Source organism: Diuraphis noxia, unplaced genomic scaffold, assembly GCF_037042655.1.
Source record: "Diuraphis noxia isolate RWA-SAM2 unplaced genomic scaffold, SU_Dnox_SAM2 contig0005, whole genome shotgun sequence".
NCBI classification, from domain to species: Eukaryota; Metazoa; Arthropoda; class Insecta; order Hemiptera; family Aphididae; genus Diuraphis; species Diuraphis noxia.
In genome coordinates, this window is record NW_028301715.1 from 16,463,609 (window position 1) to 16,535,697 (window position 72,089).

Here is a 72,089-nt window from a genome sequence, read left to right on the forward strand (position 1 = left end):
TGAGCGAATAAGGTCGTGGTTCGACGTAGTACCTACTGAGGATTCAATATCATTAAACAAGTGATTGATGTGCAGTGCGGACGGTGCAGCGACACAATATTAAAGATAAAATTGTAATGATTATAAGATAAAACAAAAAACAAATATATTTTTTCAATTTTAATTATATTTTAACTGCATTTATAAAAAATCTAAATCATTTCAATTTTTAATTTCACGCGCACACACATAAAATATAAACAATCCATTTTTAATCATACCCGTGGAATTCATGGACAGTCCCAAGTCTGTAAAAATAAGAGGTAAAATGGATTGATAAAATACAGCGTCCCAGGGTATTCAAAATAATTAAAAAATGGTCGACCAAACGCATTACAATGTTTTAAAATCACTCGCCCAAACGCATTATGCTAAATTGCCCAAACACATTGCAATTTTTAAAAATTCGCCCAAACGCGTGACGCCCATTATTATATTGTGATCTACCGTCTCGATACATTTTTATAGAATAATTTACGATCTAAGACAGTATCAGTCAAATCGTGTGATATTATAATGATACACGCTGAGACAGATAAGAAAATTATTCTTCTACAATTTATTCCCATCGCATGTTCAAACATCATCAGCGACCATAGGCGCAAAACTAGAGGCCAAACACTGCATGGGGGTGCTAAAACTATGTATGCGAAACACACCCCTAAGTACCGTTCTTCAATTTCATATAATTACTATGACCAATCTTAAACGCAATGTAAATACATGAGCACACTAATATTAATTAAGTATCTAAACCAGTGGTTCTCAACGGGGTGATATCGCCCTCCACCCTCCAGTGGGCGGTGAAGTGTCACTGGGGGGCATTGAACTAGTTTTGGGTGATAGGGGGGGGGGGGCGGTGAACTAGTTTTGAGCGGTAGAGGGGCGGCAAGCATAATGTATTACCGTAAAAACGTTGTACATATGGTGCTACCTAAAAATAATTCATACTTGATAATCCACACAATAACTTACTATCAGTTACTAATAGGTACTATATATGTGTTGAGCAATGTACAATAACTCATCTTTCATTGTTGACAAATTTATTATCTCACGAATTACGACTTATGATGTTAACGAGTATCTAACCTCCTAATGTCGAAAATCTTGCAAAAAACCACCAAGTTCAATCATCATATCACTGAAATCGTGTCTACAAAAACAATAAAAGCAATATAAAATAAAATTGATAAATTATTGAGTTTTTTCGAATGTTTAAAATTTAATTAATTTACTAGTACTATAATTTAAAAAAATATGAAAAATAAAAGATTAATAATTAGATAATTATTCAAATTTTTTTCCAAATTTTCCAAATCATCAACTTCCTTCTTATTCCTCAGCCCACATACCATTAATTATAGAATTTTCATATAGGGGGGGGGGGCGTTAAAGAATTGATTCCTACTCAAGGGAGTGGTAACATAAAAAAAGGTCAAGAAACCCTGATCTAAACAGTAGTATACCTCATAAATACATTAGGTATATTACCTATATATTCATATAATAACTTAGTATATACAGATAAAAATGTCAATGTTACAATATAACTAATACTTGATACAACCATATTATATTATATAACTATAATCATCATAAATGATTTGTTTTTCCACCAAAAACGCCAAATAAAAAACAATCTTACGTATAACAAAGAAAACTTTTTTGTATGATTTTTCTATTTTTGTTATTATTGATCAGGGGGCGCTTAATTAACAGTTTGGGGAATTTTTTATTCGTCATAGAAATAAAATTGGCAAATTTTTTTTTTGAATAAAAAAAAAACCTAAAATTATTATTATTTCAGTTATTATCCAAGTTGCACATTCCATAAACTTTGGCGCAGCTAATAGAAAATTAGTATTTTATTGAATATTAACTTAATTAAAATATTTTAATATCATAATATCATATGCATTTATTTGTGTATTTAGGGTTAGTGTGACTTATAAGGACAACTCTAGCCCCCCCCTCAAAAAAAAAATTGATCCTATAGTTGCGCCTATGCGAACATTTGCTTATTTTCTGTAGATCGATTCGATGGACTCGACTTGACCCACACAATTCGATTTTTTCCCTAAAAATCTCAAATCAGTATGAAATCTTTATTATTATTATTATTTTTTTTTAAATACTATACAGGGTGATTCGTTTATCAAACAACACTCATTATTTATAAAAGGATTGAATTTTTTCAAAATATTGTTTTACATAGTTTCAAGTTGTTAAAAAACCAACGCTTTTATTAAAAAATTATATTTTTAAATATTTTTTATCCTTATCATTTTTTAAGTTTTTTACTTTTTTGAATGGCAACATAGTTTTTTAATTTCATATTCCAAAGCAGAATATTTTTCTAAAAATTTTGATACATAAAAATCGAATTTAGGACTAGTAGTTTATGAGTTATAAGTATTTAAAGTTTAGACAAGCGGAGTAGTGGACAAACATTTTGCGGGGTAACCCCGTACCACTCCACTCTGCCAATCTAAACTTTAAATACCTATAACTCATAAACTATTAGCGCTAAATTCAAAATTTTAACGTAATAATTAATTAAAAAAATAGCTTTATTAATTTATGAAATTTGAAGTACAGGTTACCATTTGAAAATCAAAAGTTGATGGTGGTGTATATAATAAATATAAGGGTGAAAAATATAAAAATAATAAACAATTCAAGAAGAGTGTAAATCTACAATTTTGAAAAAAAAAAAATTGAAAAAAGTCAATACTTTTTTAAATAATGAGTGTTGTTTGATAAAAGAATCACCCTGTATATAATTATTTCGAGTGACGTGCCTGTAGTAAGTATTATACATGCAGCACCGTATTATCTATATAAACGAGTGTTTAGGAAACTACATCACCAACATAATAATAGTAGTGTAGACGTGATTTTCGTGTTTAGGTCATTTATTTTATATTAATTTACTTTTGTTTTTTCTTTTCATTAGGTACATATCATTAAAAAAAAAGACAACAAAACAAACAAAAAAAGAGATAAACAAAACATATATATATATATGTATATATGAGGATTACGTGTACATCATCATTGACATATTACATAGTTATATATATAATGTTATATTTTAGAGTATATAATGCGATAATACATAATAACTATTATTTCATACATAAATGAGGAGTGTGACGTGTGTAACGCGAGCGTTTCCGGAACACATATACTGCACACATATACAATATATATAATATGTCATAATAATTACGGTTAGTTATAAATATTATTACGGTTTGACTGTTATTACAATTTATTGTATTAGGTGTGGGCACACCTATAAATATGTACTGTTGATCGTGATAGTATATATATATATATATAATATTATCGTATAAATAAATAATACAATACGAGAAAACAACTTGGACTATTTTAATAATAATAATAATAATGAAAATTGATAATAGTTAAATATAAAGAAACGCTAACGAAAGGGAAAATAAAAAAAAGGCATGTTAATATCGTACTATTATACATATATATAGATACCCCAGGCCACATTTTTTTCATCTTTACGTTGCTTTCTGTATAAATAATAATAATATAATAATAATAATAATAATAATAATAATAATATGTTACATCGAATAGGAGACGAAAAAAACTTGAACAAAAGTCACGCGACATTTTCAAGACGACCAACATCATCAGCTGCAACGTTGTGCGTCTTATAGGCGCACAAAATATATCGTAAAAATGTATTTAAACAGAAAACAGGAAAAAATCATTTTCAAAAGGTCTACGTCATTGCAAAAGGACAACAGAAATAAAATAACTTTATTACTCTAAGACGATTACAGTTAATGAACTCAAACTTATACCTATACCGTCGCATACATATATTTATAATAATATATATTTGTAGGCGCAAACCGCCTACAATCATTTCGAGAGGGCGAAGGAGGCAAAAAATGAATACTTCGAAAGTCGACAAATTTCAGAAATTGTACATTTTAGGTTCCTGAGTCCTCCGCCCCCTAATTACGACAACATATGTACCTGCAGTACATGTATGTCTATCTATATATATATATTATTATAAATTATCGTTGGACGACGGTGTGGATGGGTAAGTCATCAGTCTTGGGGAATAAATAAAATAATAATAATGATAAACGTAATATAATATGGCTGTCGCGCGTACCTATATATTATAAGATGACGAGAAGAAGAGTAAAAAAGAAAACAGCAACAACACGAATTGTTCGAGTAAAAACAATAATTATAATATCAATGAACGTAATAAAACTTATAATAATATTATATTATCATACCTATACAATAGCATATTTATATAGCCCGGGGCATAACTGCTTTTATTGAACTATTATTAAAAAAAAAATGTTACATTATATTATTATTATTGTTATGCGTATGACTATGAGTAAAATTTTTTTCATATATTATGTTAATTATTATTATTGTAAATATAATATTATCCTAGCACACTCGAAAAACTGTTCAACTATTTTAAAAATTAAGAAATAATAATAATTATTGTAAAACATAATAAATCATTATAAAACAAAAGACTAGTACATAGTTTACAGATTCTTTTCGTGCACATCCGAACGAAAAAAACCATCGAAACTTAAACATATAGTTAACTCGTGAAAAACCAAATAAAAACAAAAAACCGGCAAAAATCAAATTTAACACACTGTGTATATAATATTATTTTATATTTTATATGTAGTAAAAATGACTTTTTTCTCAACCTGAAACCTTATCCGTTCTATTTTATTATTATATTATTAATAATGTATTACGCGTAGTATTTATATTATTAGTAGTATATTTAGTAGTAGTAGTAGTAGTATTAGTAGTGAAAAAATCGAATAAAAAATAATATTAGAGTTATATCGTAATAATATAATAATAATAATAATATAATATATTATTGTTTAAATCTACAATGCCATTTTTCGAAAACGTGTGTATCGTACAATAGACGCGTTTTTTTGTTTCTGTATATTATTACTAGTAATAATATTGATTATTGTCGCACATATTTCCTATGTGCGTCCGAACCGGTTTAAATCTATAGAAAATATTATAATATAATATACAATATATCCCCTGCGCGAATGTGTGTCTGTGTGTGAGGGCGTGTGTGTGCCTGTGTGTGTATCTATAGTGCAGTCGACTTATTATAGTCGGTAACTGTTGAAACTCGAAAAATATTTAAACGGTTTTCCGCTGACGATGTGTATGCGTATCCCACACGTCTTTAAATTTGAATCGACGCGAATATTTTATTCCACCCCGACACGAAATTTGAGTTACCGAAAGTCGACCGTTTCATGATTTTGTCTGTAATAACTGCGTCTGTCTGCGTGTAGACACACACACACACATATATATTTAGGGGTCATTACGATCTGTCTGTATGTTTGTGTGTGTGTGTGTGTGTGTGTGCGTGGGTGGGTGAGTGAGAATGTGTGTGTGTGTGTCGTGTGTGCGCGAGTGATGGTAGTCCGTTTTGCGAGCGGACTTTTGCTATATACACTCGCGTACGCTTGTATATATATATGTATATGTAACTGAAACTGCATTTGAAACTTACGCGCAATCTCGGGGGGCAAGTGGAGGGGGGGGGGGGCGAAAAACGTTCCGAAATCCGATTTTTTGCAGACTATACCGGGCGAATCGTTGCGAGTCTTTGCTGGTTTTTTCGCCGCCCATCACCGGAGTTCGGCGCGCGCGTTTAACTATATATATATGTATAGTGTGTATTTTCTTTTCGTTGCTAATTATTGTAACGTATATGATATCAAATTATTAACTGTCTGTGTGTGTTTTAAATAACTCATGTCTGTCTGTTCTAAATATCCGTTTGCGTGTGTGTGGATATACCGATATAGGGTTGTTTGTATTATATAATATGTGTGTATGGATGATGATGAAGCGTGATTTGCGCGGAAAATAAATTAATATACACGAGCGTAAAATCATGTCGACGGAAGAAAAGTACAAAAAAAAAAAAAAACATTTCCTCCGAAACGTATGTATATAAATATATGCGGCGAACAAAAAAACGAAACAAATGTAACGAAAAAAAATTATTATATATGTATATACCTACAGGTCCGTGTGCACAGACCGTATATATATATATATATGATGTGTGCGATGTCCTTCGAGTGTATCGTATAAGATTTTTGCGCCTGCGTATGTCTATATGTGTATATATAATATAATTACGTAAGTACCTATATATATATACTCTATTTAATAATATTATAATAATATTATATGTGTGTGTGTGACGTATAATATACAGTAAGTATGTGTAGTATTCGATTTGTATATAATATAATAATATATTCGATGTATGTACCTACTTATATTATTTGAGTATGTGTAAGACTGCGTGAGTGTATGATGTGTGTGTTGTGTGTGTGTGATGGTGTGTACGTAATACGTACGTGTGTATATATACCATTGTGTATATAGTCTGTATATAGAAATATTATATAGATAATATGCTGAGAGTTGTAAACTGTCTGTAAACTGGTTGTGTTCTGAATATTATATATATTATGATATTATAATATGTATGTATGTTATTGGAAATATGGTCCGAGTGTGTCGGCGGAGGTACCGCTAGCGGATGGGGAAAACTAAACGGTGATAATAATATCATATGACGTATTAATGACAATAATGATAAAATAATAACGACGAAATTATAATATTATAAGAACTATTATTGATAATATATATATATGATCCTTTTATTTTTTAATTTATTTGACTAGGAGAAACTCACCACACCAAAAAAAAAAAAAATAATAATAATAAAATAAATAAAATAAAATAAAATAAACTAAAAATAAAAATTAAGCTATAGATAATTAATAATTGGAATAATGTGAGATCACGTGAGTGGGGGGAGGGGGGGAGTTTTTGAACGCCTTAGCAGGCAAGTTAATTTTGTTTAGAAATTGTTTTGTTTGTTATCAAGTGCTATAAAATTGTGAAATAACAATATAACCTAACCTATAAACATTGATGTAAAATTAAAAATAATAATAGGTACATAATAATCATAATGACAATAATGACAATAATGATAATAATAATAATAATAATAATGATAATAATAATAATAATAATAATAAAATGGGTACCCCGTGTGAATAAAATGTAGTTTTTAACAATCAATTAATATATATAAATAATATGTTGTGTACATTAACCGACCCATCGCTGGGGCAATAATATCTCTACTATACATCGTAAAATTGGTTTTTTTTTATAAATAAAAATTGGTGGGTCTCTTGTTCCCTATATACATTTAGACTATTCCATATATATACAATTTCAATATTTAAGCGATTATAATTTTGCTTTTTAAAAAATATATATATATATATAATTATATAAAAATAAAATAAGTAATGATAAATTCAAATTTTTTGTACAACATAATATTATTATTTTTTCTTTGTACAAAGAGACCGCCCTTAATGTTTTATAAAAATATTTGGAAACCCAAAAGTAAAACATAATGAATGTTATAAAATTTGTTTTCAAAATGACTGTACACAACAATGCATAATATAGAATATAATATAACCCATCACAAAAACTCAATGTTTTGAGCTTTCATTTTTCTCATTGAAAACGATAATATAATTATTAAATTTCTTAAAAAAAAAAGCACAGTTTACAGACGCGATGTCGAATGCGTGTATATAACGTAGTATTATATATACAAATATATATTATATATATTGTGCGTACACACACACACATATATACATATACATGATGTATACATATAATATTATATACCGTTTATTCGAGCTGTTCGAGGAAGTTCGGAGACCTGAAGTACTCCGGGACGGTGTCGTCCATGCGAGAGATGACCTTGTAAATGGATTTTTTCCACGACTGTTCCGTGTCCTTTCCGTTCTGGATGGCCACGAAAAATTCGCGCAACGTTTGCTGGACCACATACTCGAAATTGCTAGGTGCCTGAGACAAAAAAAAAAAAATAGGAAAAATAAAAAACCAGAACCACATCACACCGAACACGATAAATATATTGTATAATATAATGATTATAGTAAATCTACATATTATATAAACGATTAGGTTCGACCGGTCGAGCGATATGCCTGCAGTATAGTACACCTTTGAGGTTTAAATAAAATCATTTAAATTTTAAAACTATTGAACACCGCACGATTTTGATATATATTATACAATATATATGAAAATATTCGTATAACAACAGTACTGCGCGTGGTATTGCAATCGTTGTCAATCCGTTCGATTTTAATCAAACACAGTCATCAATACAGTCGAATACGACGATGAGTGTGGTGCATAATGTGTACACTATCATCGACCAATAATATTATGATATGTTCTAATAATATAATATGATGGCCAAAAAATGGTGTTGGGAATCTCGAAAGAAATAAAGAAAAAAAAAATGTCCGGTATAATTTACCGGTTCGGGTGTACCGCAATATATACACTCGTTTTTGTGATGGCGGCAGAGGCATACCTCAATGTGGTTGTTGCGGTTGTAGTGCAAGTTGAGCACCCTGTAGATCTCGCTGTCCTTGTTGACGTGTATGTCTTCGGATCTCTGCAAACCCTCGCTGACGGCTTGCCTCGCGTATTTCTCCATCTGAATGTAATAGAACTCTCTGTCGGTAGCAAAAAAACAGAAAAAAAAAAGGACACGATTAATAATGTATAATATCGCTATCGCGGTATGATAAAAATTTAAAATAATAATTAAAATCGGAGGATTGTGTATGCATTATACTACGCATATACATATAAATGGCACACTCGTCTCGAGCACGCATCGGAAACATCGCGGCGAAGTGCATTTTATAACGTATTATTGCTATAATATTGTCATCGTCGTCGTCGTCGTCGACGTCGACGTCGTTATTATTATTATTATTTCGAACGTTGTACGATGTGTTGCGGTGAAGAGACTAAGCGGGCGCTAGAGAGTTGTATACAATAAAATAATAATAATATTACGGTAGGTATGTTATATATTTTATGTTTTTCTATAATATTATTTATATTACAGCCGTCGTGTGCATCTCGATTACGATGATGCTAATAATAATAATAATAATAATATTGAAATCAGCGGATCGAGTCGATTCGAGTGCGGTGCACAATACGGCCGTACCTATATATTACAAGCATATTGCGCTTTTCCGAAACGCTCGCACTCGATAAAATTTAATATGATACCGTATTATATGGTGTTGTGAGTGTGTGCGAAATTATATAATAGACACGTGCGCGTAAAATAATATAACATGACGTGTATGATGGGCGGTAGATGTGTGTAGGCATAATGTATAGTGGCGAAGAACAGCCCCGCCGCGGTTAGAAGACGGATGGGGATGTTATGTTTATACGCCTTTCGTATTGCAGCAATAGTGTGCACGAATTACGAGTGTAATGATATTTTAACAATAATAAATACGATGATGGTAATAATTATTTAATATATAGTATATGATGTTGATATTGCGTACTGTATATATTATATATAGGTAAACGGACGGCAGCGGCGGCGGCGGCGGTGAGAAGCCAATCATTTCTATAAAATATATTATGGTGCAGGGGCGGGGTAGATGCTCGTGCGCGGTTAAAACAAAAATTTTCCGCCGCCGTTTTCACATCGTGCAAAGAGATTTATTATGAATTATTATCATGTGTGATATATATATATATATATATATTACTATTATGAGTGTGTATCCGCACCCACCCATCGCCCTTCGCACGGCGTACACATTGTACGTAACGAGGTTAGGTTAGGTTGGGTACCTACCAATGAATGCGGCGATGTGCGTACTCCCCCCTCCCCATTTTGACATGGCTGGTTAAGTCAAGTCGGTGGAATAGATTTGAAAAAGTTTTGATTTCTAATGGTTTGATAATTTTTTTTTAAATTTAATTCCACCGAGTTAAATGTCACAAACAACCTACAACAAACTTATACTGCAGCTCGAATTTGAGTTAGTTTCATTATAACATTTAAATTTAGTCAATGATGGACGGCTTAAAATTAAATAAGGTTGTACCGACATCAAAAATAAATAATTAAATTAGACAGTATTTTGGTTAGGTAGCGAGAAGTAAATTTAAGAATTAGATTTTTATTATTTCCCATCATCATTTATCTCATTGATAATTATTTATAAATAAACGTAACTATTGAACTTGCAGGTTGAAAGCGACTCGTTATTTATTAAAAGTAAACATCAATGTGGATAAGAATTTGAGCTGATAGAAATTTAATATAAAAAATGTATAAACATACATAGTTGACATTTTCTCAATTTGTCAACTAACATTTTTAACTCGTTTAAGCCCATCATCATTGCCTTATTTTAACCTCCGCAAACGACGTTAAAACTTATTATTGTTATTTATTTTTTGGTTTCCGTACCTAACGAAACGTTATATTTTGTTCCCCCGTCGAATTCGAAACGTCGCGCGCTTTATATTATAACGAATTTATTTTACATGATATTATTTTATATGCCGTTGTCGTAATAATAATCGCGTATGATTATAATGTTATACTCGTCTCGTTCGCGATGTCACCATATCTGCAGCGGCGTGTGTTTAATACGCTTATTAATACATTACATTGTAAACACGACCTGCACTTAATGGATGGCCTAACACGATTTACACACACGTGAATACGCGTTTAATATAAGAAATAGACAATAATAAGTGGAAAACGCCGTACGATCGTATTGTTAATATTTATATGCAACACTAGCATTGCGCGTTAATTAGGCGACCGATTCAAAAGAAATATATAAAAAAAAATATGTTAAATAAAGCGTTAAAATTCATCTCCTCGGCACCGACCCATTCCACGTCGCATAATAATAATGATAGTAATAATAATAATATGTATACGGCAAGGAAACGAGAAATAAACGAGATCATATAATATTATATTGTGATCATGCACATGTCGTATCGCGCGTTTCGCCATTTTTTTTTGCGCCGACGATATTCCCGCGACAGCTCATCCCGTCCTTCGAATAATCATAATAATACAGTAAAAGTAAATACCTACAATATTATTGCTGTGTGCAAGTAAGTGTGAGCACTGAGCAGCACACTCACATTCGCGCGCGTATTTTATGTATTATATTATAACATAGGTATACACGTGTATTGTACACACGGAATTAAAATAATATAATATATTATAATTATTTACGTATTATGTCAGGGGGGTGGATGGGAGGGCAAACACTTAAAGCAGGTGCTTTACAAAAAAAAAATATATATATATATATTAATTTAAAAAAAAATGGGACGTGGCCCGCATATACGTTGACGAAAAGAAAGCTGGAATTAATTTATCACCCACATGGTTCGGATGAATTACTTTTCTTCGTGTTTTATGAACCGTGAACGTATATTATATTTACGACACAGGTATATAAGGTTTAAAAAAAAAAAATTCGCGTTTCGATAAAAAAAAAAAAAAACGCCACGACGACCATCATCCTCTTCCGAACGATTACTACATTATCAACAATTATATAATAGCAATATTCACTACGCTTATAGGTACCAGATAGGTGTTGGACAAAAATTTGTGGTTGCTTACCTGAAGTTTGAGAACCACTTGACTAGTTGTGCGGTGTTGTTCTTGTTGAACTTGATGTCGGGGAAGTACATCTTCAGGATGGCCGAGCTCGGGTACCGGACCCAGAAGAACATCAGCTTGGCTTTTCGCAAGTGCATCGGTGTCAGGGTTGACGAGTAAACATAACAGTTAGGGAAAAATCGTATTCTAATTTTCTCAAATAATCATAAACATATAATATACATAATAATCGATACACAATAATATTATAATAATCTATTGCGTTTTAGTGCAGTTACGCTGCAGCAGACCGGTTAATCGTCGTCGTCATTATTATTATTATTATTATTATTATCTAATTATTATCGTCAACATCGTCGTCGTCGTACGATAGACTTACACGCACGTTCGAATTTAAAACGGTATCGTTTTCAAATCTTGGCGACGGTTAATTCGATTAATCGCGAAAGTTTCGTTTCTTTTGTAGGTCTTCCGAGCGTGTTTGTTTAATACATTTTCCTGGGGCTTCCCCGTGGCCGCCGCGTCCCGAAAACCTCCCCGTTGTACGTTGTAAGTGTCGGGTTCCCTGTAGTTTTTACCCGCCTTTTTTAGCTTTTTTTTTTTGAATGTTTGGAAAAAACGATCAACAAGAAAGAATGATGTACTATAATATACGATTTTATATTTATAATATAATATTATCAACAATTATTTTATATGTTGCTCACTCGTGGCGGCGATTTAAACGGGGAAGAAAACAACCCCCATATGTCGTCAAAGAACTTACGATCGGTTTTTTTTTTGTCTGACATGAAAGTATTTTATTTATTAGAAATCCCATCACGATAATTTGTCGGGAACACGCGAATCACGTCACGTCGTTCCCCGCAAACAACTTCTTACGGAATATATTATATCATATTTAATATTGCATTAACCACACGTTTATAGGTAAATAAAATATAAACGACGAACCACACGGTAAATACCTACCTAATAATAATAATATAGACTGTGAACGAAATAACCTATATAAATATAATATATAATAATATTATGTGCATCGTTACAAAAACATATTACCGTTAGAGTTTTTTTTTTTTTTTTGTTGTATAAAAAGGATATTATAGGCGACATGCCGTCGTACGGTCCGTCTCCGGAATTGCATTCGGAAATGCGGTCGACGCTGTCGTTGCCGCCGTTGCCCATGGACATGTCCATCCGGGCTTTCATGCTCATCAAGTCCGGCGACGAGTTGTGGTGCTGCGCTGCGGCCAATAAGGCGGGGTGGAGCAGCGACCCGTGGTGGTGCTGCGGCGGCGGCGGCGGCGGTGAGTCCGACATGCCTGGCGGGCTGGACGACGGGATGTGGTGCGGCACGCCCTGGTGCTGGCTGGTGTAGAACGGGCTGTAAGGGCTGAACACCTGTGACTCGTGCAGGCTGGGATTGGGTATGGCCACCGAGGTGGGCAGCGAAACCGGCAGCAAGGGCATCGAGGGCGGTGGCGGCGGCTGTGGTGCGGCCGGCGCAATCGACGGCGATTGCTGTGGCTGCTGCTGCTGGTGGAACGGCCGCTGTTGGGCCGACGACGACGACGGCGGCGGCGGCGGCGGGGGTGAGTCGCCGGCCGCGGGCTGCATGACTGCCGCCGACTGCTGCATGGCCTGCGCGCCGCCGACCGGTTGTTGCGCCCTGCCGTCCAACGATTGCACGGGGTTACCGCCACCGTTGTTGTTGTTGTTGTTGCTGCTGCTGCTGTTGTTATTCGCCGAGTCTTGAGTGAGTATGCGGTTGATGGCGCGCGGGGTGATCCGGGTGTCGGTCACCTTATGCCGTTTCTTTTTGGGTATCACCACCAAGCTGAGCGCCTCGTTCTGTTCGGGCGCCGGTTCGCGTTCCATGCAGAACGGGTTCAGGTGAGATGGCAGCCCGCTCATGGACGAGTATAGGGCGGCTGCTGCGGCGGCGTTGCTCAGGCCCGCCGATCCGTGCAGTTTTGGCGCGAACATCTGAGCGCCCCGGACGTGGCCGAGCGCTGCGGCGGCCGCGACCGCGTCCGCGCCGTTGTACAGGTTGGCAGCCGCCCCGCATGCCGTGTTGACCAGACCGTTTCTCATCTCGGTCGGTCCGTTGCTGGCCATCTGCAGTAGACCGTTACCGCCGCCGCCGTTACCGCCGGCCGTCACCGGCACCTGGTTGGCGGCGCCGTAGCCACCGCCGCCAACGCCGTTCATCATCTTCGACAGGCCGTTGACCAGACCGGAGTTGCGGTCGGCGCCGTGGCTACTGCCGCGGTCGATGACTTTGGTCCGGGGCGACTTGCGGTCGACGTCCTTGCACGCCGTCATCAGCTGCATGTCGGCCGCATCCGCAGCCGTCTTGCACGACGACTTGCGCTGCTGTTGCTGCTGCGTGAATTTGGCCATGATCGTGTCGATGAGTCCGGTCAGTGTGGTGGATATCTCGGACTTGAGCGCGTCCGCCAACAGGTCGAGGTCTGGGAACGGCGGCGTGGTCGTGGGTGGCTGACGGCCGGACCCGGGCACCGCGGCGATTTTCTCGGGCGTCTCGGCCGAGGCCGCCTTCTGCGGGTGCATGGGTGGTGGCACGTTCATTTGGTGGTGTTGGTGGTGGTGTTGCTGATGCTGCTGATGCTGCTGTTGCTGCTGCTGCTGTTGTTGCTGCTGCTGCTGTAGTTGCTGTTGTTGTTGTTGTTGTTGCTGTTGCTGTTGTTGTTGTTGCTGCTGTTGCAACTGTTGTTGTTGCTGCTGTTGTTGCTGGTGTAGTTGCTGTTCGGCTGCGATCGCGGCTTCTTTGGCCAGCCTGGCTTCCTGTTCCATGAACAGTTTGTGGCCGACGCCCTGAAGGTACATGGCCGCCGCGTTGTTGATTGCGTGGTGGTTGTGAGTGTTGTGCTGTTCCTGGAGCACTTGCTGCTGGAGCAGTGTCAGCGCCCCGTTGAACGACGGGTGTATGGGCATGTGCGTCTGAGGCAGGAATTTGACCATTTTCGAGAAGTTCGGATTGATCTGCTGAGCGGACGAGGGCATCATCGGCAGCGGCGTAGTGCATTTCGGGGCCATCGGCGGGCTGTGGCTCGCCGCCGAGATTTCCGCCTGTTCCTGTTCGGCGTCGCTGCCGTCCTCGGGCTCGTCGTCGTTGTCCATTCTGGTGCACAGTTGCACGTACTTGTGTTGCATTTCCGCCAACTGTTCCTGCATGGTGCGCAGTTGGTCTTTCAATACGTTTTTCTCGACCATTTTCTGTCTGAGCTCGTTGGGACTGAGTTCTTCGTCGTCGTCTTCGTTGTCGTCGTCGTCCACGTCCATCGCGTTGTACCGCTCGCTGTTGTCGTGCTGCTGCGGATGGTACAGTTTGCGTTTCTTGCAACCGTTGACCTGCACGGGCAACGAAGGACTGGACCTCATGGTGGACACGATATTTTCGACCCTAGCTTTTTTCAACTCGTTTTGTTCGACTTTCACCTCGAAGTCTTTGCTGTGCTCCTCAGCCGCGATCTCTTTGGTTTCGGACACGGGCGAGCCCAGTGACCTCTCGGAGTCGGTACAGTCGTTTATGTCGTCCGCGTCGTGATCATTGGTCACCGCGTTATTGTTGTTGTTGTTAATAAAATTGTTAACTGAGCTTACCTCGGCCGGGTCGACCGGCTTGCCGCCGCTGCAGTTGTCCACGATGTCCGCGGCGGCCTGCAAATTCTTGGCGGCTGTGGCAGCGGCGGAACAGTCGTCCGCGCCGCTGATGTCGTTTTTATTACTGTTGATGTTGTTGTTGTTGTTCATGATGCTGTTGTCCGGCGACGACGGGTCGTCGGAGTTGCGGAACTCCTGTTCGAGCGCGAGCAGCTCCTTTTTCCTGCCCTGCAGTATGTCGCGGAGCATGTGATGGGCCAACTCGCTGTTGGGACCGGTGGCCGGCGAACCGGGCAGACCGGGCAGTGGCTGTGTCAAGCAATCGGACGAGTCCATGGTCACCATTTCTTCTTTGACTTGACGGCCGATGAACTCGTTTAGCATTTTACCGGGCGCGAAGCCCTGGTTGAAGAAGTACTGCTGGTGGCCTTGGCCGAAAAACGCTCCGTAGAAGCTGGCGGCCTGGTTGAGCAGTGGTGCCGAGGACACGATCGGTCGCGAACTGAAATTCGGTATTGACGAGTAGCTGTTACGTGGCTCGCCGGCATCCACGCGCTGTCTGCTCCGCTTCGCCTTGTTCTTCAACAGTTTGTCGGTCGAACCGTCCAACGGATCACCCCCACCACCGATACCGCCGCCGCCGACACCGCCGACGAAACACTCCGCGCCCCCCGCCACCGCCGTCGTTCCGTGGTTGCCGCCGTCCTCCTCAGATGACATAGCCGGCTCCGATTGGCGGTCCCCTTCCTTCGCGCATCAACCGGATCACCTGCACACACACACGCACAACGTTAACGATTAATACACACACACACACATAATAATAATAATAATAATAATAATAATATACAACAACTGTTTTTTTCCCTTTCCCCCCACCCCGTTCGTTCGCCATCGACTACCCGCGACGACTAACCCGCCGTTATATTATTGCCGCCACCACTCGCCTATACCATACAATCGCTACTATATGTACACACACACACACACACGAACATTTACTTAACTTAAACTCGTAGTAGGTATAACATATTATGATGCATTTGCAGCAGTACAACACACACGCTACAGTAGTATACGTGTAGGTATATATGCGTTTACAATACCCTGCGGCTCGTGCCTTATGTCAAAAACCTAATGCATCTGCTCCTTCCGATCTTCGTGTACCTACATATATGGCTATTATGTGTATGTATATACGACTATTATATTAATGTGCCCACGACGACGACGTACTTAATCAAATCAAACGGCGGCGATAATAATATAATATCGAGCCACCCAATAATAATCAATATAATAATATAAGCCCCGCGACCGGAACTACATATTAGGTGTATATATACATTATACATATATAAGCATAGGCGCCGTGGTATCTCGACGAAACACTCGGAACTACGACGATGCTCAGATGCTGTTCTCGTACAATACGTTAAAACGTAAAATAATAACAATAATTGCAGGTACCTATATATATTATAATAGGTCATATACGCCTCCGTTGAATGAGTGAGTCTATATAATATGTCGACGCGTGCAGGACGAACAACAAACGATATAACGGCAACAAGTTTTTTTTTTTTCAATCGATCGATCGATATATTATATTATATGGCATCGGCACATGTGATGAACCCTATTCATATGATATAATAATAATTTCTAGAAAATCGCCGAAAATCATAATTATAGTCTTAAACGATATATTTTACCTCTTTCTTTTGAAAACCATCATCATCATCATCATCATCGATGCTTTCAACCGCGGAGTGCGCATATATATAGGCACGAAGAATCCCGAAAATAGCAAAAATTATTAATAAATCCCTTGTGCTCTAACAGGATAATACTACAGGAATAATAACGATCGCATCGTTTTACGACAGTGATTTTTATTTTTCCCCCAAACATTAAAAACAAATATAATATACTATTATAGTTGCGATAATATACCAATAATCAGTGCGTGTACAACCAAATCATATATATAGTGTGTGTTTTAATATTGTAATGTATATATTAGGTTAATATAATAATTGTTTACTATATATAACTAACCATTTACCTGACGCACGGTCGTGTGTCACACACACACACAAAAGGGCAATTTATTTGAAAAAATATTTCCTGATTAGTTCATAAATCAAGCCACTGCGTTTACACGGTGCACGCTTTTCTTGACGACTTCAATTTGTACAGTAACTTTGCGCCAGCTGCAGAGCTATTTAACTATATATATTTACTTATTTTACAAATATTTAATATTTTAATATTCAGTAATTGGGCTGTACGTGTAGGTATAATTATTATTGTCTCGTTGACATAAATTATTTCTCTATATACAATAATAATTCGTGTCGAATCTTTTTTAACGTTATAATTTAATGTTTTTACTAAAGCGGATTTGCGTGCGTTAATATAACTCGCGGGGTTTTAATACCAATAAAATACAATAATTAGCAATACACCACGTCGGTACGTTTTCTGCGCATAAATAGGTGATGATAAGACTTACTCAATAATGATACACATATATATATATATATATATGCCCATCAATATTTAAACGCTACACACTTTTATCAGTGGAGGATCTAAGGGTGGTCCGAGTGGCCTTACCCCCTCCCCATCGGCCTAAGTATAATAAATAAAGGAAAAATACATGTTTAAAAATTGTGTCTATTTGTATGATGTATATTTGTATTAATTTCTGAAAAAATTTAAGATTTGCGTTTTGGACTATGCCCCCCCCCCAAAAAAAAAAAAAATTAAATCCTGGATCGACCGCTGACGTTTATATATAACTGTATGTTTCTCCGTTCGATCATTCGCGAATATTTAAATCGATTGAAAAGATAATACGTATATATGTATCGCGAATAGGTATATGTGATTTGGCCGCTTAAGGAAGATATGTCGAAATCGGAATCAAAATAATGAATTGTCAATAACGGATTTTGATTAAACTGTCGCCTAAACTTGACGAGACACATCTGTTTATTGTCTCGCATCAAACCCGAAACGGTTAACTTTTTTTTTGTTATTGTCACACTAAGAGTATATGTATACTTAGCATACATGTTCGTAATATTATATATTATAATTGTACTAATCACAGCAGTGGCGGGTTTCGAGCGTTCGCTACTCCCCCCTGGGTCTTGGTTATATATAGCTATATTAATAATATATAAATGTTAAAAAATAATCATTTTTACAAACTATTATTAATAGTAAATATTAAAAAAGTTTTTAAAAATACCTAATGGAAGAATAAAACATGAATACAATAATAGAAGTATATATATAATTTGGTCATATTGGACAGTCGCTCCGGCAAAAGAATAAAAATCATTTTTCGTGCTACAGTGTTAAAATCGCTTCGCTTATTCCCTCTCATAAAATCGTGAAAAAAAACCATCACTGCAGCAGTGTAGTACCCCACAATATTCGACATCGATACTTAGATGAATGTATTCATCGTGTTTTAATGCACGCTGAACGACGATCGAATATTTCGTAGAAACACTATACAACCTTTGACTAATCTTTTATTTACTTGTATATTATTACGTCAACAATAACATGCCGTGTTGACGTCTGACTTGCACTCCTGACGATATATACGTACAACCACGCAGAATGTATTACGCTACTTAATTATTTGTGTATTCAATTTTTTTTTCTAAACAGCCAAACACCACAGTAGACGTGTTTTTTTTTGGTTTTTGATCGTTATCGTTATTTTCAGAAGGAATAAGTATAGGCAGTAGCAGACTGAACTTAAATTTTAAATGACGCAATTTACAATACCTATGAATTATACCGGTTACCGTCAATACTAAATTAGTAAAATACGCTGTAAAAGTCTAATACATGGAATATAGATAGTATAGGTCTAGTATATAGTTGTATACATTATTTATTTATAAAAAGTTAGCATGTAATTCGACGTCGCTGGCACGGGGCGGTACCACCCCCTATAAAAAGTTGACGCAGCTGCGTCAAACCACTTGACCCCTTCAGTCCGCCACTGAGTATAGGTACCTACGAACCGTTTTTTCGGAACAAACCTGCAATGAGATACTTATAATTGACAGTTGCCTACGTATATTATAAAATATTATGACATTATATATACATATACGGTTATTACGCAATAAACTTTAATATTAATGTAATAGGTAACACCTATAAACGTTGAGAGTGACTAGCTATACTATATATATGGACCCGACATCGACCCATATCGTCGTTGAACTCGATGACGATTCCGTTTATTGGTTTATATCATCTATATTATGATTATGTTGAACGGTTTTATAATAATACCTATTGCTCTGATTTATGGTAGGTAGCTATAAGTGAACCGAATCGGATTGTAGGCACAACTGCTGCGTATAGTCGTGTCACGTAAGTTTCAGCGATTGGTGTGTTATTATAAGTGCTGTGTGTGTTTTATTCTCATAAATAATGTTTTATATGAATAATTGAATCTACAGTAAAATCGCGTACACGGCGCTTTACGAAATTATCGATATATATATATATATATATATATGCACATAGTTGTACGAGTTATATAAGCTAAAACGAAATACGAGATAAAAACACACTATGGGAAAATAAAAACCTTTTTGTGATTGTATAATTATACCATCTTCTGATAGAATTATATTTAGTTGTAAAATAATTGTATTAACGTGCGAATTTATATCTGAAAATCTTTTTTTCGTTATACGACAATACAAAAACGATAAAAGTATAATATCAAAGTCGAAAACTACAAATTTCACAAAAAAATTGTTTACCATAATCTAAAAAACAAGCCACCATCGGGATTCGTTTGAATACTATAAACAATTTTAAAGTATAGGTATATTTATTTAATAACAAAAAAAAAGTTTATGATATTGCGCACTGCAGGTAGAGGTCCAGATTAGCCGTTAGTATAATATATATATAAGTGAGATCGGATTATATACATCACCTCGAAGACTCGACTATATACTGACATCATCACTTCGATGATGAACAATATAATTACAATGTTTAAAATTCTAGATTTGGCAATAGGTATAACTTGCTCACGTAAAAAACAAAAAAAAAAAATACCATTAAAATCAAAATGTGTGTGTATATAGGAAATCTAACGGATAAAACCGTATGTACATATATTATATATATACATATAGACCATATAGTATATATTGCGCAAATGCCGCGGAATATACGTCGCGGTTACAGCAAACGTGTATGATATAAATAATAATAATAATATAACTCGCGCAGTCATATATATACTGCATGTGCTACCACTATATGTACGGATGTCGGAGAATATTATTATTATTATACGGGAGAAAGGAAACCGGTCGGCGGGCAAAAGACGAACGCCAAGAAGCAAAAGCCAACAAAAAATAAATAAAAAAAATACCCGCAAATAAGAAAGAGGGAAGGCAGCCTCTCCACCCCCCTCCACACCTCATCGACCCCGACCAGGTGGTGCCTTTGCGGACTCGTGGGAAAAAAAGCAGTGTCGTATATACGCACCTAAGACCGCGCGAACCCATATAATACGTACCTATATACCTATCTGAATAATATAATAATAACGGTTTTTTCTTTTTTTCTTTCAACGTCGCGCGTCTTGGCGAGGAAGTCACCGAGGGTTGTTCCGGGCGAGCACAATGGCGAAATATGTCTTTTCGACAACGACCGTTCGCCACCACCCCTCCGATCGCCCGGCAACGAATAATAGCAGAAATATCTTCAAGACGCGCGCGTACACACACACACACACACACACACACACACACACACACACACACACACACACACACACACACACACACACACACACACACACACGCACACACACACATAGGGGCGCGCACCCTTCTAACGGTCGTTTCTCTCCGGTTTTTCTGCGGGCGCTCTTTTGACGAAGGTATACGCATGGTATACATAACGTATATACACGACGCATATATATATATATATATATGTAATACTTTTATACGACGAGTGTTTTAGGTACATTGCGAAACGATCGTTTTTTTTTCCTTCTTCGCCACTTCCTCGTCGTCCGGCGCGAGCGGTATGCACTTATTATGTTATTATGTTACGCACATGATGTATTTTAAAATAAATCTATGAGTTACGATATATATATATATATATGTACATTATATTTACACAAGACTCGTGTATTATTTCCGTTACGACTTACGCGCGCACCGTTTTCTTGCAGTACACACGACGCGATTTCTTAAGGTCCTAACCAGGTCCGCGAGGGCAAACGCACGCCGAATGTGTATACTTCTTCGTTATACCTGCAGCACGCAGATAACTGAAAAAATTAATGCGATGAATTTTGTTTTTTTTTTTATACAATTTCCACTATAAAATATTGTCACGAGACTCACGACACCGAATTCGAGCAAATATGTTTTGGAAAACTGTTGCCGAAACATCGCGTTGATGATACTCTTTTTTTTTAACGGTATATATAGGTATATACCGATCACCGAGTGTATATACAATGTATACCATATCACTATCGCACATGATGGGTGTTTGGATGTATATTTGATCGATATGAAACGTATTCGCCTCCGATACTGAATTTTAGGTTCAGAAAAAAACACAAGTCACAATGTAGGTGCAATACGGAGAACAAATAACATGAACCGCAAAATATCTGTGTCACGGTCCGTGTATTATGCTCTCCGGTCCATACTCAAAAAGAAGGCTATCAAAGTTGTTTTCTCCAACACACAATAACTAATTTTCTGTCGTACTGTCGTAGATATATATACTATATAAAGAAATCTAAATAATTAACCTGCAAGACACACACCACAGTATATACATATAAGGACGATATTCTATAAATTAGTTTAAAGTATATTTAAGTTTGAATTGTGTATATACATTAAATAAATAAATTATGAATTCCTGCAGGAACGTATACCTAGTATACCTACGTAATATACGCATGCGCATATATGTAAACTGTATGCTTATTTATATATAGAGACGCGCTGGTGTGGGGGAATCGCGACTTTCTACTGCTGCCGATCGGGAAAAGGGTTAATTAAAAAATGATTATTAATTATTTGCCCGCACAAGCCCACTCTCGTCGTACAACTGCAGCACACACTCGTGTTGGCGTGTATAAATATTTTGTAGCGCGCGGGACGGTGCAGTTCGGTGCAGCTAGTGCAGCTAAGCGGGGTGTACAATAATACATATATATATATTACGTATACACATCGGTGTGCACCGAGTGCAATAAAAGGGCCGTAATACAAATTCGCTCTTAAAGACTTTTGTCCACTTTCTTTTATTTTTTCTGCGGCTCTTTCGCAGTTTTTAATGAACAACTGTGCCAACACGTACACACACACATGCGCGTGTGACGTAGATATATATATATATATACATATGTCGGGTGTACGTGTGTACGCGCAGAGGGGCGGGTGTGCTGCCGGGAGAAGGGGAAAGGGTTCGAAAAACGTATACACATACACACACACACACCCACGCGACAGGGCCGACTTAACCTCTCTCGCTGCAAGAGCACTCGTTCTCGGTTCTAATTGAACACGACACCATCATCATCACTACCACCCGCAAAAATATAATAAATATATAATACGCGTGTGTGCGTGTGTGAGCGCGCGGGCGCGTATAATGATATAATATAAAAATAATAAATATAATATACGTAATATCCTATTGATTTTGCGTGATGTGCACGGATCAGAGAGTAATGAAAATAAATTTAATAAAACAAATAAAAAAAACATATTATACCTAACCAATTAACGCGAAATTAAAAAAAAAAATATCCCGCCATTCTCGTCCGGTTTTTATTCATTCGACGTAAGTTTGCGAATTTTTTATTTACGTAATATTTGCATGATATAATACATAATACACACGCCCATGGTATAATATATATAATGAATAATGATAATAATATTATTACAATGCGTCAACGTTTTCGAAAACCTATACACAATATTTACACGCACTCGTAGAATATCCACTAAATCAGGGATTCTCAAACTTTTATGAACACTGTACGACCTACCCCTTTTTACTAACACTAACAGATATAAACAAATCTAAAGACCTTACTTATTATATAGATTTTCATTTCGTTCAGGTCTGTCGGCCCAAACTATCGCATCCCTTAAAAAAATTTTGAGCACCCCCCACGGGTACGCCGTACGCGTGCCACATTTTGAGAGTCTCTGTGCTGCAGATCCAAATGTATATAATAGGACACTATATTTATATGTTATTGTATATATAGCCTGCCTGCACGGCCGATCGACGATTTAATAACTCGAAGATGATAAATGATTATGCGGTTAAACGTAGTGCACCAAAAGACGTCGACGACTCGCGTGCTCTCCGCCAGACGACATTTCGGCGATAATTGTTTTTTTTTTTTTTTAATGGTACCCGCGAGACCGTTTTATTATTATTGACTAATATAATAAAACGGGTGTTTCGCGCCGCCGACCGTTTGTTTATTTCTCTCGACGTATAGCTATTATTATTATTATTGTACAAAACATAACGGCGATTTGCGCGCAGAGTATATTGCAGCGAGAGACGTAGTCATGCGATACGACGCGAAAAGGTCTCTGGCGATGATATATATTATAAGATCGATTAATTTTTTCTGCCAACTCATTAAACCCGTTATATACCCGCGATATAGGTACACCTTTTGTAAACATTCGAAATTTTGGATTTTGTTTTTATCATCGCTTATTGGCGATCAATCGACTTCTATACATTATATTGTCTTCCGTTACAATATATAATAATATAATAGTCATCATTCGCACATCACATCACAGATCGACAATATAACACGTTTTATCGATATACATTGTCTATTAGATATATATATATATACGATTTGAGCCTATTTGCACATCTTGCGAACGAGCACTTATTTAGATTATTCGCTGGCGCACGTCAAAACGATATCACGCGATGCTGTTGGCCGCGGTTTGCTGCTGTTGCTGAATCATGGTGCATCAATTAAAATGCAACTGTTGCTCTCCTCTCGCCCGCACTTCGACCCGACTGCTGCAATCGCCGCCGCCGCCGTCGTCGTCGTCATCGTATTGCCGGCGAGATCAGCGCGGAATATAATATATATATATATGTATACACGACCGTATATTATAACAATAATAAAACAAAAAACCTAACCAAGAACAACAACAATAACATAATAATATATAATATAATACCTTCTATATTCGATAGCTGATGTATATACGCATTGCTTATATAGTTATATATATATTATATATATATATATATATATAAATAATAAGTATATACAGATGAGGAGAGCGCTTTGATGATAACCATGTCTATATATATAATGTACCTACACGCATAACATATTTATAAAAATATAAATAATACATACACAATGGCCGGTCGTGGGATTGCCCTTTGCGTCGTGTATTATAATGTTATATACCTATTATAGGTACCTATATTATATAGATACATACGAGTGTATATATTCATGCTTCAAGGGATAATTCACAAACTTTGCGTTGTTACGACGGAGAGCCTTACCTTTTTTTTTTCATTTCATTTATTTATTAATTTTTTCAATGTTTATTGTTCGGGTGAAAAATAAAAACACACGACTGAAATTACTCTACGCGCGCAATACTCTTTTGTCCGGAAAGTTCCGGTCGTAGTCAATGACCAAACACACACACACACACACACACACACGCGCGCGCACGCGGACATGGACCGATACGGTCTGTCGATAAGGGAGAGTTTGGTCCACACAGGTAACATATGGCTGCGTGTATACATAATATTATACACGTTCCGACCAGGAAGGAAGTAGATAATTGACAGTGCTGCGCGGAGACGGACGCGACGCGTAATAATATCCTATATATGTGTGTGTGTTTTATACGCCGCCGCCGCCGTAGTAAAAATATATTCACGCAAATAAATTAGAATTCGTTACTATCTGTCGGGGGCGGGGTGCCTTATTGGCGGGACTCTTATTAGATTGGATTCTGGATAACAATAACAGAACAACGGAACGCATAGTGCTATATACAAAAACAACGAAAACCGAATTCTCACGCAGCGCAGTGCAGCTCATTATTATTAATATTATGTGATGTGTCCATGGCAACGGCGAACAACCGTTGTGGTACACACACCACAACACATGTCATGTTGTATAGTATAGACGTGAAAAAATTAAAACACTTTATAAATATTACCGCCATCATCGCCACTTCTGTTCTCGTATAGATATATCATTGTTCTACTATACGGTATTATTAATGTATAATATTATATAGGTATAGAAGTGCAGCAGCGGTTTGCATGCACCAAATTGCAATCTGACCGCGTGAGAAAACATTAAAAAGTTTTCATTTTTTTTGTTTTGGTGAGCGCATATAATATTATCGACATATTTAATACCACTGCATTACGACATCGTTTATTATAATCCTAGAGTTCGGAAGTCATTGGAGTTGAATATTTTTCTGTACGCTTTCGCGATTTATCGCTGTGCAGACCAAGTTAGAAATCCGAGCTGGTATACAATTTTGAGTTTAAAAATTAAAAAATTCGTATTTCACAAATTTCATCGATTCTAAATTTCTAACAACTCGACAACTGCTGCCACGAGATTCGTTTCGAGATTTCGCTGAACTTTAACTTCTGCCACTAATTTTTTCGAAAAAAACTTCCATATAAAATGATGTACAGTACTTTTTTGTATTTGTCGACTTCAAAACTAAAGACACAAAATCAAAGATTTTTTATTAGGATTTTGGATTTTTAAAACATGTGAGTAGTGGGCACAATAAAAAAAGATTGCCCGAGATTCCACATATGGAATGGCATGGCAGGAAAGTGACGTTTTCAAAAAAAAACCTTGACAGCCAAATTGATAAAGAAATAAGCGCATATTTCTTGATTTTCATATGCGTATAATATCATTATTAGTTTTATATCATCGTTTTAAATAATATTTTATAATAATGTGGTTCAATGCAACAATTCAACAGGTATGCATTATAAAATACATATTATATTTATTTCGTTTTTAACTTCGCGAACAACGAAAATATATTTATTTTTATTTTTTTTTCAGCTCAATATATAATGTTAAATGTCAACCGGTTATGCACCCATATTTTAGTTTTCAATTAAATTATTTTTTTTTTTTTACGTATTAATTAGTATAATAACGACATTATCCATATGTTTTTGAAGGATGAACTTTTACTATAATATTTATTTGCAAATATATTAGTAGAATTTTTTTTTTTGTATACAATTCACATTTTTTCATGCAATATATTTTATAATTTTTTCGTGCATATTTCGCCTTTTTTATTTTTAACTCCTATAACTTCTAAACCCTCATTATTATAATAATATAATATTATGTATTATACCACGTGACTATACTGTACAATATTATATATGTATAGACCACCGCTACTTGTTGTCGTGACCACTCAATTAACGCGCGCTGAGCGGTCCTAAAAAAAAAAAAACCGTCTAATGCGTGTAAGATCAATAGCATATTGTTTTTAACTGATGTGGGAATGAGTAAATTGATATATTCCACGCTTCCTTTAAGTCGACCCGTGTACCATCGCGTATTATTCATAATATTATTCTGTGCGAGTGTGATAGACACAACGGCTTATTCAAAAGTTTTATTTGTTTATTCATTTTTTCATTATTTATCGTCGTTATAAAATACTATATTTAAACGAAATTTATAGCCACCGCGGGCGAGAATGACCATGACGTAAACGCGTGCAACGTTTGTTACCAATTATTATTATTATTGTCGTATATTTTATACGAATTTAGTGGCGCGAACAGACGCACTAACTCCTTTACAACAATAATTGACGTCGTCGACATGTGCAACTGCGGTAAGTTAACTTTGGCATAGTAATAAAATAACAATTATGTCGGCCGAGCAACTGAAGTTTTTATCACAAAAATGACAATTTCAAGATCATTATTGCTTCGTTATTAGCAGTTTGTTGTTACGTGAAATACTGTTTACAATAACAATGTAATAAGTGCCTACCCTAACCTTGTAAATTACTGCAATATTACCTGCATAGAACACGAAAACGCAATTAGATAGTTAAATTTCAGGCGAATGACATAATAAAATCGAGAAATAAGAATAACAGTGGTGAAACGCTATACGTAGTGTGTTCTGATAACATTTGAAAATTAATGAAAGATGATTTATCGAAATCTCATCGACACGATGGTACCGTTGTTCGAGAGAGCTCGCGGTCGAGCACCGCAATAATATAATGTATGTATAAACATTATCATTATACACGACGATATAATATTGTAAAGTTGATGATTTTTTTGAAATTATAATATTTTTTTTCTCTCCGACAACAGCCACGCGCTGCTCCAGAATTATAATATAATATAGTGTAATATTAATGCCGGATAATTATTACACCACGGCCTTAAGAAACAGCACGGTGATGTATATGAATTGCGGATTAATGACGGCGACGACTACGACGACGACGACGACGACACGACGAGAATGCGGAGCACAAGTCAAAGGAAAAGAAGGGGTTGTGTTGTAATTATAAAAAGAGGCTATGGTTTTTTTTTTATTTTTTTTTTTTATTCCATCCTCGCGTCCTCCTCTCTTCTTGAACTTGTTTTTCGCCCTCTTTTCGATTCACCCCGTTGATTATAAGTACTTGCATGCGCGCTGCAACGGAGACGGAAACCTACCCGTGTAATGTCTTACTTCTCGTGGACTTTTGCCCTCTCCTCATCCCCTCTGCACCAATCTCACCGCCGCTGCCACCGCTGTCGTTTGTGTCGAGTTTTAGTGATTTTTTTTTATTTTAATGTATATATGTATGCATACAAATATATATATATATATATTTATATACGGTGTAAAGAAAGAAAATATAAAATACGCGTATAAAACAATTTTTTTTGTTCGTCGTCCGCTCTCCGAAGTCCACCCGCGGGGTCGACTGATGATGGGTGGGAAAAACTTTTGTCTGCAGAAACGATCGCAAGTATATTACGAAATGTTCACCCAGTTAAGGCAGGTCAGTATATGTGAATACTATTCAAAGTGCAGCAGTGCATCGGTGTATTGCAGGAAATAGTGGTGGTCGCGGTGGTGCAAACTTTGGAACGTCATTGGTTTCTATTTTCTCATCGTCGTATTATTATTATTATAACATAATATTAACTATTTTTTCAGAGGGGTGTAAAGATTTCGCTTATAGAATAATGCACAGCAAACAACCCTCGCGGCCCGATCGGTCTCGCAGTCTACATGGTTTTATTTTCTCCATATTTCGGGGGTGAAAATAATCCAATAACGTTCAACGAAAAACTCGTAAAATTCTCAGCCGATCGGTATCGATAAATGTAACATGATTCATGGCCTATCGTACTACATATTGCACAGACCCGAGAGTTTTGTGGCGATCGCACTGTATAGCTGCAGTTGCAGTATGATACATTGAAGTCTATATAATATAACAAAACTGCAATTGTATTATTATTATTTTTTTTAAAACAAAATCGAGCAAATCGGTTAGGTCACTACTAAGTTAAGGGGAGAGGTTTTTCTACTATTGAAACTTATTTACATATAAGGGAGGAAGAGTGGATGCGCAATGAATATTCACAAAAAAAAAAATATGACCCGAGTGTCGTAAAATGTGTCAAGTAAAACGCCGAAATAACAAGAAATTAATATGTTAATAAGCATATTATATTAAGAGACCGCGTCTATCGCTGGCTACGTATATATAGGGGTACTTCCCCTCGACGGGTAAGTCCTATACGGGTTGTATATTATTATTATTATTATACGACCGGATGGTGGCAGAAAAGGGTAATAGTAATATTATGCTATGAATTATGATAATGTTAATAATTTATACTTCCGGTAACCGACGACGATCATCGAAATAATTGTCCGTCTCCTTCGCGAAACCAAAATATAATATAATCATCGACACACATTTTAAATATCTCGAAAACATCATTTACAAAAAAAAAGAGTTGATCAACGTTAAATCAATATTTTATTACGGGTTTTCTGATGTAATCGAACGGTGTATGTTGGTGTGGAGTCGTATCATCGCTGCGTTTCAAAGTAAGATAAAACAAATAATCTTAATCATATGATTTTTTGGGATTTACCCCCCCCCCCCCAAAAAAAAAAAAAAATTGGAAAAATGGAAGTACGTCGCTGTGTAAGCGTGTTCTGTGTGTTTGGCGTTTTCGTTTTTTCATAATAAATCTCACACACACAGCTCGCATATTATAATACTGCGACGTGTCGTCCATGCGTTTAATAATATAATATATTATGCTAATAAAATATTATTATTATTATGTGCGCTCGCAAGTCGTGCACAGTTTTTGTCACCGCCGCCGCGGTCGTCAACTAGCTCTGTCCGGTCCTTGTCTTTTTCCCATATATATATATATATATATATATATATATATATATACATATACACGCACACGTATTATTATTATTTTCGATTATTACTATCGTCGTCAAATGTGCATAATATTTATATACATATAGAGAGCTGATGGTCTAAGCGACATCACATAGGACTTGGGGTCGCCACCATCAAACGCGCCGTACGCCGTTTCCTTGTCATTTCCTCATTACGCCGACCTATAACCGTTCTTAAATAATAATATATACGTATACACGCGGCTGTTGTTATTATTATTATTATTATTATTATTATATTAATATGCGTATGGTGATAAACGCTCTCGGCGCGTTGAAACAATCAATCACAGAACGCGGAAACTTTCGTTTAACGCTCTATCCTCTCCGTCGTCGGGTCGTTTGTCTCATCATCACCCGACTCTGATTTCCTTCACCGGTATATATATATACATATAACTCAGCTGAATGTACATAATATTAACGCATTACTGCAGCACTAACCCGACGTCAATAATCACTATCTATAATTCTGGAGCTTATTGGGTCAAGAAAAGGGCCAAACTCACTAATATTTATCACTTTTGGAAAATAAACAAACGCTTAAATCAGATTGGTCGCTTTAGAAATAGAAATAATATTTTTGTTTGCGACATCTAGCACTTATCTTGCGACCTTCTAACACAAGAAAATATAGGTATATCGAATTGCAGTACATGTTGATGAGCCCTTAATCTCATTTTCACCAAAAAATGAATGATTGGCTCTTTCCTGACCAAGGTCCAGATTATTATTGTTGTATTTTCGAGCCCTTGCTGCAGTGGCGGGATCGTCTTAAATCATGATATATCATTTTTGGGAGAAAGAGCGAGCGAATATTATTGAAATCTCTCGAGAAAAAAAAATTATACATATTATATAGAATCGTACTTAATTCATACATGGGTGAAGAGTCGTTAAACACCGATGAGTATATTAAATTACGCGATACAAATTTCGAAGGGTGTAGCAGCAGGGCACTAAAAACGAATCGTCCATAATATTATAATAAGATATAATGACGATGTTGCAGTCACCATCACGGCGGTCTATATATAAATATAATATATTATATTGACGTCTAACAATTAGAGTGCATTCGAAGTAAATTAGAAGTCAGCAGTATTATATACATGTATCGTGCAGGAGACGGTACAGGTAAGTTATGCACGTACTTAACCACCACTTCCTGCCAAGTCTGCCGGATTTCGCGGACAGCCGACGTCTACAATCGCGCGATGTACCTATATATAATAATACGTATCGTACACATCACAACAAACACAGTACAATTTAATATAATTGAGTAGCATCCACCCCGTATAATAAATGAATACGATGGGTTTTATTTATTTATTTATTTTTTTGTTGCAACGAGTGCCACAAAAATGTCGTAGGTACGCTGTAGCAGTAGAAGTCGTAGTAGTCGTAGTAATATAGTATTATTAGTAGTAAAGTAGTAGTAGGTATATAATATAATAGTAAACGCGTTTTCGGGGGGAATGACACACGCACGTCGGGGCAGCTGCAACTCTTGAATGCACGCTTATATTTATATGCATATATGTACGTATGTATACAAGTCGACAGACGGACCCCAAAATGCGTGCGCGCTTAAAAGTTGCAAATTTCCATCTTGGACGACGGGGAGGAGGAGGGTGAAGAGACCAGTTTTCGGGAACCCTACCGAAATCACGGGACTATATATGTGTGTATGTACGACGCAGAGGGAGAAGAAATATTGTGTTGGGTTCTTTTGTGATGTGTGTGACGCGCGCCACTACGACTAGTTCTACGCCTATATATGTATATAATATTATGTGCAACTCTCCGCGGGGCTTTCCACACCACACACCCCTCACGCGAGCCGTTTCATTAAGGACCCCGCCAAATTTAGCCTTTCTTTTTTTTTTCGTTTTTATTTTACTATTATTTGTCTGACGTCGCAGCGTCCGCGTTTATGCTGCTGCACTAGGGGTGACGTCATGCCCTACTAACTTACATCCCTTATATATACCAGCAGCAGCCGTCGGTGGTGGTGGCGACGGTGGCGGCGGCGGCCAAGCAGACATCTGCCCTTAAACTTGATTCGATCTCATTTTGTTTTTTTTTTCCCCGACCGACACGCGACCATTGAGCGGCGACGAACAATAACGCGCTCGCTCGCGCATCTGCGAGACCGATAAACTTAAAAAATAAAAAACTATATCAAAGTAGATCAATGTCGGACACTCGAGCTTCGCATGATGGATGGCTATTGTGCCTCCGTATATAGTGCTCCCCGCTGTAAATCATCTATACATGTATATAATATTATTATGCAGTTGTTATATTATATACTGCAGCAGTGCAGCTATAGCCGGCGGAGATGCATCACCGTCGTCCACGGCGATTTAACGGGACAATAAATTTCGTATGTGTATAACCCACCACCGCGATTCAGATGATGAGACGATAATAAAAATGTATGAAATGTTTCCGCGGGCTGCATAATAAAAAGCTACTTAACGCGCGTCTTATTATTATTGCGCTCGGTATAAAGTAATATTATCATAATATCATCACCATTATTGTTTATATATTATAATCGATCGTTGCAGTGTCGATGGTGGACTATAGTATTATATAATATTATACCTAACTTGTTTCTCAATCAAACTGCACCGCACAGTAATCCTAGACTGTCCGCTATTCTTCAACGCGTGCAAAAAACATGTTATCCTCAACCAACCTTGATCGATGGAGGAAGCACGACTGCATGGAGAACGCAATACCGCACATCGCCTGATCCATATATGTAGCTTCTTCAAATCAATCGACATCGACTCAAAAACTTAATATTAAGATAAAACAGTGGTTCACTAACATAATATAATAAATGTAAATATAGGTATATCGTAATCGGCAATCCGCAGAATTAAACATCCGTTAACAGCGATATAATGTAAATACAATCGCTGCGAGGCTGACGACCTATATAGTTGTCGAAGCCTTTACTCTCAATAAAATTAAAAAATAAATATATAACTTGCTATAGTATTATAAGCCATCATCGAATGTTATATCTATAGGCCTATAAAACCGTTCGCGTCTAATATCACTTATACCGAAACGTTTTTGGGTGCCGCTTTCAATAAACGCGTATTATTTAGTACCTAAAGGTGTTATATATTATCATAAGGAGTAATTACCGGTTACACGGTGGTGGTGTGCGGTATGTATATTACATATTATTATTATTATTATTATTTGGTATAGACGCGCACGTATCATTATATTATTATATATGTAGAAAAAATACCATCATGACGCGCGCGTGTGCCGGTTTCTATAATAAAAGACATCTGCCGCATTCGGAAAGGCAGATGCGGACTAGTCGAACACACACACATACGTATAATATATTATTATTTTTACGTATACACAATACACATATACGAATATCGCACACACCCTTTCTTTGGAGGCACCCCCGTGGGTCAAAAAACAATATCCCGTACCTACACTTCGTCGTAGTCGTAGTGGTCGTCGTCGTCGTCGTCGTCGTCGTCGAACACACACCACACACACACATGTGCAATAATATATTATAATGACCTGTGGAAAATAATACGGGTACAACGACCCGAAAAGCGGTCCACCCGTCACTATATATATGTGTGTGTGTGTGCTTAAAAACCCTTTTATTCTATTTCGTCTCATCGATATCGATTTTGCTGGTATAAGATGTTGTTTGCAGCCCGTCGAGGTGTCTTCAAGACAGCATCAGCTGCAGCAAGTGTCGGTGTGACACATCTGCTCTGATTTTCGGGCCAGAACGGGTGCACGCGAAAAGGGTTTAGCGAACAAAACGCACTGCTGAAAAGGCACTCCACACAAACACACAAACGAACAACGATAACAATAAAATATATATATGTGTGTTATTATATCGAAGCTTCCGATCGACGATTTGGCGGCCACGTCCAGCGAAAACACCGGCCGACGAGACGACGACGTGTGTGCGAATTGAATTGTTCACACACAAAGCGAAAAAAATAATAAATTCGCATAAAGAGACTCCTTGCAAGACCGTACACGTATATAATATATAGTATAATGTGTTTCTATACAGAACGTGAGAAAGAGTCTTCAGAAATTCTCGCGTAAGATCCAATAGTGCCAAATATCTTCTACCTGTATGCGAAAGAGGCAAACAATAATACTGCTGCATATAATATAGCAGCATATAATAGCATATAATACTTTTCGAACTACGATTTTTCGTATTAATTTTTTTTTTTTTTTGAATTCCGACAAAGCGTCTATACACGGGGCTGAGAAAAAAATATGGTTGATTTTCTTCACTCAACGGTGGCTTTGTCGAATGCCTGTGTATATATATATGTTACATGATACCAATATGTATATATGATACTAACTGCTGACCGATACAAAAATATTAACACACACACGCACAATTTTAAGGCCTGTGGCCAACACACATCATAATAAAAGTTATAGTTCCTTATTATTAGATCACTATTATGCCATACACTGGCCAACACTGAATTCCGTAGAACTACGATACGTCGATGTCACTATATATCATCGACACAATAAAGCTAAAAATTATAACCGAAATAGAATATTATAGTTATTTAAATACACGAATATACATAAGATTCTGATATTATCTATCATCCCCCAGCTACGGTAATAAGTATTACACATCAATAATCAATGGATAATATTTTATATACAGTCGAGTCGTGATAACTATATTGAAGTTGAAGGGAGATAAAAATTCGCTTCGAGATATCTAATTAATTAATTAAAGGGGGGGAAGAATTTTCTAGGGGAATAAAAAAAAAATTCGAGTTGTCAAGTTTTTCAAGTTATCGCGACTTTACTGTATTTATAACTGATCGTTCCCCCCGACCTGCACGTTACGTATATTGTATTTTATATTTGTTAGCTAATAATGTCGAGTTTTTCGTTATATTTATCTATTTATTATTATTATTATTTTTTTTACAATGCGCTGCTACGAGTCAATTCCCGTAATTAAACGAGTAATTATTATATACGTCACGACGGCGGTCGTTAATAAGTGTCACTTGTTTCTTTTAAACAAATGTCGTCACCGTCCTATAACTACAGCACGATGAGCTGGTTTTCTAACGAACGAACAATGGAGCTCGGTCTATTATTCGTATATATGTATAGCACACGAATGGGGCTGCCACAGGTAAGGCACACGAGGAACTTTTCAATCGAGTGCGTGTAGGTATATATGTGTAGGCGGACACGACCTCGGGTTTCCTGAAATTCTTTCCGCAACGGTTCGTGTGTGTGTGCGCTCGCCGATTGTGTCGTTCTGCCAATCAGACGACGCTACTATACATAGCACTATTTACTCAGGCCAGCGTTTTCTACTTCCGTTTTTTGTGTCCGCACCGGAAACCACGCAAAGGATTCAAGGACCGCTGACCACACGCGTAATCATCATCGGGCCCGGCCCCGTCGCCGCCGAACTTCGCATCTCCGCCAGACCCCTTCCGCGCCACAATCCATAATGTATATATATATATATTGATTATGTACCGAAAAGTACCGCACGATCTTTTTTATTTTATGTATACATTTTTTTTCTCTCCGACGTAATATACCGATTATACACGGATGCGGTACCGAAACGGAAACACACCTCCGGCTGCGTGTCCTTATTATATTCATCAGTTCCTGTAGGCTAATTATAATACCATCTAACTCGCGTTCGGCTAACACACACATACTGCACGGTTGCAATGGTTCAGCGACATCGAAGAGTTAACAATACATAAATAACTGCAGACTTTATAATAAAAATGTACAACGAAAATAATACAAAATAAAATGTGTGTAATATGTACATAATATATGTATATTATATACTATAATCTACGGTGTCCATCGATTGTACAAGGTGTAACAGATCTATTTGACTCAATGGTGGTGGTATGCATCACGCCGTCATGTTAAATAATGATAAAATATAATATATATTTATTATTGATCATCCACCGTTTAATGATAACTGCAAAACACTGATTAGCAAGATATAAATTTGAAAATTAACAAACTTAGAAAATTGTTTAAAAATCACTGACGTAACCAAGTTAATAGTTATAAACGCCAAAACTGTTTTTAAATACTTTTTATTATAAAATAGCTTCCTTGGATCGTAAGAAAATAATTAAAAACAAAATTTAAATTATTTAATTACAACTGTAAAAAATAAAAAATAACTTATAAAAATTATAGCGCTAGAGCTCTAAGAAATAATTTAAAAAGAAAAAAACTTAGAAGTATCGAAAAGGAAAAAATGCATAGCATTTGTCAAATAGACACCTACCCTGTATATTGTATTATCATTATAACGAAAACAATAATTGAGCGTTTCTGCAACTGTGCGTGAAGTTGCCACGTGTGATTGTTTTGGACAGACCGAAAAAGGAATCGAAAATCGAGATCGCATCGCGTTGTAATCATTGCGTGTGTCTACCTGTGCGATGCGATTTGTTTTTGTATAATAATTATGACCTATTCAGCGATCGACCAAAGAGACAAACGATCTAATACGATTTGTTGTTGTGTTATCATCACGTCACAATCGTGCAATCGCAAAATCATGTTTGGCGTGATGGGACGTGACACCAACCAAAACTTATTCTGAATAGTTTTGAGAATTTACGGGAAAAAAACCAACAACTATCGGACCGTATTTCCGTTTGCCGTGCCACGACTACGCGACGTAGGTGCCTACCTATATATAATGATATGATGTGCTTATATGGCATATTATTATTGTTATACGCATACCTCGAACAATACTCGTGACAGATAGGTATCGGCGACTATAATACTACCTATATACATAATATGATTGTTAATTCGCAGAGCGATTTATTGGAAGACCTTCGACGTCCTTCCATTATAAAACATATCGTAATATTTACACTGCGAGCATCACATATTATACACACCAGCTACGTCATTCGCGCAACACAAAAACATCGTTTGAATGTACTTGCCGAAAATCGGTTTTTTCTACTTGCAGCGGGCAGCATTGCCATTAGTCGTGTATCGTCACATAATGCAGCTATAAATTATAATTTAAGACGCGTAAATTTTTCGGCGAACACAAATCGTTCGAACATTAATTTATTGGCTTCCATTATGAGACCATAATATTGTGCGAGGACGTTTATGGATTTATCCAGAAATACGCAGTCGGTTTTTCAAAAGACATCCGGAAAAACTCGCAAACAAAACATAACATAACGTACACGCCGCCGCCGCCTACACTGGTCGCGCGGGTAAATTGGGGGTGATGCGAGTTGTTGTTATTACCCACCCGCGCACTTCGAGAGTGACCGGTAACGCCTGTTTGATGACAAGTCCAAGTATGATAATATAATATAACGCGAGTCTTGGGTGTTTATAATGATAATACCTATATACAATATACATGTACTACGCGAGACAATAATCGACGGCGGCAAACGAACATATAATATAACACTTATATATATTTTGCGGCCACAAAGCGCACGTGCTGAGCCATTCGACCGAATTCTTTAAATAATAATAATAAAAGAAAACGTCCCTGTCGTCGTCGGAGCGGCATTTATCACGATCGCGTAATATATTTTAGCACCCGCGTTTGTCGTCCGTTCGATGGTACACGCCATTGTGCGGATTGCTTGTTAAACGCTTGTTACGGACACGAGACGACAATAATATAAAATAACAAATAATAGCAGAGTCAAAAGCAAAAAAAAAACGTGTCTTCACATTTATGTTTTGGCTGACGCGCACTGCGCTGTGATATTACAATAACGCGTGTATGAAATAATATATAATAAAACTGCCGAGGCAATAATAGGTATAAGGTATGAGGTATAACACGTTTATTGATAGACCGCAATAAATCGTCGAGGATTATAATGGTATTACGACAACGTACATATTACTATTACTATTACAAGGAAAACCTATATATATATATATATTATATAATGATATGACGAGGAGTATCCGCACACGCGGACGACGTTATACAAACACAAACACACACACGAACATACACATCCACTCGCGTATATGTGTATATCATGCGTATATCGTGCTTACATGTCCGTCGCCCAATATAACAATGTATAGCCGTATAGGGGATGATATAAGTAAAGCGATGTCCGCGAATATAAGTGAGGTATGTATATTGTACATGTATAAGCGCGAGACGGTCGTTAATACGACACTCCAAGGTCCCAAGGTGCAGACGTCTCAATATTGTTATATTACCCATATAATAATAATAATAATAATATGTAGGCACACTATAAATACCAAAAAACGAAGACGATTTCTGCGAAAACGAGAATAAAAACCATTTTCGAAGGAACGCGCAGACAATTGGTCAGATATAAATAATGTTTTACGCTGGGGGTCAAACGAACAAAAAATAAGCCAGTTTAATCAAGTTATTTCATATTATATCAGTTTTTCTGTCGTGAAGAATCTATATTATAGTATTATTGATTGCGTGTAGGTATAGTTACCAAAATAATATGTTAGGAAATACTTGGGTTTTAAAATGAACGTTCTTATAAAAAAAATTACATGCAACCAGCAATAGAGGTTCCTTATAGAATAATCATATAATATTATTATATACCTAGTTAAATATAAAATCGTTTAATTGAACTGTGTGAAAAATGGAAAAAATAATTATAAATTAACAATGTAGCAAGTATTCGAGGTAAAAAAAATGTAATGGATAAAATGTTTGTAAATATTTGTCGCTGGAAAAACTGTGGTCATATATTTGAAGAATGCTGTACATGTATCGTTTTACGATACGAATAATTCCTAATTAAAATTTTGGTATATAGATATTATAATATATTGTGCTCACATAGTATATAACTATTATGTATTTTAAATATTGTGATGTACCTCAATTAATTAATTTAATATTAATTTTAAATTAAACTGTCTATCAATGATCAGAAATAATTTATATAATAAAAAATTGTTCATGAATATTGACTTTCAAGTGAAAAACTAATTGCCTATTATATTTTAATACCAAGACAATTATTTTAAAATTGTATATTTTAAGCAGCCTGGATGTGGTGTAGAGTTAAGTTCCCAAACATATTATGCACGTATTTTATCTTAATATAGTTTCTTAATTTTTTTACATGCTCTTGGTTCATGAGAAATCAGCTGGTCGCCTTTGCACCGAAACCCGCAGGTATCGAGAAACAAAATGTTCTGCCCCCATGGCATTCAAAAACGGTTCCGGCGCCTCTACACCTTATAATTGAATAGACGTACACCGTTGTAGTCGTGTAAAATGAATGAATACAGTCAGGCCGCACCGTGCACACGTGACGGCCTTGAGTTTCCTCCCAAGATCCCTACTCTTACACTTACGTATTGTTATTAGACGGTAGTAAAAACACGTGTGTATGTGTGTGCACCATGAATGGAGAAGGAACACGATTCGGTGCATTAAGAAACAGACCAGCTGTGCAGACCGGTTTTGACGTAGTCGAAGGAACACTCGTGACGTCACTATATTATTATATTGTTAAACACGGCAGTCTTGACGATGTCTGTCCTCCTCCCACTTGGTTCAAGACGACCTACTCTACATTTTCCCCCTTCACGGCGCGACAGCCGATTTTTTTTTCTGACGCCGATTAATCCGTCATAAAATCTACATAATATACTTTAATCTAAACGCTTCATAACATTATTATAATAAAATACTATATTATATAAAGACATATTATTACAACGATCTACACCCACCGACAGTCGTGAAACAAGTCATGTAAATTCGATTTTAATTTTAAAGAATCACAAGTTTTCGAACGGTCATTGAATCGTTGTTTTTGGGATTTTGCGGTGATAACATGTAACCATGTTCAGTTAGGTATAATATATAATACTGTTATTATAGATATATTATATGAAATGAAAGGATAAGATTGACGACGGCTGCAGCGTGGCGGCGAGTCAACGGACAGTTCCGATTAGACAGAGATAGACGGCTGCAGATGGTGGCGAAACTCCCTACAAGTTCGGGTTTTGGCACCTTTATACACACCCGTAACGCGCGCGTCCACGTGCCCACCCTCATCGGGAAAAACTAAAACCACCTGGTTGTTGGAGGTGCGGTGCAGCTTGCCTATACTGCACGATTCGTCGTCATCATTCCCTCTACCCCCTTTGCTGCTGTCTCCTCAAACGCGTATACACCGGTCGCCGCGGTAATTTTCTAGCAAATATCCTCCCAAGTATACATATTGTAAAAGGGTTATACGTTGCCGGGTGCACACTGCAGAAATCGACCGAGTCGTGTTCAGCACAATAATAATTATAATAATATAAAGAGGCGAGAAAGGGCACGCGCGCTCGCTCGAAAAAGAACCGAAGCAACTATACCTATTCATAATACATGGCTGCAGCAGACCGAGTGTGTGTTTGTGCTGCTGCTAAATATAATAATATGTAATAACAATTCCGAAACGCTATATAGATGGTGACCTGCTGCACAGACCACACCGCACACCCGTTTTTGGCCGCGCAATGACGTCACTGCAGCAAGACCGACCGGGTGTTTTCGAGAGAAAGAGCGAGCGAGAGAGGAAGAAAAAAAGATTTGACGTCACAGGGGGTGAGTTTTAGGGGCACGCGTAAGGCACGTGGATGGTATATCTTTTGCCCCCAACAACCGGTTCGGATCGAAGAGGGACTGCGCGCGAGATGAAGGGAGCGAAAATAGAACCGTATGGTCCCCTAATAACACACCGGAGCAAACAAAGACCTTTTAACGGTTTTCTAGATGCGCCGTACCTATATGTGTATGTATATAGGTGCCTACAAATAAAAAGGGCAGCGGTGGCTAGACTATGAGCATTATTCCCCGCGCGTATGTGTGTGTGTATGTGTGTGTGTTACAATCTGCTTAAGTACAATGAAAAAATATTATAAATGATGCGAGGAGGGGTCTTATGTATTATTATACATTTTATTTCGTCCAGAACACGCGGCGTGTTTTTCTATTATTCAAGATAGGATTTCACGGCGTGCGGCGCGCGCGCGCGTAATTATACATTTCGATCGCCGCGCCGCCGCTGTCCCCTCGCCTTCGAACACAAAATAATATTATTATATTATATAGGTACCTACGACTGTGGGCGAAGAGTCGACACTCTCGGCATTTCAAATGTCTCTATATTTTTCCTGGCGCTACTCTGAAACTAATAATATATACTATATGACATTATAAACGAGCATTATGCGTATACTATATAAATATTATATACATCAGTGACGTATTTAAGGTTTTTCCGTCTACAGGCACATTCAATTCGTCGCCTCCCCCTCCACCCTTCCTAAAATTATTTACAAAACATATTTAAGCATACGACTTTTAATATTTTATAATAAAAGATACATTAAATTACTCGTGCTATATTTTTTGATATTTACAAAATTATAAACATAATAGGTATTTTAAATTTTAAATGTTTTCTCCTAATTTGATCTGATCAAATGAACCGCTCTAGGTCTGCGCCTTAATACGCCTCTGTAGATTATATGCATCGAAGACGAGAGATCACATTTTTATTATCAAATATATATAAACGAGAGAACTATTAAACATGGCCTCGATATAAGCGCCTTCGCAAAACGGTCTCGGTCGAAGGTATAGTACGTATCTTCCGCTCGGAAGTCCCGAGTCGGGACACAAATTACATTATAACCCTTTGGTCATATTATAATGAAAACACAATATGACGCGCTTGCGCTTCAGTTGTCGATTCGAGTTTATACCACTGCCACTGAATTTTTACTTATTTGCACCAGTGCCGAATAAACGTAATAATAATTATATTGTTATACATTATATTATTCTATATATACGAGCACTTCGTATATAAATGAAAAGAAGACGACGTAATTAATAAACAAATAATACAACAATGGGACTCTGGCGGTCGGCTACAGATCAAACAATTTCGGTCTCCGTCTTTGCAGGCGCGTCGCGCAATAATATTATAATATAATACGACCCTCTTCAATCATATCCGCGAGACGACGTGTACCTACGCCGCCGCCGCCGCGACGTCTCGTCGACTAATTGTTGCCCCGGGCGGCTCGCGGAAACCGTCGTTTACCGAATGACCGCCACGGAACACACATTTAACATTAATATTATATTTTTTTTTATTTCCATCCAGAAACACGTCATACCTATAATACTCGTATTTTGTCGTCGTCATTACGTTTTATTATTTGGGCATACGTTTATACGTGAACGCGATGAAATGCGTTTATCGTCCCTGCAGACCCACCCATCCTACTGCGACGCGCAGACGGCCTCCGATACTCGTCGAAGTCATTAGGGTACACCGTGTAATTCGGCATTCATCGGCCCATAGTACGCGTCCCGTTGATGGAAAGCAATTTTTTACATGACTGCGGCTAGTTGCGACCCGGTAATGATATCTCGTCGATCGTTGGGCGCACGCGCGACGGACGTTTACGACTATACGAAATAATTACACGTTTTAATTTCCGGCGGGACACGCGTCGGGCACAAGACACGCCATCACCGCCGCACGGAGGCGACACTCAGCAATACACATAATATACGCCGCCGAGTATCATCACGATGACGAGTAGCCAACAGACCATAAGAAGACGCGGTTCCGGTATTGTATCGTTGAACGTGCTGCAGGTCATAAAACAACTGCAACAATATAATATTCCATCAAGATACACCCCGTAATTAATTTCCCATCCCGTTTCGTTTGACAGTCCGTCACAGGAAACGCGCGATAATGACACCGACAAACCATGATGATAATAATAATAATAATAATTATTATTATTATTATATAATGCCTATAGATAAACTAAATAAACCAGCGGCCACCTATAATGGTACACAATATAAGCACCAAATATAATACGTAACTTCTTATATCCGCAGTAAAAAACTAAAAACAAACAATGTAAAAATATCGAAATTAAAAGAATGTGCCCGCTGCAGCAAAGGAGTATGCCAATGCGCAAACTATTGTTATTATTATACTGTATAACGCGCTATTGATGTGCCCGCGGAAACTACAGAACGGGTAGGAAGAGAAGATAGGGTGAGGATTGAGCCGAGTCTATATACTGTGTGTGCATATTATTATATATTTGAATATTTCTCGTCGACGTATTATAGCTGGTGGTATATAATACTGCACGCGTATATAGGACATTATTATATTGTTTTCCTTCTGACGGCATCTCGTTTCTATGCGCGCCTTTGCGAATTTAAATGACGGAACACTTAAACTCATCTGTGGTGAAAAAAAATCCCGACAAGTTCCTTTGTCTTTTCCTCTTTCTCTCTCACCTCGTCTCCGTCGCGATGGCACATGCATACACATGTATATATGTTATACACACTGACAACCCTTGCATATGCACGCTCTTCGCACAATCCACGCATTTAAACGTTAGATGCAATCCTTTCGTGTTCTATACATAAACGCGGCCACCGTCGCCGCTGCCACGGTTCATTAGAAGTAATAATATTCTCGGGACTTAATCGCGCAACACCGAAGCGCAAAAATAAAATAAAAAACAATACGGCACGTAAATTATTATTCTTGAAATTATTTTTTTTCACTTTGTATGAATAAACACGCGAATACACACAGTAATATGCGTTTAAGAAGAGAGAATACTGAATATCCCGATAGGCGCTTATAGGTATACAACACCGCAACTGAATATATACCTACTATATTATATATATAAATAATATTATTATACTCTCTTAAAAAGTATACGAAATTAAAACAATTTGTAATTTCTCCGCGGTACCAGGTTAAAAGCTTTGTCATTAATATGTACACGGACAAAAGAATTTACATTAATATTCTTCGCGTTGATTACACACAGCTAAAAGCTGCAGCAGAGCTTCGAAAACCGCGCGATGCTTCCCGATGACGTGACAATTTAAACCACGCTATATTATACAATTAGAAAATAATATTTTTATACATTACTGCTGTGACAGTAAGAATCTCCGTTTCTGTCACATCATGCGTTCGATTTGCGGGCTTTAGCCTTCACCGTTTTTTGGTGCGAATTTCTAAATATAATATACACAGACTGCCAGGTCATTTTTTAGTAAATATCACTGCGTGTCCACTCCTCCTCCCTTATAAATATATAAATAAGTTTCACTAGTAGAAAAACAGAAACCCCCTTGCCTTAACTTATAATGACCTCTCCAGTAATTTCTTTTATTTTACACAGAGTTAGCAAAATCACTGGGTGTTCACTTGGACACAACAAAAAACATCCTCAAAAAATGTCCTGACAGAGTCGCGCATGAATATTTTAAATGACAGTTTTAGTCAACGAAACTTTACGTGTATGAATGTTATTGTATTTACGAATATAGATACACACGTTTGGGACGACATTCAAAACATTTCAATTGGTCTCGAATTATACGAATCAATAAAAAAGAAAAAAGAATATTAATAATATAATAGGTAACGATTTTAGACCATATACATACGTCGACGTTTAAAATAATTACGGCACAAATCATTTACTAATTTGAAATACGAGCTGCTATACTTTTTCCGATTGACTGACGTCTATCGTCGAGTATATTCGCCTGCAAATAGCATATAGGAAGGTAAGGCACTGTTTACCGGAACTCGGAAGTCGATACTCAGGTGTATAATATTATATGTCGCATGACGCCGTATTGATGTCCAAGCCTGCAGACATGAAACGACGATTATAACACGCACCACAAGAATATTTCGCCAAATATAAAATAAAATAATATCGTTTGATGTGTTTTTGTTGCGAGACTTTTTTTTGTAAAATCGGTATACTTAAATAGTATATAGGGCACACTTAGAGAAGCAAAATTTCAATATTATCATATTAAATAAGTATACTTTATATTTTATTTATTATTATAGTTTTTTGGACAGTGTATATTACGTCACGGTTGTCGGCTAAGGAAAATCAGTGACCACAGCTATTATGCTCTGTATGTGTATTGTGTATAATTAAAAACGCACTAACACCGCCACCTATATACCATCAGTTTATATTTCCACCGGTTAACACCTCGATAACGTCAAATGACTTCCAAACGTTACGAATAGTATAAGGAAAAATCGTTTTACGGACTTTCCGACGATTTGGCTTATGTACCTATTTGGCTACAAATTAAGCTACGCGTTCGGCTCTCCATTAGATTAAACTAATAATAATAATAATAGTATTAGACGGACACACGTTTCGATATGCAGTCATAATCGTCCAACGAAATCCGTATATAAAGTTTCACGGCATCACTCACGTATTGCAGTGCTCATCGCCCGACTAAATTATTGAGACTTGACATAATAATAATAATGGTGTATTATTATCATCATCGTCGGCATTATAGTATTATGATATACGCCAGTGCGTCGGGACAGAAGTAGTGGAATTTTCTTTTCTTTCGAAAATTGTATTGCGCCGAAACGAAAGCGAAAACAACGGTAGACAATGCGCACACGTGTATATTATTATGATCGCAATATACATTATATGTACACAATCGGACGGACGGACAGACAGACCAGTAGCATCCGTGCGGCGTCGCTGCAGGTGCGATGATCGCCGTCGAGGAATTAATCGAAAATTTCCGCAAAGATTATTATAATAACAACGGTAACAACGATAACAATAATAATAATAATATATGGTATCGGTTTTTGTTTGCTTTATTAGAACTGCTGTACGGTTGACCACCCGGGGGCCCGGTGGCGCAGGCGTGTGCGGTCAGTGTTTTCTTTTGTAGAACAATGCTGCGATGCCTAGACAGAATAAGATCTCTTTACACACATATAATATTTAGGTACACTTTATTGTGATGTGCAGATGTTAGACGAGCGATTTTCGTTCTGTTTCCCAATCTTTGCAGAAAACCGAATTTCGAGTTCGACCCTCGTCACGCAGACCACCCTCGCATCACTATACGCGCGCGCACGCTCTATAATAATATAATATCCGCTGCAGCCGAAAATACCAATCAACCATCGAATTATGCGCGCAATAATAATAATAATATTATTATTATTATTATTATTATTACTTTTTTGACCACTTCAACGCCCTCGGGTTGGAGGGCACAGACATATATATATACTTATATTGTATATATGTTATGCGAGTGAATCGCGCGGAGATTACACATAAAATCCCCGCAAATATGTCTTATTCGCAGCAGGCGAAAATCAAATCTCGCGGGGTGTATAAGGCCCCGAGTACGTAATAAAATATTCGCCGTCTGCAAGTGCCGTTTAAAAACGAATTAACGAAATCAAGTGGCCCTTGTCGGCCCCCGGGGCACTCGTCTACGCGCCGTCTTTCCGTTTTCGGAAAATAATATGCGCCCACCGTCATCGCTGCCGATATGATGGACGACGAGATCGATATCTACCCTCCACCCTCGATAGAAGACTTCGGCCGGTTCTCAAGGAAGTCACACGCGCGTTATTGGTGTGCGCAATCAATTAATAACTGTTCGATCGTAATCTGCGCGAGTTCTTAACGGTACGGCAAACACACGATGAGGGGTCGAGGCCCAAACAATTAAGAAAGTCGCGCTTATACATATACTGCAGATTACATCGGAGGTGGCTATTGTTAGGGTTATTGTTTCAAAGTCACCGCTACCACCAAGAATTGTCTGCTAAAGTCTCCGCCCGTAATTCGGTTTATTAATACGAGTTTAGTGTGTTATTGACTATATTGAATAAACATGACCGGTGGTGTAGCCAGGATTTTTCCTTCCACACAGCGGTGGTTTACCTATATAGGTTCTTCCATAAATTTAACATGTAGAAAAAAAAATAATAATAGTAATGCATTTTCTTTTTATATTTTAAAAATACTTTTTTAGCGACTTTTTAATAGATATTAAAATAATTTTTAAATTTTCCCAATGTTTCGAGGGTTTTTTTTTTTTTTTGAGGGGGGGGGGGGTGCAGCCCCCTTATCCCTTCCCCTGGCTACGCCTCACGATTATGAACGATGTATAACGTTATAAATTAATATCGAACGATAGCGAGCTAACGAGGATAACGTTTCGACGATCAAATCAAGAACAATAATCATATAATAATAAGTACACAACAAGCGAAACAACAATAATATTACAACAGACACTGAAATAAAAGAACTACGATCCTGCAGAGCTGCAGCAGACGACTTCGGCGACGGTTGCACCAGAATAGTGCCATATGGCCGGTACGTGCGCACACTATATATAGGTATTAGGTACATATACTTTCGTTAATTCGACTCGAGTACAGTTCAACGATACGGTCCACGGCAATCGATTTATATAAAATATTATGTGTGTTATGCGTATACCTCATCGGGAGAGAAAAAAAACCCGACGTTTATCGCACGCCCTCGCATATGGCACGTTCCTTTTTCATTATATATTTATATATAATATATTATTGTTGTGCGTATAATACGGTTTTTATGACTATTAGAAGTTTCGGTTTCCCTTCCCGTAATATATCTGCGTCTTTACGCGATGGAAAAGGACCCATAAATGACGTATCCTCCGCCGTGTTATTAATTACTATACTTACTCGAATCGCGCACGAACATTATTATTACACTCGTCGTCCGTCGGGCTGAGGTGTACACCTACATCGTTTATACGGCAGGGCAATATATTATAATATCCTTTCGGGGGTGGTTTTTTTTTTTCAATTAATAATTTCTTGAAGAAGACATGACCGCGACAGAGCGTCACGAGTTCCGGTTCGTCAGTCGGCTGACGCCGTCGGCACATATACCCCCACATCATATACACGTTCACGAGACATTTGTGAGTGTGTATGTGTGTGTGTGTGTCACCGCCACCACAAACACGACACCACAACAAACACGCGAAATCGAAAAAAAGCGTTTTGAGAGGTTCGCCCCTCGGTCCCAAGACAATGAATATTATATATCAATGCATAAATATATATATAGATATATTACCTTTTTCATCCCCGGTTGCACCTTTATTATTATTATTATTGGGTAAATATCATACCTGCGCCACCCGCACTCATCGCCAACGGCAGTAACCAGATACGAACCATTTGGTCGTTTTTGTTGGTTAACTTGCGGTCGACCTAAATACTATCGGACACATATGTCTACTTTTAAGAACCGTCATTGATCTTATTTTTTGGTTCAGCTGCATGCAGCGATACCTATTAAGGATGCTTGAACCTATATATGTTGTATTATAGTTTCTTTAGACTTCGTCGATTTAGACACAATCGTATTTCACGTTATGTTTTGCATTTCCTGACGATCGATGCGAAAAACATTCTCAACAGCGTATACGAATACGCGCGATCGATGTACACAAAAATACAATGCTTCCGCAGTGGACCGGAAAGAAAGTGAACAACTAAATTTCGTTTCTCGAGTAAAATTCCCGTGTATAGTGAATTGGGTGCCTTTAAATCTCTTAGAAATCAAAAGCGGAAAAACAAGCGTCTGCCGATTTAATATCGTAATAATATAAAAACGAACAGATTAGTGCAATTTATTTTTTAAGATCCGTCTCGTTCACTTACGTGAAGATGACCGAGAACCTATATACATAAGCATAGTACGCATATAGTGCCGCCATGCACATATATTATAAAGAGATCGTATACATTTTGAAAAGTCAGAGACAAAAAATAAAATATTAGCGTTGAAGCGACTGAGTATGTCCCGCTGCGATTGTCCCTTTTCCCCTGCGCTTCGAAATTCGAAATTAAAATAAAAAAACTTTGCTTACAAAGAAAGCACTCAAACGGCGTGTTTTGTGCAAGGCGGGAAAGATGTTAATCGTAAGTAACCGTCCAATGTTTGCACGGTTTATCTTGGGAGACGGCGCTTGACTTGGCCGCTATCCTGTGATGAGATCCGCCTATCCGTCTGTAAACATTTCAGCGCTCGTCCAATCACTGCTTGCTGGATATACATATTGTGTCATCCAACTTTATATATGTATACCATACTCTTAGCGTTTATAGGTACATCCGTAAGTGCAGCAGTAGCGTATATTATAATGCATAATATTATGTTTAACGAAAAATGTCTGCGGCGCCACTTCTCAAGATGAGATATTATATGTAGTTACACGAGAGTGTAATATAGGCCACAAACGAGCGGTTTTAATTTTGAAAAAAAAGAACGTTTGTTTTAGAGTTTTGGGGACGAAAAAAAGTCCAAATAACTATAATATATACCTAAATATTTAGTAAAAGTCCTGCACACATGCACAATGCATATAAGTATATTGTTTTTTGTCGACAGAAGTTCGTTTGTTTCGACACATATGGCTCAGAAGGTGTGTCACAAAGTAATTAGAACACTATGTAAGTTGTACAGTCTTTTTCCTCTCTATCGTTATTTAGAATATTATTATTACATGGAGGTATACTATGTATAATCGCCGGCGTACAAGTGTTGCGCGGTGTTAATTACAATAGACGTGGTTATGTATATGACTACGAGTGTATATTATACATATAGGCACTGTTGTCACTCCTTTTGTCGGGTTGTCGCACCTGTCTAAATCTTTCCACGCTTCAGGATATATATTAGACACTGTTTGCACAACCGGCTTTGAACACTTGTTAAATAGACGTGGAAAATTTAAACTGTGATCCAATTTCGTTTTTTTTTGTTTTTTTTTTCAAGTTGCCACCGCAATATTTATGCTTGCAGATAATTCGTAAATAGACGAATATAATATAATAGTCATATTATATAATTATTATATGTAAGCAAAATACATTAATACTTTATTTTTTATTGATTCAACGGAAATTATAAATATAAAAAAAAAAGTAAAGGTACAGAATTTACCCGTTACAGTATAACATTGAGAGTGCGTATATGATGATAAAATAATATACAATATTCAATGTTTCTCCGGCTCATAAAAACTATACGCGTCATCGTCCAAAAAAATTGATACCGCCTCTGACCAATAATGTATATAGACACGGACCTTGGAGACCCAAGTTTTGCAGCTGCTTTCTTCCACACTGCACCCGTACCCCTTATTGTCGTGTCGTTGGTTGGCCTAGTGCTGCTGACTGTATAATAATATAACGTCCCCTATTTTTTTCTATATCCAACACACCCCAGTGCTTCTAAAAGGTGCACTCCCCTTTGCACTATTCCCTTACAATGTAATAGTGCGTATATGCACTATTATAGGTGTACGCTTTCGGGCCGCAAGTCTATTTGCTTTTATGATGATTAAGATTATTTTACAGATCGTATGTTCCGTTTGTCGAGTGTCCAATAAAATTAACGCTAATGTAACAATAACAATAGTAAAGCGAATAATAATATTACGCGTCGCATAAAATCAATTCGTTTTACACTTTCAGAAAAGCGCGTACACCCGCTATAGATAACTCAAAACTCGTTGATAATATTTCATCAGTTAACCACAAACCCAAAATATATTGTTATTTCATTGACATAAACATGATGATTATCATTCTCTTCGACCTCAATACACAGAGAATTATATACAAACAAAAATAAAACAAATCTAACAAACTAGGTTTATACGGTAAATTAAAACGATAGGTGTTTGTTCGTTACGTTTATTTCTCTGTATGTATTTTTTCCTCTCGTCTACAATATAATATTATGAAGTGTTTTGGGGCCCGCAGACTGCTCAAATATACTGAACTACTATAATGACAACTGTCACACGCAATAATATGCGGTGCAAACGATATGTGGGAACGAAATTGTCTTCGGTGTAATATGAATTGTTATGGCAAACTAAAACAAATAAGTATACGCACATACAAAACACGACGAAACAATAAAATTAAGAAGCGGATGTGCTCTGAGAAATAACAAATTCATTCGTAAAATATACCGTCCTTAGGCAAACGTTTATATATCGTGGTCCCTCCGACTCGAGACATATGTATCATGTATAATAATAACAATTATTATTATTACGCCGAAGACGTGAAGACGCAGAGAACTAAAGACATGGCATATTCGTTGTATTTAATATTTTTTGTCGGCATATTCTTTTAACTGAACTACTAACATTGTTCATGTAACCGAACCATATAAGCTAATGATTTTAAAAATCGTCGCATAAATGCACATATAAAAAGATTATTACATTTTGTACGTCATCATCGTTGATTGGATGAACACGTTACGTATACGTACGTATATATAGTAAACGTTTGCGATTTTAATTCTAAGAAAATACGAATTTATATAGGTATGCAATACGTTTTAGTGAGTCGAAAAGCTTGAAGAATCTAAAATGGATTATAAAATCTAATAACGACTAATGCCATATGGCTTCCAGTAGAATTAAAAAATGTAATTGGAGATTTTCTTTATCGATCGTATTGAATCGCGCACGTTTTCTTTCCTATATAATATATAACAGACATTTTGACGAAAGCGTGTGTTTGTTTACAAAACAATTTAATTAATTTACCGGTCTTCTTTGTCACACATTTTAACAACAACAACGCATTTAAGCGAGTATAAAAGTCGCAAACGAAGCGATGAATTATAGACGTAGGTATTTTTAATGTACTTGTTATTTTTTTTTTTTTTAAACGCTTAAACCTAATAAATTCTACAATAAAAAAAAGTGTGTGTTTTCATAACCTATTATATAATATATATATTTAAATGTATATTATATTATATCCCATAAGCCTAAATATACTAACAACCATTATAATTTATAGTTAAGCGAAGGGCCTCTCGGTAAAAAAAAAGGTTTCCACAAGGAACGTTTGGTATATGTATATGATTTGTATACAAATACATTTATTTTTATTTATCCATGTGTGTATAGGGACAAAAAAACAGTAAGGAATTATCCCGCATGCAAACACCTTTGTCATTTGTCGGCGGTCAACTTAAAATCTGGATAAATCTATTTCATAAATGTCTCAATGTATCAATAAAACAACCCTCACGTTTAAGAGCATTGCGAAATAATCATCATATAAGAGCCAATTATTATAGCAGGGGTCCAAAACAATAGCAGCGCAGCACATATAACTCGCGGTCGGTCGGCATTAAATTAACCAAGCGGCGACGATAAAATTTAAATAAAATCGAAGAGGGGGGATGTTGTCAGACGAACAAACTTTATTTGTATACGAGTTATATTCATTAAGTAATTTACCGGTAGAAACATTTGAAGTAGGTACCTATACAATCTGCATGTAAAATTATGTATATAATATATACCCACCCGTACTGCTGCTGCATCGACTATATATGGTCTTTTAATTTTTACAACATTTTTTTTTTTAAACATAGGGATTATAAATGCCAACTTCGACTTAATATTATAATTTATTTCTTAAGGACTGAGGTACTTTTTTTTTCTTTCATAATATAATCGACGTCCTTAAAATTAACATGGTGGTTTTAATAGGCTGACTAAGTTTTTACGTTAAATAAACCTAGGTAGTTAATAATATCATATACGCACGACTCAATTTTTTCCAACTATTTCATTCAGTATAAAGGCAGAAAAAATGTAGTTAATAAATAAAAAAAGTTTGTATCACATTATTATGCTTTATAGACGAAGCGGTTTTAAACGCGCGTATAATACCTAGGTACAAGTAAAAGTAAAATACCAATACATGTACATATAGAATAAACTTTAGAAACGTATAATAAATTATAATTATTAAAACATAAACAATTTAAAAAAATAATAAGATCCTGATTAAAAAAATGTACCTACACTATTCATTAAAAATATGATTTACCTACTTCTTACCGTATTTTTTAAATGTTTTCAATTTAATTTAAGATTTAGAACATATCATTTTTTGTTGTTTTATAATGAATCGCGTAGGTGTTTCGTAATTGATAGAACTTTTCATTGCTACAGAGTATCTTTAAAACGGTAAAATTTCTCTTTTGCCCGTAGGTGCACGTGTGTAATATTATAGGCATATGTATATACAAAAGCGTTCACATATAATGTGATAAGTATTTGGTTTACAGTTTTATGTGAATTCGTAATTAAGCTATAACATACCACCACCGATGCGAAACTATCAATTACCACGCGCGTGTAAAAAACTCGATAAAATTTAAAACGCAATAAATTTCGGCGACACTACCGCAGTTTATAGAGTCAGTATAATATTATTAAAACGTAAGTCGTAACAACATTAATAAATTATTTATTATAAATATAATATGATGCTATAATCAGAAGGAAATCATTTTTCTGATTAAAAAATCGGCAGATATAATACATTATCGCGCGTATTGCATAATATGTATAATAATATAGTATGTATACTTAATATTGATATATATTCATAATAGATATTGTTAAATTGAATACATATTTTGCAAAATTCGAATTTATTTATGCAGCTATAACATTGTTTTAAATTTATTTGAACGAATTTATATTGTAATATTTCGTAAACGACACGGTGCAGCATGTATAATTATGTCGATAAAAGTGTGTCGAAAACGACGACGTGCTCAACGAAAAACATTTTCGGGTAAGCCGAGAAGCGGCGGCGACACGCTACAACCCACAGCGTGGTTGCAGCAACCATGCAAGCCACAACGTAAAAACGATTGTGAGGCGACTCGAAAAATTAGGGATGGAAAGGAAATTCGTCCGTGGTAGTACTTTTTCTCATTTTTTTTCTCGTTTGGTTTCGCATATAAGCTTTAGTATATTTGTGCAGTTGCGTGCACCGACCCCCTCGACGTATGTAGTTATATACATGTATATAGTTACATCAGCTATACTTATATTATATTATATGTATAATATGCATGTATAATGTGTATATACATATTATACTGCTGCACCATACCACATCTATCCTGCGTGACCGTCTTATTATCACGTGTCTCTTTGTGTGTCTCGGGTGCACTTCTTAAAAAAAAAAAAACTACTGTCGAGTAGGCATCGTATCCGCGGCCCATGGCGGGGTGTTCGTGGGAGAGGAGATTTTTTTTCAGTCACCCGATGCACGAGGTCCTTAAGGATCGTCGTCGCCGTTGCACTCCGTGTATACGCTGCGTGTATAGACCTCTTAACGTCGACTGCCTACTTTCGTCAACCCTGCACCCCACAACCCAGTTCATCATCATCTGCAGCGGTTTCGTCATCGCTAGCCGACTGCACCACCACCGTTGACACTTCGCGCGCGTTCTCTCCCCCGATATCGATACGTCTGCAGTTGTTACAGGGGTGATCTTCTTTTGTCTTAACTGCGCGACGGTATATAGCGGAGGTGGAGGGTTACGACGGAGACGACGACAACTATATACCACAACGATGACGACGAGTATATTATATAGCAGAAAAACGAGTGGAAAAGAGAGAAATAAAGAGAAAGAGGCAGATAGAGTGAACGAGAGAGTAGAAGGATAAAGTGAGACAGAAAAGAGTGCAAAAAAAAGATGCAGGGAAAAAAATTCGCATTAAAGATTTCATCTCTTCAGCGTGGCCTATGATTATGTGCGCACGCGAGAGTTAGTACATTAATAATGCCCTCGCGTTAAAATAAAGCCTTTCCCTCCTACCACCTCCCCGGATTAATATCCTCGCGCCATCGTCTTGTTTTTATTCGCGTATTACTTCTGTCACTAATAGTTGTCGTCGTCGTCGTCATTGCAGTACGAAATATAATATATATGTATATATATAAATATAAATATATACGAGTATATATTATATATAATACACATACACACACACACACACATATATATATATATACGTGTATAAATACATGGGGCATTGACGCATTGTTTCTTATACAATATTATAATATAAATATTCCAAAGTTCACCAACGAAGGAGGAACGCATCAAAGTTTTTTTTATACAATATAATATCTCGTTTTGATTACAATATGCGCGTGAGTCATACAAAACTTACAGGAAAAAAAAATTATAAAAAAAAAAAATAGGATATCAAAAATTAAAACTCACTATGGGTATACTGTAAATGGATTTTTGAATATATGTCATAAAATTCCAACACGCGTCAAAATCCATGAACATTTTCGATATAAAAATATTTTAAAATTATTTGCAAGCTTGTTATAAGCGTTTATAATATTTTTAATATTTATACACGTACTTTGACACGTTTATAATATTTTGAGTACTTTAACACGTTTTCAAAGTGTAGGTATAATAATTTTTATTAAGACAATTCGAAAAATTATACAAAGGATTTTTTGTTGATATATCTACCTTTATAATATTATGCAATTTTGTATTGTTACTATTTTAATCTCGAAAGTGTTATAAAAATATTTAATGCTAACATGTACTATTGTTTTTACTCGTTTACTAAATATAGAACAAGTATAATATTATTATACGATCAAAAATATTATTTGAATAATTAAATATTATATTTGCTCGGAGTAATTAAATCAAATCAAATATTAATTATTAATGCATAAAAAAAATGTTAAGGAGCATTGCGTTTTTAAGTTTGTCAAATTAAGTAAGGTATAGCTTATATATTATAAAAAATAAACACTATAATGTGTTAAACAATTGCAAGAAATGCCCTTTAACTTAACGCTTCGCATATTTTTTCACCCAAACCTATATAAAACGTTATGGAGAACGCATTAATGTCATTGGAGAGTTTCCGTTATACGCATTTGTTTTTAATTTCTTAATGCTATATAATATATAGGTAAAGCATGTGCATATATACGTATACGAGGGTATAATAATATCATATATGATATTATATGTGAATATGTGATCATGTATGGTGCGTATATTATAATCTTATTGTGTAAAGAATTCCAAAGATTAAAGATATTATATTATACGAAAAAGTATTTAATAATAATACATTGGAAATGGCGTGTGTTTTATATTTGTACAATGATTTCGTCTATACAACTATAAAGATAAACTCTAAAACAAAATACGTGTTTAACGAAATATCGTAGTCAAATAATAAAAAATATAAAACAAACATTGATCCTGCGGCGTTCGATTGCGAAAGTCTATAAAAAGAGAATTAATTGTGTCAAATAACTAAGAAGTATAGATAATTTGTCCGCGTGTCTTACGAACCTGTACAGCTGCAGTGCGAAAACATCTAAAATGAACATTAAACCCGAAATAGAGTACAATACACACACACACGCACACACGTCGAAAGATATTATTATTATTATTACTATTATAGGTCGTACATGCAAATCATCACACACACATTTGTGGGCTCGTGCATACCCTGTGTGTGTAAATATATGTATGTATAGAAGTGTATGGTAAACATATATATAAGAGCAGGTAGTTAATACGATAATAATAGAAAATCGTATATGTGAGGGTGAGTGTGTGTAAGATACGATGAGATGACGACAAAGACAAGGGTGCGTGGGAGGGGCGGGTTCGAAGTCGCGGAGAGGACGGGAGGGGCGCGATTGGCGGACGGAAATTTCCGTGTACTTTAACGACTTCCCTTGTTTTGTTCGACCGGCCGCCGCCCGCGTGTTCTTATTGGTCAGCGTTCGCCGCCGTTGCCGTCTTTTCCGGCATACACCACCGTCGTCGTCGCCACAACTTTCTTTCCTCCCCCATCACCTCATATCCGTCTGCCACCGAATCAACCCCGCTTAATAGCCGAACAATAACGTTTTAAAATCGTATTTGGTATTATGATTTTTTTTTTTTTTGTCAGATTTTAAGGAATTCTACACAGCAAATCCGTTTACCCCTTGGTTAGGTGGGACGAGGCAACCAAACGTACGGCCTTGTCACATCAGTTACGCATACGCTGTAATCTACACTTACGTAATTATAATAATGTTATATCTTTTTGATTTATTTTTTAACCACGATAACACCGGAAGAGAATTTTGACTTAACTCAAAAATGTAGCACTGTTTATAATTATTAAATCTATTGCTTTTGTTGCAAAGACAATGACAAAAAAAGACTTTTTTGGTCAATGTCGATAATGTAATAAAAATATTTCATCAATCCTCCTCCCAATAGTTGCTAAACAGAATTTATCTTTCATATTTTTAAATAAAGTACACGAATTTCAACAGTTTGAACAATATTACTACAGAACTCGACTTAAGTAATGTAGATACGATTTTTAGTGAAACCTACAATATTAATATTATAAAAATAACAATATAAGATAATTGATTGAATACTTAATATTTCTAATCGTGATAATATATTATGGGTATGAGAATACAATTTATTTGTCGACACAATTCCGACAGAATCGCCACTATATTTTATAATGCTATTTGTAGTACTCAAATTGGATTAATCGTGTTTGAAACCGTATACTTACATAAAGTTTAAAACTGGGCCACTTGTGAAATAATAGTTTTTCAATGGTTTATTTTATTGTGCAAAACATAAGGGGTTCAATTGCTATGGTTCTGATGCGTTAAAATAAATTATATGGCAAAACATTGAAACACTAGAAAATATATTTTTATGTTGTGTGCCACGGCACACGGAGAATGTTTGATTCTTTTAAAATTCATCTCGGTGTTAAATTTAAGTAGTACACTATAAGTCATGACATCTACCGGAGAAACAGAAATTGTAAACTCTGTTGATACGTTGCATAATGTTATATTATATGATTAAAATTATCTTGTTGTTATCCTTATAAAAAAAAACCGCTGATTCAACTTTTAAACAAAAAAATACGCTTCTTAACTCGAACATTAATTATTGAATTGAAAATAATAGAATGGTTTGCAATTTTTTTAAATGACTGTAATTACCGTATTATATATTAAAAAGAAATATTACTCATAGAGCGCGCCACTGGTACGACGTATACTATTATAGCCTAATAATAAATTACCCTCCGTATGATGTGTTATTCGTATAATAAAACACAGAATAACGCAAAAAATATGTTTATTATACGAATAATATATGTGACTAAAATCTTAGATAAATATATTTTATATATGTAATATATATATATATAGCTTACACATTAAGTAATATTTCATTAATACCTAAAATAATACGTAAAAAAAATAAATAATTATTTTTTATACATTTATTTTAATTTACCTACATCAAGTTACTTAAGATAGGTATATTAAACACTAAAATAAGGCCTTTAAAATACATTACATAACAAATAAGCCCTTTTTTAACGTAGTAACAATGGACAATTTTTAGGAAGCTGCAATAGGCATATCTAAGTGAAAATTACTCGAATAATATAAAATTTTGGCATAATTTGTTACTATTAAGTTTGAAGGTACGTAAATATAAGTACGTAAATAAGTAAAATGTATTAAAATTGAGAATAGGTATGGCGGTGATTGGTGGGATTTAAATAAATAGTTAACATGAATTTAAAAAATAATTGACTAAAAAAAGTATTTTATGTATTATATGTAAACGCGATCTTCTAAATCAACAATATTAATATATTATTTTGTAATTAGTCATACATTTTTCTATAAATATTTAAAAAAAAACTTAAATTTTTAATTGATAAAAACGCGAGTAAAAATCAATGTACCTATTTTTAAAACATTGTCGATAAAATAATGTAATTTACGTTGTTATTAAATATGAAAATTATGTAAAAATAATGGTTGTCACAAAAGAAATTACCAATTTTATAGTTTCTATTTTAAGCTATGTTTTAGATTTAATAAATTATCATTTATCGCAATTATTTTTAATAATAATTATTAATTTAAATTTCTAAATTTATAATAATTACGCGACTAACACAATATTATGATTTTTTATACTTAAAAAGGTTAATTGAATATTTTAGAATTTAATTTTATGTTTAATGAATGAACAATTAAATAATGTAAATTAAATTACGTGTTCGATAAAATTCTTGTGTTTAAGTATCCGTTGTATAAAAACCGAAAAACAAAATAATAATTACCCATGTTCATTTATTTGTATTCTGAACTTTGGCGAATTTTTATAAATTTTTAATTATTCCTGTATTTCTAATTATTTAATTTAAAAAAACACTAACATAATTATTGATAATTTTTTTTTTCGTGTTACAGTTAATTGTAAAGTGTGATTTTATTTTTTAAGATTAGCGTACAGTAGTTAACTTGTGCCATAATGTTAATATTGGTTTAAATATAAAAGGCGGGACACCTACCTCCCTATTATATTATTCAAGAATAATAAAACCGGTTACACCCCCTTTTTATTGTTAAGAGATTTGTTTGTATTCAGCATCGAATACATAATGACAACTGCAAAAAGTATGAGCGTTGAATAGGTACGAAAAAGAATTAAGAGTTATGAATATTAAAAAAAACTTTGATTGTTTTTTTCCGTCACGTGCCTACTAAGTAAGTTATTTGTTAAGATTCAAAATAAGAGGTTGTACGTAAAAAAAATAAAATATAATATGTATGAAAAAAAATTATCATAATTTTCTACGTGAACAAATTTTCATGATAGGCTCGAACAGGTGCACCGCGAAAATTTCATTTTTACCAGAACAATAAAATATATTAAAATAATAAAAAAAAATCACTTACTCGACTGATGGATAATTATAATATTATATAGTTGACAGCGTTTTGTGGTCACAGCCGACAGCTAGAGTAAACTGCAACGTTGTCCGATTTTTCACCAACACTGCGTCCAGCAGATGATTGAAAAAAATATTTAAAAATTTAAATTAGAAAAATTAAAATCAAAAAACCGAACGAAAATGAAAAAAAAATATTGGCGACGGATTATTATAGTAGACTGTGGTATGTGGTAGAACGCTTAGTGTACGAACCGCGCGAGTTGTCGACGAAACGAAAAAACTAATGAAAAAAAATGAAAAATAATATTAGTCTGTGGTGTGTTATTGTTTTAGCGGGATCACGCGAGCGACGGAACGAGAAGACGACGATGTGCCGGCATTACGTTCGCGGACCGAGTGAGAGACTGCCGCGGCACTTAAGACTTACGCCGCCGCCGGTATTGGTATAGTGGTGACGGCGGCGGCGGCGGTGGCGGTGTTCGCCCGACTTTGGCGGCGCCCGGCGACAAGACGCGCGCGGCGCCACGGAGGGCTTTACCCGCAGCTTTTCCGGGCAGGCGCGCTGTGTAAAAAAACCGCCCCAAGAATGAGACGCGTGGGCAGGCGGTGCTGGGTGCGCGGGCGGCGGCGGGCCGGCTCTCGGGCGCCATCTGCCCGACCGGTCGTCGGTCGCGCCAAAACGTTCGTCCCTGATCACCTAACCGCCTAGGATCCCGACGGCGCCAGTGTCCGGCGCTACGTTCAGAACGTCGTCGTCGCGACTGTTCTGCGCCGACCTATCGTCAGGAACGTGACGATAATAATAATAATGCGAGAATCATTCTACGACGAATGTTCAATGATATTATACTATAGTGATAATAATATTATATTATATAACTTTAATTTAATACTATTGTTATTATTTTATTTAGATTTCGACAAAAAAAATTGCAATCCCGATTTAAAATTTAATCTCCGTCTTACAACATGAGAAAATATTCGTTCTGCAGAGTCAATTTTGTATTGTGTGGTGTTAGGTAATCGGTCAATATGGGTAATAAATGAGATCATAGGTTGGCTATTTCTTTACAACAAAACAATTTTTTAAATATTTAAATCTAAAAATGCTCTTAAATCCTGATCTATTCAAAGTCATAAAACCAGGTAAATCTGTTTTTAACTTAATTGAACCTATTCACGAGAATGGGACCGTCGTCTGAACAAAACAGGTTCCGACTGCACGTGTCTCATATATACATTGTCATAATATGCTGGCTGTCATGTGAAGGGGATTTGACGGTCCCGTCGATCATTCGATATGTGCCAAACGGATTTTGTTATAACCTTTTAAAATACCTATTTGAATGATAACCGATATATCAAAACAAATTATTATGGTCAATATTATCTATAGTATTAGTGTAAACACAAAATTAGTTCAACTAAACAAATTGTCTAAGATTTTTTTTTTTAGACTGTGACAAATGACAAAACATGCGGGTGGGGTGTCCTCTCAACAACACCAGAAAGATTGGTCGTTGAATACAAATAACTTTATTGTGTTTGAAGGTTCTAGCCGAGACAAACGGTTGTGCAGGGTTTAGTACAGGAAAGCATGCACTTTGCACGTGCGTGTAATGGCATTATAATACAATAGGTTTATTATAAGGACAATCGCGATATTTGCTTTCAAAGAAAGAGTTTCCACCCTCCACTCAAAATATGAGTGTTTATTTTTTTCCATGTATAGCGTATAGCATGTGAGTGTGCAAAATATTTGTCGTAAAGGTAGACGAGATTGAATTTGACAGATATTTAAATACTCTATTTGAGTGTTAAATAATATACACGTATAATTTTTCTTGTATATATACAGACACCCATGTTAGAATAAATTAATCCAAATCCTATAGTACATATTATGATGTAATACTATCGCACAGTGCCAGCCCATTATATTAGATAAGGTATATCATTAGTCATTATTCATTGAGCATTTATGAATTGATTTTAGTATAATCTTTTATACGCATATTTTTTTCCGGAATATTTTCAGAAAACCACGTTATATTAGTTTTATCCAAATCAGCATGCCAATGATATTATTATAATACTACTGGCGCAGTGTCCGCCCACTATTAGATAAGTACATCATTACATATTATCTTCGTATCGTTTTATTTATTTATTTTTTACATTTTTTTAAGCGTTAAGTAAATTTTAATATACTATATTATACGCTATTATCTGGAATCCGAACGAGTAAATATCACTTGTGCCGAGAGATATGACAATATCTATAATAATTACAATAAGTCATCAGGTCTAGAAAACTTTTTCGTTTATGAATTTCTGAATATGCACTTATTTTTAGTTGAACATGAAATTACAATAGAATTGTTTCTTTAAAAACTGTTAAATTTATATTCGTTACGGCAGCATTACAACAGTTAAATATTATGATACCTACTATAACATTTATGCATTTAGTAGGTATATATTATATGGTATATAACTATATAAGACATATTATATAATATAGGTATGCCTATTCCGTACTTTACAATAATTATTAGTTATAACTTAAAACTATACTTTTATTTAAATGCAAGGGTCTTCACCTAACAAGAAAATAGAATAGTTTCTATTTATAATTTTTAACTAGACACCACATTTTTAAAAAAAATTTGATTTTAATTATTTAAATTTTTCTATTAAATTAAATTTATGAAATATTTTAAATAAATTAATATTACCCATATAATATTGTAGGCACAATCATAAAAGATTTGATCAGATTAAAATATGATTCATAAACTGACAGAATTCAGAAGTACATTTATATTATTCTAACTGCGTTCTGCATTTACATAATATTTTTATTACATTTCTATATTTTTTTTTTATAAAAAAATATTTATATTAATTATAATATTAAGTTTATATTTAAATTAACTATTTTCATAATGGTAAAGGATGATGGTTAATTTATATTTCATTTATTTTGTAAATTTCTGTTTGTATAAACTACGTGAGTGAGTTGTAGTGTAGCTGATACAATAATAAGTAAGGTGGTTTTAAAAAAAAATATAATCATTTGATTCTAAAATGAAAAAATATAATTTTAAATATAATTTACGCCTTGAAATTAAATTAAAACATGTAATATTATATTTATAGTTTCAGACTATGTGTATTAGAAATAAATACGTAATATATTCGGTGGTGTGTTAATGATATTAGAATATTATTGTTTTTATTGGAATGAATCGATTGTCTTAGTGTAAGGGGACCCATATAGGCAACCTCAAGACTTTAATGTCATATAAGCCGCATATACACGGAGCTGTTGTATGCGAATCACCCTACTATGAAGTCACCCTTGACTGGTAATTCAATATCCGCTACTTAGCTGTCTTCGTTTACCACTATTTCCGGTTAAAGTCCAATCCCTACCCAAAATTATAACGTAACTATGCGTGTATAAATACCTATTGATATACATTATACTATATACTACTACTATTGTTATGGATACGACTATATTATAAATACAAAACGTGTCATCAAATAAAATCAGTTTCCATAGGTTTTCTTAAAAGAACAAAAATAAAACTACAATTATTTAAGGCGTATAATATTACTATATGTATATAATATTTGAAAATTTCTATCAAATTGTTGTCAATACCCATCCAACATCTGCGTTACCTCAGCCGATTCCCGATTGTAAATCAGATTAAAAGTATATATTTTACTTAAATTTTATTCTAATGTGTCATAAATTGAATATTTGCTAACAATGATATTTTTGAAACTAATTTTAACAACAATACCAATGAAGTTCGGCTTTTTAAAAGTTCATTTCGATTTAGTTCATTAAAAAAAAATATTTGATGTGAATATATTAATTTTAATGTCAATACATTTTTCCTATTCACACTTATAACACATTGTTAAGATTTTTAAACTTTACTCGGATGTTTTAACATAAACATACTAATAATAGTAATAGTATAAACCAACTACTATAACAGCAGTTCTCGGCCTGGGGGTAATTACCCCCTAAGGGGAAAAAACACATTTTTTTGGGGGGTAAAAGTTAAACTATTTATTTGTATTTTAAGTACTTATTATCCATTTACACATGTGTATTATGACTGTAAATGAAATTGTAATAATAATATATATTTTGTTTTTTTTTCTCGATATTTTTTTTTTGGTCGGGGGGTATTTGTTAATATCTAACCTGACTTATGGGTAATAGTCTCAAAAAGGTTTGGGAACCGCTGTACTATAACAATACTAATATCCTAAATACCATTTGTGCTCCCGAGTTACGGTTAAAATGTATTCAAAAGAAACTGATTTCTCCCTTGAATACGTGTGTGAATATCCTATGTATATGTACTCAACTCGTCATCCCCCGCTACATTACAAAAGCAATCATATTATCTTTACATCAAACACATTATCTCTCTCCTGTATTCGTTAGAATCTATTTTAACTATAGTAAATTAATAACTCAGAAACTTAGTGAATTAATTTCGTTTTATATTCACCAACATTTATAAATAAGATGTTGAAAATATGGTTTTTAAATATAGGTACTTAAAATTTACAAAAATCAGAATTTGAATAAGTCCGTATTGAATGGAACAACTTAGATAAGAATGATTGGCGAATCACTTTGTATAAAAACACGGAAGTGATGGTGAACGAGGATATATATACCTTCCACTGAAAACACTTAATCATTATCTACTACATACTGAGAGGGACCTATTATATATTCATGTGATAAAATTATGTGTGTAAATAAAATATTCTATATAAATACATTTTCATCTGCTGTTGGTTTAAACAGGAAAAAAATAAATACCTTTAAAAGAAAAGAAGTGAATATGTTAAATAGTTAATTATTAGCAAGATGTGATAAGTGGTTCGATATAATATTAATTATAAGTTGTTGATAGGTATTATACATTATCTATATAAATATACAATAATTATATAATGATAATATACAATTTAACATAATACAATTTGTTTTATTAATTTATACATCTTTGTAAAATAATTAAAAAATATTTCTATGGAAGCTCATTGAAAATACCTATACGTATATGCTATTATCGGAATTTGTGTTTTTGGGGTTGTGCGCGTTTAAGAATTAAAAAATCATTTATTCGATTTTATAACACTGTAATACTATAAGGTAATGCGTAAACAATTACAAATTTCAATTACTATACTATGCCTAATTAATTACCTATCGGTGACATAAGAAATAATAAGCTGCACCAAATGAAAATGTGGGACTGATTTATTTGAACGGAAACATTTAATCTGAATTACAGTCGTATAATCTATGATATTCTTAAAAACAGGATTACAGTAAAATACAATTTAAATAAATAACGTATAAATATAAGTCTTGTCAATTATAAGCATGTTCTTAACTTGTTAAATTACGTAAAAAAAATCAAAATTCGTAGACGCTGCGCGTGGAAGTACCTATAGTGTTGCGCGCATGCGTATTAGCGTACAATTTTAAACAATGAGAGGTTATAACTTACAAAATAATGGTTTCGTAAAGAAATTCAAACAGGTTCAAAATCAGCGTTGAAAATTACGTCTTAATGAAAATTTGAAATTCGTGAGGGGCGTGGTAAAGTGCATTTGTTCCGACTTATTTACATCGAAAAAATAAACATAAAGATTTCGAACAGTGATAAAAACGGACTCTGCTGGTACGGTACATATTATTATGGCGTGTTTTTATAGATTGTTATTAGGTATGTGATAATTATTATAAATTGCAGTAATATTAATTAAGTAAATAATGATTTGTACGACTTACCGACGAGTGGACTATTGTTGACGCAGACGTTGTAAATTGAAAAATATTTGTGAGCGAGAAAAACGAGATTCCGAGAACACTATCGTAGCTGGCGCAGTTGCACAATAACATAATAATTGCAGACACGAGGCCTGACAATCGATGGAAGAAGAAAGACACGGATCGGGACCGGTGCTCGTAACCGCGGTTTACCTCACGTGCGTCACGTTGGTCACTGGTCACTGGTCGCCGGTGGTCCAAGGAAGTCGCGCACGGGGTTGTAGTCAGACGACGACTGACAAGAAGACGGACCCGATGAAATAACATTCAACGTCGTCACGGAGGCGACGACCGGCCGGGACAGCAAATCGTACGTACGCGCGCATATTATTATTATTATTTTAACGGTCTCCGGAAGATAAGATACGACGGTGGCGGTGGCTGCGGCGTGTTGGGGTTGACGTCACGGGCCGGCGCGCCGCCCCGCCGCGTTACGGCTTACGATTTTGGCGGCGACGATCTTTTCTCTTCCAGAAAGACTCGCGTGGGCGCCGCCGTCCCGCTCATCCTTATCGTTATATTTTGTAGTAGCACGCGCTCGCGTCGGCCGTGGTCCGGTGACTTTCCTCGCGCTCGCGCGTGACACGCGTCCGTGGACAGAGGAGCCGTTAAAAAGAAAAATATATACACCGTAATATTTCGTTGGAATAACAATAATAATACTTGAGACAGCGTAGTGTAAAGGGAGGCTTAAGGACAGAGTACATTATATTATAATAATAAAGTTTAGACGGTCAACAAACCGGCTAAGAAAACATCATCAAACGGTTTTCTCGTATTATATTATACGTTATACATAATATTACAGTCATAATATAATATATGTTATGAGTTACGACTATTCTATGAGTGATGTGTCGCATTTATGCCGCCAAATGATAATATTATTACACCATCACTTGCATTATCTATATACACACGACGTAATATTATTATTTCTTTAGTTTTCACGGCATTTCTCACTTAGATCGGCTTTGAAGTAGGTTCGTATTATGATGTTGCTATATTATATAATATAGAGAAATAATTGTTTAAACATAAATAAAATAAGTACCTTCCCTTAGTAACTACTGATCTTTCTAAATTCTTATATTTTTATAGCTTAACTTCGAATTTACAGTGTTAGAGTTTGTTGACTCTACAAAAATCTAAAAAAAAGTTCACTAAAAATTATTATCATTATTATCTTTTGGATTGAATAAAAATACGTGTTAATTTATATGACTATATATACCTATTACCTACTGCTAAAAAAGTTATTTAAAACAAAAACGGAGGTTAAAAATAAAACAACTACCTACATCGGAAAGTATAAAAAAAAATATATAAAAAAAAATACAAATGTTGAGCATTTTATTCTACGATTTAGCATGAAGTATATGCCTATATTAGGTGCCTATCACTTACCCATAATATGAATCGAGATTATATATCAATGCTTATTTTTCGTATTAAACCAATAAAAAAAAATGTAGATACTTACAAAATCAGAACCTCATACTTATAAAGTAACAAATGCACATTCAAATGTATAACTATATAATATAGTAACAAATAAACAATATCACAAATGTTGAATTTTAAATTATTACAATATTATCATATTAAAAAAGAAAAATTCACCTTCCTTCTTCCCTTTAAACTGTGCCAATTATGTTTAATTAGGTACCTATACTAATATACTATATGACGTGTCCTTATTTGATCTCAGCAAACTTTTATGTATCTATTACCTATAATTATAGTTATAAATGTTTACCTATAAATGTATACCTTATAAATGTTTAAGTTAGGTATTACCTAGCACGTGCTTTATTGTTCACGCGTAAACACAATCGTGCGTAACCCTTAGACGCAAAAACTCCCCTTCGGCAGACGAATAAACTAGTTTCACTCGGAATTGCCGTCATCACACAGATTTCCTCACTATAGGTACTGTTATACATGTAGAAAATATAATATAGATATATACATTTTTGTGTAAGTACTTAGAATTATCAATGAAATGCGCTTTTCATTTTTGAAATTTAACTGAAGATTATTTCACAAGCTTCGCATATTATTATGGTGTGTAGAGTGTAATAGGCATGTAGGTAGCTAGTAGGTAAACCTATGTAATATAATAAATTATGCATTTATTCAAATATTTATATTTTTTGAATGTCTATAGACAAGGGTGTAGCCGAATAGGGACAATGACCAATCTCCCCTCAACATAACTAAATAATATATTGTATAAATGTTTAGCGAAATTTCAAATTGGAATGAAACTTTAACTAGAGAAATTTCAAATTTTAGTGGAAATTTAAAAACACAATCGGTTTCTGATTAAATGCCTAGGTCACCTTTGTCGATATTAGGCACATAATAAACGTTGCAGTAAGCTAAAGTAAACTTATAAAGGATATATTTTAAGATATAAAAAAAGTCGTGTAGTTATTATTTTTTTAGCTTTTAGAATTACCTATAGCAGCGAATAAAATTTTTTTGAATGAGAACCTATTTTTTAAATAATGAAATAGGTACATATACTGCATGCATTGGTTTCAATTTCACTATACATAAATATTTTTTTTAAATTATCTGTAAATACTCTTCATTGCCACATAGGTATAATTTTCAAATAAATACCATACAAATTTACAGCTATATATATAATATATATGTTTATATTATTATTATGTATATATATGTATTTATATATATATATATATTTAAATGTATGATAGTTTGAAGTACACTTAAAAGTTTGAAAAAAAAAATGTATTTGAATATATGCATAATGGAAGCATAATAAGCTGGAGAGAACGATTAAAAAATATTTTTTTTTTATTAGCAAAGCCACTAACATGAAACACACTGGAATTTAAAGCCACTCAATCATCATTTGTACAATAATTGTACTGTACAACAATAATATTTTAAATTTTAAGTTCTCTTACATTATTGTTTATCTGCAATGTGTCGATTCATTCCTAGAGTGATATGGCGCGAGTATAATATTATGGTGACATTCTTTGTTTATCGACCACCGTGTGATCCGAGTGGTTTCTCACGACTATTGAAAAAACGCGAACGGCCAGTCGATGACTTGACTTCCGGTTCCGGAAGATACGACTATGCGAGTGAATATAAATTTACACGTAAAAACCATTTTTTTTTCTTATCTAATATATTATTCTATTTCATACAGAAATATATTATATATTTATAATAAATGTTAATTTAATTTCAATATCGTCGATACGAGTAATTATATTTTATATTATTATGTTAAAAATTGTTAAACATAAGAAAAGAAGACAATAATATAACTTTGTGATATGTGAGGTGTTTGAATTACATCAATAAAAAAGACTTAATTGCTTATTTAATCTATTTTTTGGATAAACGGATAAAAATAAAAATAGAAAGGGACTTGGTCTAAAGGCTACAAAAGATCTCACTTGTTCCCATGGTATCCAATATCCATGTCTTCTTGCTGATGGGCTTGGAGACTACTTTTTTAAGACATCAGAGTATTATTTAATTGGTGTGTACATAAATGTCATTAATCAGTTTCACTTGAATTTTGATACAGATATAGATATAATTGTTTCAAAAAATTCATTTCATAAACAATTTACAGTAGAAAAGGTCAGTCGGCTCATTAGAAAATGGCAAGTGAATCTAATAATAATCTTTAGTAATAGTATGATTTTATAATAATGTGTGTGATTATGGTTGTAAATTATGCGTTGTATAATTTATTTTTGAAACGTACCAATAAGGATTGGAAAATTAGTTTTTAGCGATATAATATTACGATATTAAGACAAACAGTACACTTTTAGATTCTGAACGAAGTGATGAATGTATTGATTTTACAATGATGTGTGTTTTTCTTTTTTTTTTGTGTCTGTGTACAGCATAACTAGTCGAAATAATGCTTCGATTTCAAACTTTGGGGGTGGTTTCCAATGTAAAATCGAAGATCCTTGGTGCATTATAGAGGTCAAAAGTAAACATTTTCCAACAGTTTTCAAAAAAATCGAGAAAAACAACAAAAAAAATGACAGAAAAACGAGAATTTTTACACAAAATCAGTTTTCGACCAAATCGATTTTTTTATATGGTTGTAATTCAAAAAAATTAAAAATCGTAAGTCACAATTTTTTTTAATAAGCGTTTGCAGTTCAAAATTTTACGAAAACGCGAAAATTTGCAAGTAATTTTGAAGTTGAAAAATCATAAAATATTTTGCGTTTATAACTAAGGATTAAAAATACAACACTAAGTTTACCATAAGATTTCCTTTAATTAGCTATAGAGAAAACTCGAAGCATCATTATAGGAAAAATTTTAAGTGCGTTTGAATTTTAAATTTTTACAAAATAGCGTAACGATAACGATTTATCCTGAAACGATTTTAAATATTTGTTATTATTCAAAAAGTATAAGTCATAGATACTTGAAAAATTTTATCAGTTATTTAGATTGGCATTTTCTTTACATGATTTAATTTTCAAAATATTTTGACTTTATTTGAAATATTTATAGAGGACTGAAATTTTCAATTTGTCTGAAAATTTTTTTTTGAAGTATCGATAAAAATTTTTTGCCCCTATCAAAATACTTGAAAATTTAATACAAAGTTCCTCATAAGTTATGTTCATAGTGATTAAAAAATTATAAGAATACATAGGCACAATTTTTTTTTATTAGCATTTGAAGTTCAAATATTGGTAAAAATTCGTCAAAACCATGAATATTTGCAAATTAGTTTTAAGATGAAAAATCATAAAATTTTTTGCGTTTATAACTAAGGATTAAAAATACAAAACTAAGTTTTCCATAAATTTTCCTTCAAGTAGCTATAGAGAAAACTCGAAGCATCATTATAGGAAAAATTGTAAGTGCGTTTGAATTTTAAATTTTTACGAAATAGCGTAACGATAACGATTTATCCTCAAACGATTTTAAACATTTGTTTTTATTCAAAAAGTATAAGTCATAGATACTTGAAAAATTTTACCAGTTGTTTAGATTGGCATTTTCCTTACATGATTTAATTTTCAAAAATTTTTTACTTTTTTGAGGTATTTATAGACAACTGAAATTTTTAATTTTTCTGAAAATTTTTTGAAGGGTTGATAAAATTTTTTTGGCCCTATCAAAATACTTGAAGATTGAATTCAAAGTTTCTCATAAGTTATTCTTATAGTAATAAAAAAATTATAAAAATACATCAGCGCAATTTTTTTTTATTAGCATTTGAGGTTCAAATATCGACTTAATACGTAAAATTACGGCAATTTTCAAATTATCTTAGATCGAAATTCATAAAAGTTTTTCTTTTTATACCTAAGATTTGAGAATTTATTACTAGGCTCATAATATAGTTTTGCAATAGCAGTTGAAAAATAAAAGAAATATATAGCCACATTTTTTTTTACATGCATTCAAATTTTAGTTTTGAGAACATACGTAAAAATCACAAATATTCGTAAATTATTTTATCCTATAAATTCATAAAAAATTTTCTTTTTAAATCTAAGATTTGAAAATTTAATACAAGATTCCTTACAAATTTGTCAATCTTTATCACAAAAAAAATGTCCACCGGAAATTCAAATTAAATTTTTATTAGCATTTGAATTTCAAATATTGACAAAAATTCGTCAAAACCATGAATATTTGTAAATTATTTTGTAGTTCAAAATTCATAATAATATTGTTTGTATTTATATCTAAGGTTTTGAAGCGTCATTATAGGAAAAATGTTTTGAGCGTTTGAGTTTTAAATTTTTATGAAATCGCGTGATGATAACGATTTATCCTCAAACCAGGTATATCTATGATAATATAAGGTATTATGAATTATGATAACTACATGATAACTACACTAATTGATTAACCATGCCTTATGCAAAATGCGTCTTAATTGAAAAATAAAATATTTGTTTCAAAATAGAATATATGACAATATTTAAATATAATATGTCCTAGACTGACAAACCATCTCCGTTCAGAATCGTTTTTCGTATACAATGATACCTATCATTGCATTCAAATTTAATCCCTTCCCTTACAGTAACCTATACTACTGTACAGCAGAGCAACATCCACGACTTACCCGCTTTTTTTAAATTTTATAATTGAGTCATAATAAAGTGATAGTAACAATTATGCAATTTAGGGAAACAATTAAATTTATTCTTAAAACGTACTATTATATTTCTAATAAGACGCCGAACATAAGAATTTACCCACTATATATTAAATTATATTGTATTTGAGCCTTCACGGGCGTTTAAATAGATAAATAAATGATTGTGAAAAATTATACACCATATAGATTTTTATTGAATTTAAAAAAAAATGTATTTTGGAGAAAAAACCGCTTTATGTTATACTTTGATATAAATAAAAATAGTTTTTAATATTTTTTAAAATTTTGTTGTTATGGGAAACTAAATTGTTCGAAATAAATATTGATCTGTATATTCTTCATTTCACAAATATTATTTGTAATTGTCGAATTCAGTTCTGAAGTTTGAAAAAGACTTAATTATATTATTTCGATCGTATCACGTAATTCATACCT

The 72,089-nt window shown here is 34.9% G+C and overlaps 1 protein-coding gene across 2 annotated transcripts; it reads right to left on the bottom strand.

Moving 5' to 3' along the window:
* Positions 1 to 6,755: 6,755 nt before the first annotated feature.
* LOC107162974 (homeobox protein prospero-like) lies at positions 6,756 to 60,029 on the bottom strand. Of its 2 annotated transcripts, none has more exons than XM_089228274.1 (5): positions 59,624 to 60,029; positions 12,809 to 16,103; positions 11,705 to 11,859; positions 8,531 to 8,732; positions 6,756 to 8,049 (listed from the first exon to the last, which is right to left on the bottom strand). In XM_089228274.1, the coding sequence occupies exons 2-5, from the start codon at positions 16,052 to 16,054 to the stop codon at positions 7,870 to 7,872; spliced, it is 3,783 nt and encodes a 1,260-aa protein (XP_089084400.1). In that variant the 5' UTR covers positions 16,055 to 16,103; positions 59,624 to 60,029; the 3' UTR covers positions 6,756 to 7,869. The 2 variants fall into 2 exon arrangements, with proteins under 2 accessions (XP_089084400.1, XP_089084401.1); XM_089228275.1 differs by having other exon boundaries at positions 8,588 to 8,732; positions 59,624 to 60,024.
* Between the last annotated feature and the right edge of the window lie 12,060 nt (positions 60,030 to 72,089).

Coding starts and splice junctions, on each gene's coding strand:
- LOC107162974 (XM_089228274.1), bottom strand. CDS start 16,054: ATGTCATCTGAGGAGGACGGCGGCAACCACGGAACGACGGCGGTGGCG. Junction 11,860..12,808: donor ACGACGGCATGTCGCCTATA/ATATCCTTTTTA, acceptor TGTTATGTTTAC/TCGTCAACCCTGACACCGAT. Junction 8,733..11,704: donor AAGTGGTTCTCAAACTTCAG/GTAAGCAACCAC, acceptor TGCTACCGACAG/AGAGTTCTATTACATTCAGA.